This window comes from Nyctereutes procyonoides, unplaced genomic scaffold, assembly GCF_905146905.1.
Source record: "Nyctereutes procyonoides isolate TBG_1078 unplaced genomic scaffold, NYPRO_anot_genome, whole genome shotgun sequence".
Taxonomy (NCBI): Eukaryota; Metazoa; Chordata; class Mammalia; order Carnivora; family Canidae; genus Nyctereutes; species Nyctereutes procyonoides.
In genome coordinates, this window is record NW_026575148.1 from 7,660,449 (window position 1) to 7,732,537 (window position 72,089).

Below are 72,089 nucleotides of genomic sequence, written 5' to 3' on the forward strand. Positions count from 1 at the left end.
CTTGCTATCTATCTAAGGCGTTATGTTACACAAAAAAGTGGTAGCCTGAAATAGAAAATGAGACACTAAATTAAAAAAAAATCATCTACTATAGAGATTCAATGAAAAAAGTATATGGTTCTCTTTTTGCAACTCTCATTCTTCTCAGTTAAAATCACTTTTAAGTTTTTTAGTGGTTTCTTCTATGAATATAGTAATGTGTATTACTATATTAGTTATGGTGAATATAATCTATTAACTTATTTCTTGAGTAATCAGTTTTAATTATTATTGATGATTTTCTGCTATGAATGTTGTAGATCTGACTTATTGAAATACCACTCAACTTTTCTTCCATTCTTTCTTCCAATGTTTGGTATTATATTAGTAATTTCAGGTTTTCTATTGCAACTTTTTTCATCTACAATAATAGTGTATTTTATTTTTTGTTTCCTCAACTTTAAGTGTGTCCAATGAATCAATGCTATATATGATGGTGAAAATATTCAGTGGCCCTTTCAATGTGATGGCATGTGTCTTTCTGCATTTTACTCTTTTTTTAAAAAAAATCATTTACTTTCCTTTATTTTCTTTGTTCTCTTTCTAGATCCCCATTAGGTTGAACAGTGAACTTTGTGGATTAATACTTTGTGACTCCTATATTCTCTGTCATGCGTTTCATCTTTATATTTTTTCATTCTATGTTATGATATTTTAAAAATTTTATGCTCTTTTATGAATTTTTGAGTTTTGCATTTAAAAAATTTTAAGGGTTGGTTCTTACTGTGATCTATCCTATTTTTATAGATTCTTGTTCTTGTTTTTTAAGATTACAGCATCATTTAAAAATTTCTGAAAATTTTTGGGTGCTTGAGTGGCTCAGTTGGTTAAGCTTCCGACTCTTGATTTTGGCTCAGGTCCTGATGTCAGGGTTGTGGGATCAAGCCCCAGGTCAGGCTCCACACTCAGCTTAAGATTCTCTCTCTCTCTCTCTCTCTCTCTCTCTCTCTCTTTGCCTCTCCTCCACACTGTTTCTGTCTCAAATAAATAAATAAATATTAAAAAAGCTTTTGAGGGTTCTAATTAGAATAATAAAAAAACCAATTTCTTCATTTCCTTGCCTTTCTACTATATTCTACTGAGTCTCCTGCTTTGATTTTATCTTGATCTTTCTCTTTAATGCTCTTAGTCTTCCTCAAATGTCTGGTAGTCCTTGCTTATTTTTATTTTGGACTACATGTTTAAGTTGATTGTCCCAGGTTGGGGTGGCAGGTTTTCTTGACAGTTTCTTTCCCCAAGATGTCTCTTTCCCGAATTGAAGGCTCTTTGTATGTAGTTAGAGCTTATTATCTGCAGAATATGCCTAAGGGTGAGTGGGTAAGGTAAACTAAGCTCATATCAGCAGTCTGTATTTTTCCCAGGATGCTTACCTAATTTTTTTAGGTGCCTGTGCTGTTTTTATCTGGGAGGAATGTATATACCAAGTTGCCTTTTATTCTGTACACAGAGATCCTGGAGTGTGTTTGTGTGTGTATGTGTGTGTGAGAGAGGGAGAGAGAGGGAACTAATGCAGCTATTTTATTGAAGGACTTTCAGTACCCCTCCCCCCCTTTCTCCTCTCCCCCACTATACCTGCTCACTCTGAGCTAGGAGCCTTTCCAAAGTCCCATTAAAGTTGGGTTCTGCTCTTCACTGTGGCTCCCTTCCTGTTCTGTACTGCAGCCTCCTGTGCTCCATTTCACTTGACACAGCATTTTGTCTGCTTTCTAGTCCTACATATGTGTTACTTTAAGTTACAAAAAGGAGTAAAAACCCTCAAAAGCCCAACCAAGATTCAAATTTCCTCTCCAGAGATGGAATTCTTAACTTTTATGCTATATTGCTTCTCATAATCATGCCATTAAAAAAATAAATCTCCTCAAAAAATTAAAAATAGATCTACCCTATGATCCAGGAATTGCACTACTGGACAGTCACCTAAAAAATACAAAAACACTAATTCAAAGGGATATATGCACCCCTATGTTTATTGTAGTGTTATTTACATTAGCCAAACCATGGAAGCAGCCCAGGTGTCCCCCAAAAGATGATTGTATAAAGAAGATATGGTGTGTGTGTGTGTGTGTGTGCGTGTATATATATATATATATCTTTATAGGAATATTACTCAGCCATGAAGAAGACTGAAATCTTGCCATTTCCAACAACATGCTTAGAGTTAGAGAGTATAATGGTAAATAAAAAAGTCAGAGAAAGACAAGTACCATAAGATCTCACTCATATGCGGAATTTAAGAAACAAAACAGACGAACAAAGGAAAAAGGGAGAGAGAGAGAAAGAGAGAGAGAAACCAGTAACAGAATCTTAACTATAGAGAACAAACTGATGGTTACCAGAAGAAACATGGGTAAAGGGAGGTGGTAAAGAAGAGATGGAGATTAAAGAGTACACTTACTATGATGAAAATAAAATAAAATAAAACCCATGAGGATAGAATAAAGTTGGAGCATCAAATAAAAGCTGATGAAATATGGTCTTAAAAATAAAGACATTTTCAAGAAAAGACTCAAAAAATGAATATAGTTCTATAATGATGAGGAGGGCTGAATTATGAAATTCTGGTCATGCAATTTAAAATATTTTCAATGGAAACAAAATGGGGAGGCAGGTAGAGAACCTGGCATATTTGCAGGTAGAGAAGCTGTCTAATAAAGCTGGAAGATATCTATGTAAGTGGTGGATGAGAGAACATATAACTAAGGGGAATATAAAGGTCTAGGATAAGAATTTCAAGAGAGTTAAAGCCAAAGATTAGCTGAGGCTTACAAAAACCACTAGAGACAGCAGCAGCAATTTTTAGTGCTATTTTCAGAGCAATAGATAGATGAAAATTATAGGTCCATTGCTTGAGAATGATGGTATCATGTTAAAAGAAAACACTACACATCCGCTTTTCTTTTGCCTATACCAAGAAGAATATCTTTAAGCTGACAACATTGAGAGATCATTGCATTAAGAGGTCGTTGATACACACAATGAAAGGAGTCTAATGATAACAAATATTTTTGATTAATTCAAATCCCCAGATCCTGGCAATTTACATTTTAGGCAATATTGATTTGATCATAGTACTACCATATTCTTTGAGAAATTTTGGAGAACAGGGAAAAAATTCAAAAGTATGGAGAAAGGTACTTATGACCCTGAGTTTCAAAACTTCCCATCCCATCAGTGTCATTCTTGGCTATGTATCTTGCTGTGCCAATGGAATATGAGAGGTAACATTAGCTACTTCCAAGAAAAAATCATTAGGAAACACTGTATTTTCTGCCATCCCTGTTGAAAAATATGTTATCAGTGTTTTGAATGATAGCATAGATGTTATATTTCTCAACTTTACACAATATAGGACCCATTACATAAGATACTCTCAAGAAAAGGGAGTAGGATGGAAAAATTAGAACGAAAATGATATCTGTTGAAAAGATACTGAAGCAAATGTGAAGCATATCTTCAGTGAAGATACTGAAGCAAAACATTTCAAGTTAGAAATGTTTAACCTGAATAAAGTTGTATTTGTAAGCATCAGTTGTATTGAATGAAGGAGAGCTGCTGCTTTGTGTTTAGGTGAAACCAGATAGCATGGAGTGGTCCAAACCTCAAATAACATTAGAGTGCTGCTGCCTCTATAAAAATGAAGGGGATCTGAAGCTATATTAACAGAGTTGGGTGTCCAGATTATCAATATTAGTATTATGTATTAATATTATATCCAATTTTTGGCACTAATTTTTAATAGGAATGTTGATAAAATCCAAGGATGTTGGGATCAGTTTGCTGAATGGAGTTGGGCAGGTAGAGCTAGTGGGTCTAAACCTAAACCAAAAGAAAGGGATGATAAGGGAAAGGCTAAAAGAGTAGGGTACAATTGCAGATGTGTTCATACCTAAGGAGGGAGCAGGCTAAATTTTTATATATCAAGATCTGCTTGGCTGCTTTTGACCAGACCACTGCTTTCTTAATCAAGCCTGCTTCCTGGTGATATTAAGTTATAAATACATAAAAGAGACATACTGAATAAATGCACATCATGAAAGATCTGTCTAATCCTGGATGGTCAGCAGGATCACTCAAGGACCTTTAAAAAATGCAGATATCAGTCCTCATCTCAGACCTCTTGAACCATTACTTCTGGTGGTATACTCTGGGAATCTGTGATTTCATAAAACTCCATCGATTCTAATGATCTTATGATTTGGGAGCCACTGTGCCTTGTGATATGGTTGGTGTTCATGAGGTAAGAGGTGGATTGGAGAACATTAGTATATTGTCAAGGGAGGCAAAGCTAGGGCAGTGGTTCCCAGATTCTGGTCTTTGTGGACAGTGCAACTTTTTTTTTTAAATATTTTATTTATTTATTCATGAGGGACAGAGAGAGAGAGAGAGGCAGAGACACAGGCAGAGGGAGAAGCAGGCTCCATGCAGGGAGCCCGATGTGGGACTCAATCCCGGGACTCGATCATGCCCTGGGCCGAAGGCAGATGCTCAACTGCTGAGCCACCCAGGCTGCCCTACAGTGCAACTTTTAAAAGAAATGGGGTTCATCATCATGGGATGGCTGTCTTTCTAGTAGAACAAAGCAACCAACCAAGCAAACTCTTATCCTTATTGTTCCATTAGAAAGCTGCCTTCTGCCCAGGGCATGATCCTGGAGACCTGGGATCGAGTCCAACATCAGGCTCCCTGCATGGAACCTGCTTCTCCCTCTGCTTATGTCTCTGCCTCTCTTTCTTTCTGTATCTCTCATGAATAAATAATCTTTTTTTAAAGAAAGTTAAATTTTAAAAGGATTTGGGCAGCATAGAGTATAGAAAGCAATTGCAGTCTTTTACATTGAATGAACCTCGCCATTTTTCTCATTTCACCAAGGACTGGTAACAGTGTCTTTACATTGTGGCATCATTAGGTATGTCAGCATTTGAGAACCAACAGTATAGGGTATGCCCAGTTCCCTATGTTCTCTGGAAACATGTTGCTTTGCAGGGTTAGGTGGTTCATAGTTGTTTTGGGGACTCTAGTTCTGACAGTAATGGAGGAGAAGGCTCTGAAAAGAGAATATGGATGGTGTGGTAGGATGCAGGGGCACCTTGGATGATAAAGGATCTGTGAGCAATTGTTTGTAGAAACTGATTGTTTATATGTAGAAGAAAAACTTGCATAGATCTGAAAGCTGTATTAAAATGTAGGAAGGCCGGGATCCCTGGGTGGCGCATGGGATCCCTGGGTGGCGCAGCGGATTGGCGCCTGCCTTTGGCCCAGGGCGCGATCCTGGAGACCCGGGATCGAATCCCACATCGGGCTCCCGGTGCATGGAGCCTGCTTCTCCCTCTGCCTATGTCTCTGCCTCTCTCCCTCTCCCTGTGACTATCATAAATAAATAAAAAAAAAATGTAGGAAGGCCTTTCATATATAATAACCCTTGTCATGGTAGAGGGCAGTCCTAGACCCATGTGAGGAAGTCATTTGCCGACACATTTCAGTTTAATGTAAACAAAAACTTTCTCAAAATCAAACATCTCTGATAACGGTTAACTACATGGATATGAGATTGCCCACTCTGGAAAAGCTTAGAACACATCTGAGTAAAAAGGAATGTGAACGAAAGGGTTCTTGACTAAGTTGGAGGTTAGATTAAAATCACTGGTTTGGGAGCTCCTGGGTGGCTCAGTCGGTTAAGCATCTGACTCTAGGTTTTGGCTCAGGTCATGATCTTAGGGACGTGAGATGGAGCTCTGTGCCCAGCGTGGAGTCTGCTTGAGATTCCTTCCCTCTCCTTCTGCCCCTTACCCTGCTTGTATATGTGTACTCTCTCTCTCTCTTCAATCAATCAATCAATCAGTAAAATCTTTGAAAAAAAGCAAAAGAAAGAAGGATTTTTTTTTTCTGGGGAGAAAAAGAGAGAGAGAAAAGCAAATCATAACATACTCTTAACTATAGAGAACAAACTGAGGGTTGATGGAAGGAGGTGGGCCAGGGGCAATGGCCTAAATGGTTGGTGGGTATGACATAGTGCACTTGTGATGAGCACTGGGTGTTGTATGTAAGTGATGAATCACTAAATTTTACTCTTGAAACCAATTTTACCATATATGTTAACTAACTAGAATTTAAATAAAAGTGTGAAGAAAATAAAACAAAATAAGCTGCTAAAGCTTAAGACAAATATAAATACATAAATAACATAACTAAAATAAAATAAAATAAAATAAAATAAAATAAAATAAAATAAAATCACCATTTTCTAAGCCTGGCAGCCCTCAATGACACCTGGGAAGCCTTTTAAACAGATACAGATTCCTGGACCTCAGCTTAGATCTCTAGAAACAGAAACTCTATGAAGGGGGTTTAGGAATCCGTGTGTTTAATAGGCCTTGGAGGAAATTCTGAGTTAAGTTGCCTATAGCCTTAGAAAATAATGGGATGAAGTAAATGCCAGAGTCTTGAAAGCATCTTTGATGAAGGATTCTTTAAAAATCGTAAAGAGCATTTTTGTCATGGCATCAATATTTGAATATCTGCTTAATATCATGTGCTTTATTATTGGCTATTTAAAAGTTATGTCTGAAACAACCAGTTATCTACACATCAATACAAACTGTAGCTTTGAACTGTTTTTAAAACAAAATTTGCTTTGAACTTCCAAGAGAAATTAGCCTCACATGAGGAAAAGAAGTCATGGGCCTAATTATTAAATATGGATAAGTAAACTTGCCAAACAGATACCATGTTTGTGCCAAAATTTTTTATTTACAAGATCCAAATGACTCATTCTTTCTTTTTTTATTTTTTTAAGATTTATTTATTTATTATTCAGAGAGAGAGAGAGAGAGAGAGAGAGGCAGGGACACAGGCAGAGGGAGAAGCAGGTGGGACTCAATTCCGGGTCTCCAGGATCACACCCTGGACCAAAGGCAGACGCTCAACCACTGAGTCACCCAGGGATCCCCTGACTCATTCTTTCCAATACCAAATCTCATGTTGGCTTAAAATAATGTTAAATATATGTTTATTTCTGTGAAAGAGAACTTTCATTGGGCCTTTTGTTACTTTGAAATGATTTTTTATTTTCATGAATATTTCATTCTGTTATAGCTTGAGTGACTATCTTAGTAATAGAATTATCAGGGAGACTGCAGAGCAGCCCAAAGGTCCTCTTACCTGTTTGTAGAATCTGCAATTCTGATCCATACTGTTGTTTTTGTTGAGTTTCTATCCCAAGCTTCTCTGTATAGATTATCTAAAAGGCTTTCAACTGTTGATAGGAGGCTAGGCCCTGAATTACAGGCATAAGAAACTCAACTGAAGCCATCAATTAATTGAACATATAAACTTTGCTCAAAGATTTTTGAAGGTCTAATCTGTAAAATATTATTTTCCTAATATCCTTTGAGCCATTCAACCCTTTAGAAATAGATTCTCATAAACTCATTTCCCTTTTCTTCTTTTAGCATTGAGGCCCTATTTGCATATTATTCATTTATATGTTCAACAAAAGCCTAGTGGGAGCTAACAGTTTACTCCAGGCATGGTATTTACAAGATCCCTGTTCTTATGATGCTATGTTCTGAAAAGGAGAAGGCGATAGTAAACTCGCAGATAAACACTTAAAAAAATTCATCTAGTGACAAGTGCTGTAAAGAAAAATTAAATGGGATCAGAGAATTGTTGGGGGATCCTCCTTTAGATGGAATAGTTTGGAAAAGGAGGCAATATTTGAAATAAGTCTTATTCACTGTGGGCAGCTGTGAGAGGAGAACTCGAGGGAGCAGCAATAACCAGTGCAAAGGCCCTGAGGCTAGAATAAGCTGGGGAATTGACAGGCCAGTAGTACTACTGTAATGAAAACTCGCAGGGTACAAAAGATGGTTAAAAATAAGGCAAGGGCCAGATAAGGCAGGATGTCACAGGCTATGGTAGGAGTCTGAATTTATTCTAAGTGTGATAGGTTCTAATCAGAGAGTGATATATTTTTACAAAGTATTTTACAAAGATAACTCAGGCTCTGTGTAGAGAACGGACCCCAGTCAAGTAAGAGTGGAATGAGGAAGACTATCTAGAAGCTGTTGCATTAGTTTGGTCTAGAGATGATGGCTACTTGTTAGTGTAAAGCTTTCGACTGAGGAAATGTGTATGAAAATCACACGTATGCCCCTTTCAGCAGACATTCTCAGTCAAGAAGGGCACATAAATGACTTTTACAACCTGATTCAACCTAAACTTGTATTTTCCAGCCTAAGGCCCACATGGCCAGCATTATCATTAGTTTCATTTCTCAGTTCTTAGCCTTCTACTTTCTTCAATTGAGGACCACTAGGTTAGATGATGGGGCAGGACAACTTGGTCTTTATCAGGCCGAATGGCATCTATCCCAGTAAAAACCCAGAGGCCAGCCCTCAATTGTTCTTGCCATTCTCTTTTTTCTTTCCACAGGCTTTTTTTCCCCAGTTTCTTCCCCCAAATTTTCTGTCCCCAACACAAGCTCCCAACTCCTCTGCTGCGGTCTACTCTAAAAGGATGTCAATTTTTATGCTGTTGTTTTGAAGGATTTATTTTTTGTATGTAAAGGAATACAGAGATGAATACAAATAAAAATACAGAAAACTTAATTTATTTCACCAAAGAAAGGGGAAGTGAGGAAGTTACCTATCCTTTTTGTTAAATCTTAAGGACAACTGGAGGGGATGGGACATGTTTTGAACCCTTTTTTTTTAAAAAGGGAAGTTATGTTGACATGACTTTTGATAAGAATATAATAAAATCTAACATGTATTGAGCTATATGCCAAGCAATATTGCAGGTGTTTTCTTGGACCAGTTCTCCTCTAGTTATTCTTCTTCACAGATGAGGAAACGGAGGCTCAGCACTATGAAGTGATTGGCTCAGGGTCCTACAGGGAGTGAGGGGCTAACCCAGGATTTTAAGCCAGGTGTTTCTCTTCTCTAAGCTATGTTTCCTCTCCAGGTGAGATGACTTGGGAATCTGCAGTGAAAAGAGACTTTGCAGATGTGAGGCTGAAGAATCCCTCACCAGGTGTGTGCAATGCCTCCCTCACTCCTCATGTGGCTTGAACTCCTCCTCCAGGTCCTCTATGCTTGATGCGCTTTTTACCTCTGGGACTTACTTTCACCTTACTTTTCCTTAATCTCCCCTTCACGTAGCTGTTTACTGAGAAGGATCTCTGTAAGTGTGTGGTTGCCAAAATTAAAAGTAATCTGTCCCCTAATTTTGTCACTAAATTTCTGACTCTGATGGTCCCAATATTCGTTTGCTTTAAAAGCTGCTGTTTCTCTGTGGGTACTCTCCTTGTGTCTGAAGGGGCAACCGGGAGAGCAGAGCTTCCTAAGCTCTAAGCTGGAGGGACACAAAGCTTTCCACTCTGTGGTTTGTCCCCATACATGCTGAGACGTTCATTTATCACCTCAGCCATCTCACAGGTATACTCTTGGTCACAGCAGGCTCCAGGAGATTACTTGTCTCGCTACTGAATTTTCTTTATATGCTTTTTTTTTAAGTATGTTTGAAATTATAGTCTTGAGCTTTCCTTTTTCATACACAAACTAATCATTATGAAACCCAATAATGATCCCTGAGAGAAAAACCACATGGTGCACAAGGGCTCAGACGTGGGGTGAGGGTGTTGGACAACAGACATCGTTCCCGGACCTGTGGACACAATTCTCTCCGGGGGGTCAGTGCACTGCATTTTTATGACTCGAAGCTATTTTTTTTTTTCAGGATATTACGCCATGGTTTCCGCAAAGCACAAATGTGTGTTGTAATGCCTATTTTGCATGTGCCATATCATTCCTGAGCCTGAAATCTCAAGGTTTGAGCATCATGTATTATTGATCTGATGATTTGACTTTAACACAGGAGAAGAGAAAGTTTAAAGGACCCGAAAAATCGGAAACAATCCATGAAATTAAAGGACTGGTTTTCTGTAATCCCTCTGACAAAAATCCTTTAATATTTTATTCTTACGGGTTATGTGACTACCAGATGGTTAACTTGATTATTTACCTTAGAGTATACAAAAGAGCATGAGGGAGAGATTTCTTTCTTTCTTTTTTTTTTATTTATTTAAAGATTTTATTTATTTATTCATGAGAGACACACAGAGAGAGGCAGAGAGAGACACAGGTGGAGGGAGAAACAGGCCCCTCACAGGAAGCCTGACGTGGGACTCAATCCTGGGTCTCCAGGATCATGCCCTGGGCCCAAGGCAGGCGCTAAACCACTGAGTCATCCAGGGATCCCTGAGATTTCTTTTAAATTTAAGATATAAATATGTTTTATCTCCAGGAGATAGAAGATAGGTATACCTGAGCATTTTACTTTTGAAAGACAAAGATTTTGGTGCTTAGTTTTAAAGCTAAAGCAGTTTTCTTCTTGGGCCAAAATTAGAACAAGGGAAAGTTCTGGCACATATACCTCTCAGAAAAGGCTGGCAGATCTCACTTTTTATTTTCTAGCAGAATCTGCTCTTAAGACTCAAGTACTCTTTCATATCATAGTGGTAACATCTCTTGATCTCTCACAAAGAAAGTTATAGTTGGGGGATCCCTGGGTGGCTCAGCAGGTTTAGCGCCACCTTCAGCCCAGGGAATGATCCTGGAGACCCCGGATCGCTTCCTGCATGGAGCCTGCTTCTCCCTCTGCCTGTGTCTTTGCCTCACTTGCTCTGTGTGTGTGTGTGTCTCATGAATAAATAAGTAAAATCTTTAAAAAAAGAGAGAGAAAACAAAGTTGTAGTTTACCACAGATCAAGTCTTTAGGTGAAAGAAAGGAATCTCCTGAGTCTGATTTATCTGTTTACTTCTTTTTAAAAGTTTCTATTGTACTTTGTTCCAAAAAGGAGATTTAAGGCTATGCATCTTAGAATAAGAAAAAAGTTAAAAATAAATAATTGAGAACATTAGGATGACTTTAATATTGAGAATTCAGGGGTTTAGGGAAAAATGAAACCTTTTGTTGTTTTGTTGTTTTGTTATTGTTATCAGGGATTCTTATTTTACCTTGAAATCTTAGCAGAGCAGAGGTGGGATGGAGTCACCAGCTCCACTTATAGCAGAGTGTCTTTCAGCGTTTGTTAGATAATTTATGGTGAAAAAATATTTGTTTGTATTTCTCAGCTTGGTTGGGGCGTTTAGTACAGTTTACTATTCCAGGTTTAGTTCTTTAGTAGCCCTCTCTTTGGTTATTTATTAACCTCCCTTTAAAGTACAACTTAATCGTTCAAGGAAGGTACAAAGTTCAGCTAATGTTTCTATTGTTCCAAATAAGATAATATATAAGGTCACTGTATAACATGAAATGCCTCCTAAAACCTAAAATTCATATATGAAACAATTAGCCTGTAAGGAACTGGCTCTGAATACCAGCATTATACAGGGTAATCCTGCACTAACAGAAAAATGCTGCCCACATTAATGGTGTGTTTATATGATACCTGTGTTCCAACTAGTTTATATGTTTCATTTGTAATATCCACCTCCTCCTCCCTCTTTTGCTATCCTTATAAGGACAGGATGCCAAAGGTGATCAGAAATTCCCTAGGGAAGCCAGAGGAAGAAAGCAGTAGATGTCTTCCCCTCTAGAGATAGGTCTATTATGCAACTCATCAAGAATGATGATTGCTTAGGATCCAAAATTCAGGCTGAACACAGGGCTTCAGGTTTTCCCCCCATTTGGAGTAATGACAAAAGTAGCCCTAGAAGACCTGAGGAAATTTCTAGGCACTATGTTTTCAAAACAGTAATAGATCATATGTCTCTCACCTGCCCTCCCAGAACCTAGAACAATACCTCCTTATCCTTATGTGTTTAGTATTACTTGTAAAATGAATGTAAAATGAAATCTCCCTTCTGAAACCAAGTTTTTGAGAGTCAGTGTAATGAGAGCTCTAAGGTACTTCTTAGGTATGAGAAATCCTTCAATTTATACCCCGTTGACTGAAGATAAACATGCTCTTAATCCTTATTATACTGTGTTGGTTAAGGGTACTCAGTTCTGGAATCAAGTTGCCTGAATTCAGAACGTGTATTAACCACCTAGTAGCTGTGCAAATGTGAGGAAGTTGCCTAGCTCCTCTGGGACTCAGTTTTATCAACTGTCATGTTAGGAGAAGTAAATGATTTATGAAGTGCATAGTATGAGATACCCATAGCCTGATAAATATTTGACAACAGTCACAGTATAGTAGCTCAAGCCTTGAAAAAGCCTCAAATCCTATCCGCTAAAAGGAAGATTCTTTGTGTCTAGAAGTAATAGGAACTTCAAGGAGTTAGAGACAGATTCTCATCTACCTGTGGCTTTTTAAGTCATGTGATAATTAAAAGAATGTTGACTGTTTTCCAGAAAGAATTAGGCAACTATTCAAAGTATTTTGAGTCAGAAATAAATATTGGTAGATTTTGCTCTTTAAAGAGATTTTTAGAATTATCTCCAGTAGAATGAAGAGTTCACAGATTTAAAAAAAATTAAACATTTTGGAATATCCTAAATATGAGATTTTACTTTGAAGGTATTTTTCTTTAACAAACATGCCATTCATTCAGCAAATTTTTTTTAATTTATTTATGATAGTCACAGTGAGAGAGAGAGAGAGAGAGAGAGGCAGAGACACAGGCAGAGGGAGAAGCAGGCCCCATGCATCGGGAGTCCGACGTGGGATTCGATCCCGGATCGACAGGATCGCGCCGTGGGCCAAAGGCAGGCGCTAAACCGCTGCGCCACCCAGGGATCCCCAGCAAAAATTTTTTTTTATTTTTTATTTTTATTTATTTACGATAGTCATACAGAGAGAGAGAGAGAGAGAGAGAGAGAGAGAGAGGCAGAGACACAGGCAGAGGGAGAAGCAGGCTCCATGCACCGGGAGCCCGACATGGGATTCGATCCCGGGTCTCCAGGATCGCGCCCTGGGCCAAAGGCAGGCGCCAAACCGCTGCGCTGCCCAGGGATCCCCCCAGCAAAAAATTTTTAAGCAACCACTATATGCCATGCATTATGTTAGGTACTAGGGAGAAAAAGTGAAAAAGACACGGTTCCTGTTCTAAATGAGGTTAGAGAATCTAAATATTCAGATAAGCAATGCCCTTCAAAATAGTTACCCTTATTTCCTGCACATTTATTCCAATATTATTGCTTTCGACGCCTTCAAACAACTCTTGGGCAGTGCCTTCTTACCTGAGCCACCCAATGCCCGAGCCACCCAAAAACAGCAGTGGCCTCTTCATTTTTTAGAAAGACTAATAGTCAGTGGACATTGAAATACCTCAAATCTCCTTTATTGGTTGAGCAGCCACAGCTCAGAAACTCTCAAATGCCCACCTGGATGCCCACTGCTAGTTTGTCTTCTAGGACCTTCTAGAACACCTCACAACCCAGCTACTAAAAAGCTAATACCTGGATTTTGGTCAGGGTCCTCCAGGACCTTGCTCCAGTGACATCTGTTTCAACTAGTTTCTGTCCTGCCATACTTTTTGTTGAATACTTTGAGTATCACCCCTTACGTAAAGTGTCACTTTGTATTTTTCTCAATCCTTCTTTCATATCTACTTCATTCTACCTGGTACATCCAGGACCCCAATCGTATTCTAGATTACTATTAGCTCTGGATGAAGATCAACTCTAAAAGACAAAATTTGGCTGCCTATGAAGACATTGTTTAAAATAAAAAGGAACAGACTAAAGAAAAATTTAAAAGAAAGATTTTGATATTGTTCTGTGCAAAGGCAAATGTCATTGAAGTTAGCCTGTGGGCTCCCAAGATGACTACTCAGAGGGGATGACATCATTTCTTAGGTAAATTCTGGTGCTTTTATGAACAAAAGCGATAGTATCAGGCCAATTACTTTATAGTCACATCTTGCATATTAGATGGATGTCTAATTTTAGAAGACTTGTATTTAAAGTACTAAAACCTTTAATTAGGAGCATTTTTAAAACTTAGTATACTTTTTCCAGCTAATGTTAGCACATGTTAGCAAAATGTTACATATAGGGAGTATGGTAGGTATGTTTATATCAGTAGCATTTTGGAATTTCTAATACTGAGCTATAGAAATAACAGTGAATATCTATAGGATTCAGAATTATTTAAAATTGTAAAGTGTGGAACAGTTATAGAAGTTTTTGTTGTGGGAAATGTGAATAGAAACATACGTTGTTATAAAATATCCTTATTTTTAAATAGGATTTGTATGATGGGAATATAAATTTATTTTTATTTGTTACAAGACTCTCAAAAAGCAAAAACACAAATCAACAAAAACAAAACAAGACAGAAAAGACTTTCTGAAGACAAAATTATTTATTGGTTGGTGGGACACAATTTTAAAAGGAATGGATATCTGATACCTGTGCTAAAGACAGACTGGACGTTAGGTCCCATAGCCTAGAAAATTGATAAATCATATATAGCTAACTTTCTTACTGGTTCAGCTGCTAAATCCTTTGTATGAAAATCAGTATATTTTTTTTCATAATGATAGTAGATACTATAGATAACATTATTTCATTCTATAACATTAACCTCTGAGCTGAAGTTTATTTGTTGAATGAATGTATGGCTGATCAGGGATAGGAATGACATTTCCTTTGGATCATTTCTTAGAGTTTCATTTCTTTTAAAGATAATTTTTACTTATTTTTCTTGTAAAAATAATTACAAGTTGATAGAAAATTTTCACAAATGAATTGAGTAAAAAGATTACACACTAAATAATCATTAGCATTTTTTTGTATATTGACACCTATTTTTATATATGTGCATTGTAAGTATGTGTGTTTTCTTTGGTTTACAAAAAAATCATACGTACAACTTTTTCTTTTATATAACATATTGTGATATCTACCCATGTATGCCATTAAACAGTGTTCTATAGCATTATGTTGACTGCATAATATTCTACTCTAAGTTTATATTGTAATTTATTTCGCCAATCTTCTGTTATTGAGCATTTAAGTTGCTATTAATCTTTTGCCATTGTGTTGTAGGGACATTTGGCTATTCCAAGAGTTTTAAATCATTCTTGTGTTATTTTTCCCTTGGACAGTTAAGCCTATGGATTCTTTCTCAGAATAATGTTGGTGTTTTTTTTTTTTTTTTGGCATAAAAATGTAGGGTTACAGAAGAAACCAATTAAAAAAAATCTGTTTTAAAAATCTATCAAATATTTTTAAAATTTATGATATATGTATTTCATAATATCGGTGATATACTCATGTGAGTATATTAAATAACAAAATATTAAATATTTTATTTAATATTAAATATTAAACATATTAAATAACAAAATCTAGTGGCACATCTAATAACAAAAATAATTTTAATTAGTGATGAACATAAGTGAACTTTGAGATACCTGAAACGATTAGAATGCAGTATAAAAGTAGCTTTTATGTTCCATTTATTTCATGTAATTTGTTGTTTACATCAATAATAGATGGAAATGCTCCATTTCAGCCAGGGGTTAATGAAAATAAAGATGTGAATTTTTTTCCTGTCCAAACTCACAAATAGCTTGAATTTTATACAAGCATCTCCATAGCCACGAGACCTCAGATTAAGAACTTCTGTGAACATATCAGATTAATTTGAAAGTACTGAACATAGTAATAAGGGAGAAGTAGGTACGTTCCCCAAAGAGTAGCAATATGGGATTAAAAAACCAAAATGGTACTAGCCTTGCTAAAGCCAATGGATGTTGAGAATCATAATCTGTAACACAAATAGACCAAGATGATGAGTAATGGTGGAAGAAACCTAGGAGTTGTGGGAAGCTAATTATGAGTAGGGTTTCAAAGGAATGGAAGAGCAGAGAAAAACCCTGCTATTTCAGGCTTCTAATGAAAAGACATTGTGTTATTGAAAAGGGGAGAGTGAGCTTTCCTCTAACTTAGTGAAACCCAAATGTACCAGCCTCAACAACCAGTGACTACAAAATATTATCATATTTCCTCTGAAACCCCAAGTAAGATAAGCTCCAGTCTCACAGACCAGCCTGATTGCTCAAAATTGGCACCTCTCTCAAACATTCCACCAAATTTTCCTTCATTCCAAAGGGTGCTGTTTTGAGGATATGCAGGATGGATCAGGTCTTATATGTTCTTTCATTTGGGAAAAGCCACTACATGTTGCTTCTGTTGTCAGTGACCCACTGTCAGTGACCCACTTCACTGTTGTAGTGAAGTTGATCTATAAAGATGTTAACCATCTTTCTGACCTGGTTTTGGGTGGCAGGGGTCCTTTCTGTATCCTTAACTACTGAGCAAAAACCAGTTCCTCTTCTAATTCTTTACAGCACAGACCAGGCTGCAATTCCCACAAAATTTCATCCAACGTGAGAGTGGACCAGAGTGATATTGGTAAGTACCACACAGAATAACTTGTATCTACAATAGAGCTTCTAGGACAGCCAGGTCTCAGGATGGCTAAAGGGATTTTTTACTAGCTCAGTCTGGGATAGTTTAAATATTCCCAAGAGACTTCCATGGAGAAAGAGGAAAACCTCTCTCCAGTAAAAATCTCATTCTGGAGTCCCCATTCTTAGTTCAGACCCCTCTTGGGATTGACATTGGGAATGCCATATGGGAAAGACCCCAGCTCTACCCATAGGAGTTGACCCACAATTTATTAGTTCAGCATCTAAACATTCTGAATTATTTAGTCCTAAAAAATATCATGACTAGAAATTCAAAAGTGCAGCCTGTTTTTTTTTTTTGGTTTCTTGTACAGCATGTGAATCTCATATTTATGTATCACTTTTATAGTCTTTAAATTGAGTCTTCTGCAAACAACTACTGTGACAGGACAAACATCTTCATGTCTTTTACTCATTTTCTAATTGGATGGCTTATTTTTTAACTGTTGAGTTTTAAGAGTTCTTAAGATATTCTAGTAAACAGTCCTTTGTCAAATATGTAATTTGCAAATACTTCCTTCCAGTACATAGCTTGTCTTTTTATCCTCTTTATGGTCTTTTTCAGAGCAAAAGTTTTTATTTTGATGAGGCCCAGTCTATCAGTTCTCCCTCTTACAGACTGTATTTTTGGTGTCATGTCAACGAATTCTCCTTAGATCTCAATCCCAGAGATTTTCTCTTTTTTTTTTTACCTAACATTGAAAAGGTAGTATAGTTTTACATTTATTTATTTATTTATTTATTTATTTATTTATTTATTTATTTATGTTTTACATTTAAATCCATCATCTATTTTGGGTTAATTTTTATATAAGATGTGAGATTTAGGCCAAGGTTCTTATTTATTTATTTTCCCATAGATGTCCAATTGCTCCAGCACCATGGGTTGAAATGCTATCCTTTCCTCATTCAGTTGTTTTTCACCTTTGTTAAAAGTCAGCTGCCATATTTGTGTGAGTCTCTCTCTAGATTTTCTATTATGTTCCATTAATCTGTGTTTGTATGACTCCACCAAGACTACACGGTTTTGTTTATTGTAGCTACACAATAAATCTTGAAATTGAGTAGACCGATTTCTCCCCCATTATTATTCTTTTAAAAAATATATTTTTAGCTATTCTAGTTCCTTTGCCTTTTCCCTTATATAAAGAATAATCTTGCCTATAATGACAAAACTTCTGGAACTTAGTTTATACCTATGCACTTGAGCCTTGAATAACATATAGATTTGAACTGCTCACATTTACTTGTACACCTTTTTTTTTAAATAAACATAGTATAGTATTCTAAATGTATTTTCTTTTCTTTATGATTTTCTTAATAACATTTTCTTTTCTCCAGCTTAGTTTATTGTAAGGATATAGTATATAATACATATAGCATACAAAATATGTGTTAATAGAGTGTTTTTGTTATAGGTTAGGCTTCCGGTCAACAGTAAGGTATTAATGGCTAAGTTTTTGGAAAGTCAAAAGTTATATGTGGATTTTTGATAGTGTGAGGAGTCAGCATCCCTAACACCTGTGTTGTTCAAGGGTTGACTGTATATGAATTTAAGAAGCAAGACCTTTACTATGTCTTTCATTCCATGAACACAGTATGTCTCTCCATATATTTAGATATTCTTTGATTTCTTTAATCAACATTTTGCAGTTTTCAGCATACAAATACAATATAGTACTATAGTGTTAGATTTACACATAACTATTTCATTTTTTGAATGATTGTAATTGGTATTATATTTTTAATTTTGATGTTCATTGCTAATACATAGAAATGAAGTTGATTTTTAAGTATTTATTTTACATCCTGTAGTTTTGCTGAATTCATATATAGTTCCAGAAGTTTTCTTATAGATTTCATGGAATTTTCTATATGGGCAATTATGATCTTTGAGGGAAGGCATTTAGTCTTTCATCATTATGTATATCAGCTTTATCAAATTGAAGAAGTTCCCATTATTCCTACTTTTTGAGAGTTTGCATCATGAATGTCGAATTTTATCAAATGCTTTTTCTCATCAAATTATATGATCATATAATTTTTTTCATTAGATTATTAATATGGTAGATTACATTGACTGATCTTCAAATATTGAAGTAACCTTGCATCCCTGGAATAAATTCTCCTTGATCATGGTATATAATTCATTGTATTTATTGCTGACTTCTGTTTGCTAATGTTTTCTTAAGGATTTTTACATGTATTTTTATAAGTGATATTGGCCTGTAGTTTTCTTATACTCACATTGTGTGCTATCAGGGTAATATTAGCTTCATAAAATGAATTGAGAGTGTTCTCTCCTCTTCTGTTTTCTGAAAGAGATTGTATAATACTGTTTTTTAAATTATCCTATAAAGATTTGGAAGAATTCTCTGGGGACACCATCTAGGCCTAGAGATTTTCTTTGAGCTTTTAAATTATGAATTTTTTAAAAAGATTTTATTTATTTATTCATGAGAGACACACACAGAGAGAGAGGCAGAAACACAGGCAGAGGGAGAAGCAGGCTCCATGCAGGGAGCCCGACATGGGACTCGGTCCCGGGTCTCCAGGATCACACCCTGGGCTGAAGGCGACGCTAAACTGCTGAGCCACCCAGGCTGCCCTAAATTATGAATTTTTAAATTATGAAATAACCATTTCCTGAATAATTGTTAGACAATACAAATTATCTATTTCATATTGGGTTAATTGTGGTGCTTTTCAAAGAGTTGGTCTGTTGTATATAAATTGTCAGACTTATTTGTGTGCACTTATTCACAGTATTTCTATATTATCCAGGGTCAGTCATATCCCTTTTTAAATTTCTGGTATTGGTAATTTGTGGCTCCTTTTTTATTCCTTTGCCAGTCTTGTTAGAGATTTGTCAATTTTACTGATCTAAGAGAACCAAATTTTGGTTTCCTTGATTTGTTTTTTATTATTTCCTTCTTTTATTTATTTTGGGCTTGCTTTTCTCTTTTCCTAGGTTCTTGAGGTGGAAACTTAGATTACTGATTTGAGACTTTGCCTCTTTTCTATCGTAAGCATTTAGTGCTATATATTTCCCTCTCAGCATTGCTTTAGCTGGATCCCACAAATGTTTTTATGTTGTACTTTCATATTCACTCTGTTCAATGTAATTTTTTATTTCTCTTGAGGCATCTTCTTTGAGCCATGTGTTATTTAGAAATGTATTGTTTTTCTTTCTGTTATTGATTTCTAGTTTGCTTCCATTATGGTCAGAGAATATACTCTTATGATTTAGATTTTTTATAAGTGATTTTTTTTTTTTTTGTGGCCTGTGACATGGTCTATCTCAGTGTATGTTCTATGGCTCTTGAAAAGAATGTGAGTTCTGCTCTGGTTGGGTGGACTGTTCCATAAATGTTGATTAGACTCTTTTGGTTGATGGTGTTATAGAATTTTCTGTATCTTTGCTGATTTTATCTGGTTTCTGCCAATTGTTGAGAGAGGAATTCTAACATCTCTATAGTTGTAGGTTTGTTTTTTTTTCCTTTCATTTACACCAGTTTTTGCTTCAGGTATTTTGTAGCTCTGTTGTTTGGCTCATACGTATCAAAGACTGCTTTGTCCTTCTGATGGACTGACCATTTTATCATTATGTCATATCATTCTATGTGGTAAATCTTTGCTCTTAAGTCTACTTTATCTGATATTAATATGACTATTCTTGCTTTCTTTTTATTAACATTTGCATAATATATCTTTTTCTATCCTTGTACTTGCAACCTACTTGTATTATATTTAAAGTGTTTCTTGTAGACAGTATATAATTGGGTCATGTTTTTTAATCTACTCTGCCAATTTCATTCTTTTAATTGGTGCATGTAAGTACTCTTTTATCTATAAAATTTACTTCCTAAATATTAAATAAATAATGCACACAATTATACAAAATTTGAAAGACACCAAAAAGGACATGTTCAAAAGTTAGTCTTCTTCTACCCTTCCCCCCAGTCTTCCCATCCCCTTCCCAAGAGGCAACCATATTCTCGTTTCCTGTTGTCTTCTGTCAGAGCCAATCTACACAAATGCAAACATTTCTAGGACTATATATTTTTTCCTTAAAAGGAAAAAAACAAATAAAAAAACCGAAGTGTATACATTATTCTACCTCTTACTTTATTTATATACTTAATAGCATACCTTGGAGAACTTTCTATATTAGTATATATAGAGCACCTGGGTGGCTCAGTTATCTAAGTGTCCAACTCTTGATTTTGAGATTAAGCTCTGCATCAGGCTCCAAGCTGGTGTGGAGCCTACTTGGGATTCTCTCTCTCTCTCTCTCTCTCTCTAAAAGAATGTGGTGTTTTTTTTTTTTTTTCTTCTACTTTCAAAAGTCTTAAAAGTCAGTGTCAGGAAGTGTGCTCTTTTATACAAGATTACATGTGAAAATCCTCATGAGTTGAAAGCATTAATCAGTCAGAATGGAATATATAATTTATAATAAAATAAATTATTATATATATTGAGCTTAAATAATATATACTTTAGAATAAATGTGATGGAAATCTGTTCTTTGTAAGTCATATATTTCCAAAGAGTTGTGAAGTTATTTGGCAATGAAATAATGGGGTGAGACCAAGAAAAGGAGAGGGCTAGAAATAATGGGATGAGACCAAGAAAAGGAGAGACAGTATTTCTAGTCAAAATATAGCTCCTGGAAACTTTGTGAAATACTTCATGCCATTATTTTCTTATATACCCAAATGGGGGAAAACCTACTATCCCATGAAATAAAACAGAATTCTGGACTTGGAATTTTCCTTTGTCTTTTATGAATTGCAAAATAAAGAAACTTCTGAAGGGAGAATGATTAATCTATTTAACAAAAATATATTGTATACCTATTGTGTTCCAGACACAGTTCTAGTCAGTAAACAAAGCAGAAAAAGTCTCTACAATCTTAGAGCTCGCATTCTGGGAAAAGCAGTGGAGAATAAAGAAAACAAAGGAGTAAAAACCAAGAAAAAAAGCAGGTAGTGATATTAATTTTGAAGAGAATAAAACTGGGTTATATGTTGCAGAGACACTGGGAGATTGTTTTATGTTTGATGTTAGAAGATTCTGTTAACTGAGAAGCCCAGGAAACCATGTCCATAATCCAAGAAAAAGTCTTTTGCTTACATTGCTCTAGTTTGCTCTGTCCTCCTCTGACCTCCTACTGGCTAAATCCTTAAAGCCACAGCACAGTCCTACATTCTTGGTACAGCCTTCTGGGATATTCCTGCCAGGAGAAAGAAAGTGCACCTGATGTAACAGCCACTGTAAGTACTGGACTGGAGAATGATCTGATTGGCCCAGTGCAAGAAGTGTTGGAGAGAAGAAGAAACCACAAGTAGAAAGGCCAGAAGAGGAAATTAAGCTAAATATATACTATCTCAAGAATATTCCCAGAAATTACTGTTAAAATTAAACCTCTGCTTACAATGGAATACTGTATATAGCAGGGGTTCTCAAACCTTATGGTCTAATGACCCTTTATGCCCTTAAAATTATTGAAGACTTTAAAGGGCTTTTGATTATGTGGATTATAGCTTTTCGTGTTTGCCACATTATGACTTAAAATTGAGAAATTTAAAGAATGTTTTATTATAAATTCATTTTAAAATAATACTAAACACATTGCATGGTAACATAACAATTTTTTATAAAAATGGCTTTATTTTGCACAGAAATTTCATGAAAATAGAGGTGTTGTTTTACGTTTTGCAATCTTTTTACAACCAGATTTTGAGAAAATAGCTGGTTTCTCATCTCTGCTTCTCTATTTGATTTGTTGCTAAATGTTTAAAGTATATGAAGAAAATGCAGCTTCACAAAGGTATGTATGTATGTATGATAAATGTGGATATCCTTCTTTGATACTACATTAAAACTTGACAAGTAGTAGTTCCTTAAAAGTTAATTGTGATGTGGATTCTGGAACCATCAATAAATTTTTTATACTCTGTCATTGGTCTATCCTAGACTTTGAATTGATCTTTTACCAGTGCTTGATTTGTATTATGCATTGGTTATTTGGAAAATATTGATTCACCGAGTTATACAGAGCCTTCAAATGCTTACATATTTCCTATATTTTAAAAATCACATACAGTAAAGCCTTTAAATGTTGGGAAGCTGTCAAACTCATGATGACGGACATGATTTACAAAATTTTAGTTTTTGTTTGTAAGTTGAAGTTTTGTCATTGACTTCAATTACTTCTCAGTTTTCCCTGAAGTTAAGGACTCCTTTCATTTATTTTTAAGAAAATGTCTGCCAAATACCCAGATTTCAAAAACTATAGTTTTCTTTTCAGTCATTCTTTCAAGTGAATTTGTGTTCCATGACAAAAGTGACTAGCTTGCAATTCACACTGCTTTTCTTCATGAGTTTTTTTCATTCATTATATTTCGGGATGCAGTAGAAATATTTCATATACACTTTACATCACACAGAATATTAAAAAGACATGTACTCAAGTGTTGAGAGCTAATGCAATTAATAATTTGTTTACTAAGAACATTATTAAATAAAGTTAGCATTTTTTTCTTTTATGGTTTTGTTCACTGGTAGTGCATGGTGTTGAACAATGATAGAATGATGACTGGTACATTTTGGTGCCATTGCTTTGATTTATGTTAAGGTACCAGCAATTTTACCCACTTTTGCTTTTGTACCATCAGTACAAATATCAATACAGCAAAAGGGACAAATTATATCTTACTATATTTATGGAAATGGAAATTGCTTACTTCTGGACCATTCTTTGAACTACACTTATGAACCACACTTTAGGAATTACCAATGAACAAAAATGACAATGAATATCTATAGCTATCCACAACAGTAATAGAAATCTCTATTGAATCTCAGAAATATAATGTCAAGTAAAGGAAGCCAGATCCAAAAATAGTACATGATTTATGACCCCTGCTTTATAAAATATGAAAACAGGCAAAGCTTATCTGTGGTATTAGAAATAGGAAGATGGTTGTCCTTGCAGGAGGTGAGTGAAAGGAGGCAAGAAGTAAGCCTCTGGAATGCTCTGAATATTCTGTTCTTGAGCTAGGCATTGGTCACATGTATATATTCAGATAGCGGTATGCTTATAACATGCATACTTTCTGTATGTATATTTTAACAAAAATTTCCAAATTTTACTTTTGTAAAACTAGAGTTATTTTCTTAGTTTTATTTCTTACCCTAGTTATTTGAAGGTTCTGAGTCTGAGTAATAGAAACCAAGAATGCGTGACTTACTGCTTTTTTAAAAACACTAGTATTTTCAGTTCTTTAAAAGATTTTGGGTTTCAAATTTGTGGCTATCATTTTGGGGACACTATTTGACTTACACTAAGATGTTTTTCTTTTTACATTTGGCATTCCATATTCACTTTTTGCACAGTAAACTGTACTTGATTAGTTAACCCTAAAATATTTACCATTTTTCCCTATTAAATTTTTTTTAAATGCAATATATATGATTAGATGCAAGTTGTCCATAGAAGTTCTGACTTCAGTGCAGTTTTATACTTTCAGTGGATTGTTGATCTGGAAAAAGATCTTACTGAAACAGAAGCCACATTTCATGCCTGTGGTCCAGCAGAAGGGGTTGGCTGACATGGAAATAATGTAATATGCTTATTCGTCCTATGGCATAATGAACTATGCAACTAAAAATATTCTGTTGGAGAGGTTGAAATAGTACCTAAAAACGTTTAAGGTATTTGACCTTTGCTAAAATATTCTCTTCCCCGAATGTTCTCCTATCTTCCCTTCACATTTAAGTCCTCTCCCTCTTCCAAGCCTGGCACAGGCCTTGCCTCACCCATGAAGACTTTTCCACCCTCTGCAACTAGTGGTTACATCCCTTCTTCTGAATTTAGCCCTCCTTATATTGCCTATTTTCCAGTTTATTTTGTCATTGATTCAATCTATATTTGTGTATTTGTGTAACTCCTAAGTTGTACTAAGTTTGGGATCTAAAGACAAATGGCTTAAACCAACTGACAAGAAAGACTGGCTACAAGCTCATTTCAGTACAGTCTACTAAGTGTGATTCTAGAGATAAGCTCAGGAGGCTGAGCAAAATACAAGCAAGGAACCAGTTGGGGCAGTATCAGGTGGAATTTAGAGTGACTTTGTGGCGGACCTTGCTCTTGAAATCTCAGTTTCTTCTAGTGGAAGATGGAGATAATAGGTGTTCCTTTCTTAGGGTCATTGTAAATGAAGGAGAAAGTTTAAAAATGTGTATACATAGTGTATGTCTGGCACAGGATAAGTGCTCAGTTTAAATGAGATATTATCACATTTATATTTTAAGTGTATATAATGTCATGGCCCAATTGATGAATTATTTGAGCTATATCACGACTGCAAATATGTAATCTCAATTAAAAAAAATTTAGAATGTATTTCTTGAACTGATAAAGGAGAAAGGAGAAAGCTTAGCATATAATCAGATTCCTCAATAAAATCTCTTTTAGGGCAGCCCGGGTGGCTCAGCGGTTTGGCGCCTGCCTTCGGCCCAGGGTATGATCCTGGAGACCTGGGATCGAGTCCCATGTCAGGCTCCTTGCATGGAGCCTGCTTCTCCCTCTGCCTGTGTCTCTGCCTCTCTGTGCGTGTGTGTGTGTGTCTCTCGTGGATAAATAAATAAAATCTTTATTAAAAAAAAGAAAATCTCTTTTATTCTCTTTGCCTATCTATTTCTGTTACATACTCAAGAGCTGGACCTATACCTTACTTTTTAAGAGTCAATTCAAAACTATTTGGTGCTTCCCCTCCATGCTGTCCATGTCTCATGGCCCAAAAGTAGCCACTGGAAAGGAATGATTTGGGCCTGGGTGTGGGGGGGAGATAGATGAGATAGATGGGGGATTGCCTTGGTTAATCACTGTATGTAGTGGGCTCTCTAAATGTTTTTCTTAATTGAGGCAAGTTTCTTCTAGCTACATGTGTGAATGCCTATTATCCTAATGGGATGGAAGATGGGAAAGGGGGATAATTTTTATAAATGGTGGCGATCAACCAAGATTCCAAGTCTTCCTGTCACCCACCATATGTTATTCTTCATCACTAATCCAGTTCCCTTTTAATGATTGTTTCTGGACAACATAGACATATTAATAATCTCAGAGAATCTTCTCATCTCACTATGACCATGTCCCCTAATGCCTTTCCCAAGGAAGCTCACCAGAGTGCCATCAGTTTATTCTTGAGCAAATGGAGATAGGCATCACAATATATACTGTGCCAGGACATTAATAATCCACTTTTAAGAGTTTTTACCCACAGCCCCTTTTAAAGAAGTATGTAGTTAGGAAACAGAGGGTTGATGGAGGTTTGATTGGGAGAAGAAGGTGGATTAGATTATATATAACTAATATAAATTATATTAAGGGATTTCTTTCTAAGAGGGGTGTGGAAAGGTAAGTTAAGAACATGGAGAAGAGAGTGAAAAACTAACATTTATTGTGTATTTACTGCATGTCAGGGACTGTACAGGCACTTTATACATGTTCTCTCATTTAATCTTCGGAACAAATCTGAGCTAAATACCCTCTATTTTATAGATCAGGAAACTGAGGACTGTAGAGATATTAAATAATTTATCCAAGGTCACACACATAGTAAGTTACATTGCCTAAGCCGTACCAAAGTTGTTGGCATTACTGACAAAAATTGTTATCAATATAATCCTTATTGCTCACTGAATCTGCTGAAGACCTACTCTGTATCTAGGTAGGGGGCTGTTGGAATATGTTCTAAAGTCCCTTCTTATGGGCAGAGCTAGAGAGTTTATGACTGACACTATTTGTTGCCCAATGAATAATTTTCTCTCCTTTTTGTTTTGTGCTGTTAGAGCCTGTCTCTCGTGCAAGGGTTGATAATGCTAAATACTGATTCCCCTTTTTACCTTTGCTGCTATGGCATGGGCCTGTGACTCATTCCTGATGAGACCTGAGGAGAAGTTTGCTCAGAGACTTCTAGGAAAGGCTTGCCTCCTTATTACACAGATATGTAAAAGAAGTTTCTATCTTTACTGCTTTGGACTTAACTTTGTGAAGATGTGATGCTTGGAGCTGTGGCAGCCATCTTGTGATCATAGAATTTCCTCATGCTTCTTATTCTCACATGATAAAAGCCACCCTCAGGCGTAGTAGGACTTGACTAGAATTACGTGCTTTTATTGATCTGTCCAGAACAGGATATGTAAATGCTAAAATGATTGTGGTAAAAAATAGAATATTTTTATGCAAACATTTTTGAGTAGGAAGGTGGACCTTTGAGATTGTCTTGATTACAAATTCTCCATTTTACAGAAAAAAGAAACCCAGAACAGTAAGAAGACTTTTTCAAAGTTATAGAGTTGGTTAGTCACAGAGTCTGACTAAATCCAATGTTCATTTCATGAGATATTTCTTAATGACTAAGACATTATTTAGATATAACCAAGGCATTGAAAATGTGATTAGTAAGTGACCATCTGAAATGATTCAACTTGTTTGGTTCATTTTTTTTCCTAAATAGTTCTGAGCTTAGTTGGTTATTAAATGAGATCATCTGACATTCTTCTTCTCTGAGATTCTTCCTTGAATTTAATAAATCATTTCAAATAAAAGTACCACAATTTAAGTTATTCTGCAGCAGAAAAACCCAACATGCTTTGTCTGATGCTCTCTTCAGTATCATTTATTAGAGAAAGAAGAGCTATGTCACTTCTTAGTACCATTGTTTATAATCACATGCTTCACTAAAGGATATTACAATTCGTTTCATTCATAGCATATATTTTCAGTGCTAAATTAAGTGGCATCAGCTCATTATGAATGACAGGAAGGGCACCATGTCCTCTTCAGCCTGTGTGGTTTGATTTGTGTCCCCAAGAAAATATGTCAAAATTCTAACCTCTGATCCTGTAAACATAATCTTATATTATGGTTATGAATGAATGAAATACAATCTACAATGAAATAGCATCATTGCAGATGTAATCAAATTAGGATGAGATCTTACTTGATTGGGGTGGGCCCTAAATGCAATGACTGAAGTCCTTTAAGGAAACAGATTTGAACACAAGGACACAGAGACACAGGAGATACAAGAAGAATTCCGTATGAAGACAGAGGCAAAGATTGTAGTAATGCATCTACATGCCAGGTACACCAGCAGCTAGGAAGAGGCAAGGAAGGATTTTTCCATAGTCTTCAAAGAGATCGTGGGTCTGTGGACACTTTGATTCTGGACTTTGGAATTCAAGCCTCTAGAATCATGAGACAATAAGTTTTTGTTGTTTTAAGCCACCAAATTTGTGGTAATCTATTATGGCAGCAACAGGTTACTAGTTCACGTCAGATGACACATGATAACAAGATAGTTGCCAGAGCATTCTTCAAGTTTCAAGTAGATTGAAAAAGAGAGGATATGTTATTGTTGCTTCCATACAAGTAGCTGAATTCACTCTTAAGTGGGTAAGTTGGCTCACAGGCCCACACCTGAATCAGTTGGTATGCATTGGGAACTAGGTATTCTAATTGGCCGGATCTGAGTCATGCATTCTGACCCCTGTATTCAGGGGTGAAGGCCTACCCATGTACATGACTGAGAGTTGGTACAACTTTGTTTCCCAAAGGAACTTCGCCAGCTTTGGCCCCAAACCAGCAAATATCCACCATAAGATCTTCATCAGAGTTCATGTTATGATGCCACCCTCTTTTCAGTTCTTAGTACTTGGTTTATAGATTACTTAATCAAAATACAACATTATAGTTAGTTGTTTTGTTTTGTTTCTAATATGGTTTCTTTCCTAAGAAGAGAAATTCCTGCAGGTTAGTGGCATGTTTCAGTTTGTGGCCCAAATTGTATATAATACTTTCTTGTTGAAATTGTTGAATTTAATATTAAATTAATAAATAACACAAATTATAGTGTTATAGTGCTAATTTTCCTACTGTAATAGCAAAATTAGCCACAAATACATCTAGAATACATTCAGGTCCATTCAGTGCAACACAACTTCAGCTCTATAATATTTTGTCTGTAACTTACTCAACTCAGAGTACACATTTTCTTTCTTCCACTTATTCCATCCAATTATCTTTTCATTTACCTACCACACCTCAAGTTTTACTTGATTTCAGAACAGTAGCAGCTAAGCAATCATGTATCTTTATAATCCCTATTACTCTGTTTCTGACCTCTAATGTTTGCATTATAGCTGCCTCAGGAAACAAATTTATTTTTCAAGATTTCTGAGGCAGTTGTATCAGTGCTATCTAGCATTTAAATGACAACAAACTCTTGTCCTCATTGATGACGGTTGGGTGCTAGAAACCCTTTTCTTCTCTTTAGGTATGTGAACTTGACATTTATCTAAATTGTTAGTTGTTGAACAGGGAATGCATTTCTATAAGGGATACCTCATATCTGAAAAATAGACCAACACTAGATGAATCACAAGAGACTTAAAAAAGAATGAAAACTCAGTACTAACTCAGTGGAGAAATGGAAAATCAAGTTCCAGATCTATTGGAATTATAATCTCTTACCTACTGTAAAACAAGATGTAAAAGGTGGCTTATCCTTTATACAGTCAAGTAATACCATTAACAGTTTAATTTTTTAAATAGTTAATTAAAAGACAATTAGAGAAACTCTCTTTTGACACATTAGTTGACCTTCAGCTATTTTGTGTTAATTTTTAGACCAGTTGTCTATCAATCTGCTTATCCAGAAGTAATGCTTTTGAAATACATAGGAGAAAGAAAACCAAGTTTAAAAACTATCACATATTGGGAACCCCTGGGTGGCTCAGCGGTTGAGTGTCTGCCTTCAGCTCAGGGCATGATCCTGGAGTTCCAGGATCGAGTCCCACATCAGGCTCCCTGCTTGGAGCCTGCTTCTCCCTCTACCTGTGTCTGTACTTCTCTCTTTCTGTGTCTCTCATGAGAAAATAAATAAAATATGTTTTTTTAAAAAACCAAACTATCACATATCAGAATAATAATGAGGGATAATTTGGTATAATTTGATATTTGAGATTATTTCATTGTTGAAATATTTTTTAATTAATTTGTATGAATAAATGGACATATAATTAGATGAGAACACTTATGAAAGTATGAAGTGCTCACTAAGCTTAGTAACCATAAGTGCTTTATTTTTTCCCGATCCAGAGTCAGACTTTTTTCTTCTTCCAAGTTTTTATTTAAATTCTAATTAGCTAAGAGAATGTAATATTAATTTCAGGTGTAGAGTTTAGTGATTCAACACACACACATATATATAAAACACTTGGTGCTCATCACAAGTACACGCGTTAATCCTTTTCACCTATTCAACCAGTCCCCAACCTGCCACCTCCTGTCTGGTAACCATTGGTTTTTTCCCTCTAGTAGAATCTGTTTCTTGGTTTTCCTTTCTTTTTTTCCTCCTATATTTGCATATTTTGTTTCTTAAATCCACATATGAGTGAAATCATATGGCATTTTTCTTTCTCTGATTTATTTTGCTTAGCATTATACTCTCTAGATCCATCCACGGTTGCAAATGGCAAGATTTCATTCTTTATAATGGCTGAGTAATATTCCATTGCATACACACACACACACACACACACACACACACACACACACACCTCATCTTCTTTATTCATTCAGCAGTCAGTGGATATTTGGGCTCTTTTCATAATTGGTTATTGTTTATAATGCTGCTATAAATGTTAGGGGTACATGTATTCCTCCAAATTAGTATTTTTGTACCCTTTGGATAAATACCTAGGAGTGCAATTGCTGGATCACGAGGTAGTTCAATATTAACTTTGGGAGGAACCTCCAAACTGTTTTGCAGAGTGACTCACCAGTTTGCATCCCCACCAACAGTGCAAGAGGGGTCCCCTTTTTCCAGATTGTTGCCAACCCCCATTGTTTCTTGTGTTGTTAATATTAGCCATTTTGATTGGTATGAGGTGACATCTCATTGTAGTTTTGATTTGTATTTCCTGGATGATGAGTGATGTTGAACATCTTTTCATGGGTCTGTTGGCCACCTGGATGTCTTCTTTGGAATAACGTCTATCCATTTTTTAACTAGAATATTTGTTTTTTTGTGTGTTCAGTTTGATTCAAGTCTTTATATATTTTGGACATTAACCCTTTATTAGATATGTCATTTACAAATATCTTCTATCCCACAGGTTGCCTTTTAGTTTTGTTGATTATTTCCTCTTCTGTGCTGAAGCTTTTATTTTGGTGTAGTCCCAATAGTTTATTTTTGCTTTTGTTTCCCTTGCCTCAGGAAACATATCTATTTATTAAGAAGTTGCTACAGCCATGTCAAAGAGGTTATTGCCTGTGTTTTCCTTTAGGATTTTAATGGTTTCCTGTCTTACATTTAGGTCTTTCATCCATTTTGAATTTGTGTATGGTGGTCCAGTTTTATTCTTTTACATGTTGCTATCCAGTTTTCCCAACATCATTTGTTGAAGAGATTATCTTTTTTCCATTGGATATTCTTTCCTGCTATGTCAAATATTAATTAACCATATAGTTGTGGATTCAATTCTGGGTTTTCTATTCTGTTCCATTGATCTGTGTGTCTAATTTTTGTGCCAGTACCATACTGTCTTGATCACTAGAGCTTTGTAATAGAACTTGAAGTGTGGAATTGTGATGCCTCCCATTTTGTTTTTCTTTTTTTGTTGTTGTTGTTGTTTTTTTTCTTTTTCAAGGTGGCTTTGGCTATTCGAGGTCTTTTGTGGTTCCATACAAATTTTAGGTTTGTTTGTTCTAGCTCTGTGAAAAATGGTGGTGGTATTTTGATAGAGATTGCATTAAATATGTAGACTGCTTTGGGTAGAGTGGACATTTTAATAATATTTGTTTTTCCAACCCATAAGCATGGAACATCTTTCATTTGTGTATGTTATCTTTAATTTCTTTCATCAGTGTTCTATAGTTTTTGGAGTACAGGTCTTTCACCTGTTTGATTAGATTTATTCCTAAGTATCTATGGTCTTGTTGCAATTATAAATAGGATTGATTACTTGATTTCTCTTTCTGCTGCTTCATTATTGATGTATAGAAATCAAAAGATTTCTGTATGTTGGTTTTGTATCCTATGATTATGGAATTTGTGTATCAGTTCTAGTAATATTTTTGGTGGAGGATTTTGGGTTTTCTTTATAGAGTATCATGTCATCTGCGAATAGTGAAAGTCTAACTTCTTCCTTGCTGATTTGGATTCTTTTTATTTCTTTATTGTTTGATTTCTGTGGCTAAGACTTCCAATACTATGTTAAATAACAGTGGTAAGAGTTGACATCCTTGTCTTATTCCTAACCATAGAGGAAAAGCCCTCAGTTTTTCCCCATTGAAGATAATATTAGTTGTGGGACTTTCATATATGGCCTTTATGATGTTGAGGTATGTTCCCTCTAACCCTACTTTGCTGAGGCTTTTTATCATGAATGGATGTTGTGCGTTGTCAAATGCTATTTCTGCATCTATTGAAATGACCATTTGGTTCTTATAATTCACTTATTGATGTGATGTATCCTGTGATGTATCATGTTGATTTGTGATTATTATTTTTTAAAGATTTATTTATTTATTTATCTATTTATTTAATTATGATAGAGAGAGAGAGAGAGAGGAGACACAGACAGAGGGAGAAGCAGGCTCCATGCCGGGAGCCCGATGGGGGACTCAATCCTGGGACTCCAGGATCACGCCCTGGGCCAAAGGCAGGCGCTAAACCGCTGAGCCACCCAGGGATCCCCCTTGATTTGTGATTATTAAGCCACCCTGCAGCTCAGAATTAAATCCCAATTAAATTGGTTGTGCGAATGATTCTTTTAATGTGCTGTCGGATTCAATTTACTAGTATTATATTGAGAATATTGCATCATGTTCATCAGGGATTTTGGTCTGTACTTCTATTTTTTAGTGGCATATTTATCTGGTTTTGGTATCCGGGTAGTGCTGATCTCATAGAATGAATTCAGAAGTTTTCCTTCCATTTTTTTGAAATAGTTTAAGAATAGGGATCCCTGGGTGGCGCAGCGGTTTGGCGCCTGCCTTTGGCCCAGGGCGCGATCCTGGAGACCCGGGATCGAATCCCACGTCAGGCTCCTGGTGCATGGAGCCTGCTTCTCCCTCTGCCTGTGTCTCTGCCCCTCTCTCTCTTCTCTCTCTGTATGACTATCGTAAATAAATAAATAAAAAATTAAAAAAAAAAGAATAGGTACTAACTCTTCTTTAAATATTTGGTAGAATTTGCCTGTGAAACCATCTGGCCCTGAACATTTTTTTGTTGGGAAATTTTTTTATTAGTGATTGAATTTCATTGCTGGTTATTGAACTTGTTCAAGTTTTCTATTTCTTCCTTTTTCAGTTTTATTAGTGTATATGTTTCTAGGAATTTATCCATTTCTTCCACGTTGTCCAATTTGTTGACATATAGTTTTTCATAATAGTCTCTTATAATTCTATTTCTATGATTTTGGCTATTATTTCCCATCTATCATTTGTGTTAAAATCATATTATATACATGTGATAAAATTAAAATGACTCCATTTATAAATAGGCATAAATGAGGCAGTTATATCACCTTTCCACCATTTGCCAACAATGGTATTTAATAAATATTTATTGTCTTAGCTTTCCCTCCTTTTTCTTCCTTCTTCCCTCCTTCCCTCCTTTCTTACTTGCTTTCTGTCTATCTTGTTTGGTTAAAAAAAAAAGATCTATGGAAACTTCCAGTAATATATATACACTAGCACTTATTGTATATGTAAAGCAGTGTGTAACAACTTGAGTGATAAAATTGTATGCAATATTTTGAGTGATAACATATACACTATTGTATATGTAAAGCAGTGTGTAACAACTTGAGTGATAACATTTTATGCAATATTTTGAGTGATAACATATACACTATTGTATATGTAAAGCAGTGTGTAACAACTTGAGTGATAAAATTGTATGCTTATATTTTACAATACATGGAGAACACATTAGGTAGTAAACGGTTGTGTATAAGTCTAAAAATATAAGGTGGAAAAAGCTCATTTATGTTCCTGTAGAAGAGGGAAGGACATTGAGTTTACTCGAAAAGCAGTGAAAATTAAATTGGGTAAGTTAGCACTTTTCTGAAAAGTTTTACTGATGAATTATGGCATAGCATCTTATTAATGTATATGTGGATAGCTATTTTCTTAGGGGTCTATTGAGTATTTGTAGATCTAACAGAACAGTGGTAAAATGAAACAAACTATTACTTAAAGATAGACACAAGGACACCTGAGTGCTCAGTCATTTAGGCATCCAACTCTTGATTTGAGGCTCAGGTCATGATCTCAGGGTCCTGGAATTGAGCCCCACATCAGACTTCATGGTCAGTGAGCAGTCTGCTTGAGGATTGTCTCCCTCTGCCCTTGCCCTTCTCTCTCCCTCTCTCTCTCAAATAAATACATATTTTTTTAAAAAGATAGGTACATAATTGATAAATTTCATTGATGAGAGATAAGTTGGCTAACCTAAGAACTCTGTATTTGGAGAGAGCTGTTCTATAACATGAACCTATTCAGGGGGGAAAAAAACCCACCAATTTAATTTCCCCTCCCTCCTCCTTCCTGCTCCCTCTCCCCTGCTGTTTTCTTTGAATTTCTGTAGCTTTTCAGTTACTAAACTACTTATGTTAGCAGTCCTTTGAGGAAGGTCAAACTCTTAATGTGGCATTAACTATAGTTACTTCCTGACCGACCTCTATTCTTACCTTTCCTCAGGTATTCTCAATTTGCACTTCTCAGGCAGGGAGAGAATAAAAAAGAAGCATGAGCATGGGCATTTCTGAACCTGCAGAAATTCTTACCAGAAAGCCTCAGCTACCCATTTGCTGTATCATCTGGGAAATAGGGAAGGGTAGGAGTCATGTCTTTCCTTTATATTAATTGGATGTCTTCTCTCAGCCAATTTATCAACCTGGTCGACTGTCCAGGAGCAGGAATATCATAACCTTTGTGAGAATGAGCAATAGGGGCTCTTCAAAACATAATCATCCTTCTGGCAATGACAGATGGAGGGAAAAAAATCCAATTTATTTTGGATTTTAGGAATCTATTTTATTGCAAATAATAAGTGGTGTTTTCAACTATTCTAGCTCTTTATTCTCTAGATTTAACATTTCCCCCACTCTTGCTTCTGCCCAACAGCCATCTTGGCAACTCCTCCCTGGAATCATTTCCTGTCATGACATTTTTAGAAACCAAAATAACAGCATTTACAATGTAACAGCTAAATATTCCCATAGAGTATCTGGGTAAAACAAGCGTTTTTGCACAGTAGTTTTAAACACACCATTGGGTATGTATTCAGAGAACCTTTTCTGGGTGTTCAGTTTCTGGCTAACCAATAGGCTGATTGCAGCATTGTTTGTTGTCATTCTGTAATCACATCTGGTATTCACAGCTGGCAACATTCAGTCTTCCAAGGTTTTTTTCATATAGTGTCTTGTTTTAATTTCAGAATGTACATTTATTCGGTGATGGAGTGTTTTTAATAATAAGGGGCGGCTGTGTGATTCTCTGTAAAGAATGAAGCACAAGTACATGTAATATTACATGGGAGTGTGAGGTATAACAAATGGAATGTCATTTGGACAAATTCAATACATTTTGAATTCTTTGAATTTTTTAAGAAGATGGTGTTTACTTTTTACAATAGAATTATTTACTTAGCCTTTTACATTGTTAATTTTCCATTTTAAATTTAGTACAGCATAAACTCAGAGAGGTGCTAGGAAAAATATTCAAAGTGTCTGCAGACAGTGTTCTTAAACCACGATGACAAAACCTCAAAAATAGATGCAGCCCCGTCAAAGTTAGATTGAATGACTCAGTGTCTGGACCACTCAGAAGTTTTTTTTTTTTTTTTTTTCCTCTTAGTTAGGGAAAGGGAGAGACTGTTCACTTTAGAACTTTGGGATTATGGATGGAGGGAGCTTGTTCTGCCTTGTTTTAGAGATGACAGTGAATGCTTTCACAGGAAATTTGAATAAAAACTGAAGCCTCTTAAAAATATATAGAGTTGAATTCAGGTCACGTATTTTTCATGACTTTTTATTTTTGAAAGTTATTCATTAGCCTAGAGTTATACCTGAAAGATAAGTTTACCTAATTCTCACATTTATAGACAGAGCCATGAGACTTCCTTGTCTTTCTCCCTTTACAGAGGCTGAATAAACCAGATATTCACTTTCCCAGACACCCTTGTATATAAAGGTGGCCATGTGGTCAAGTTTTAGCCAACAAAGTATATAAGGGATAATCTGCTGGATTGTTTCAAGGAAAAATTCCAATCAAAATCTTTTTTAGCCTCCCTGGCTTCATGTGTTTGAATGGGAGTGTGATGCCTGGAGCATGGTAGCCATCTTGAGACTGTGAGATGGCAAAAGTAAGGTTGGAGAGACAATAGAATAGGAGGATGGAAAGAGCTTGGATCTTTGGTACCTAGAGCCAGCGGCCAAACTGTTATTTCTGTATCAGTATCTCTTCCTCCTGTGTGAGACAATTAATTCTTTACTTCTTTTTCTTTTAATTCTTTACTTCTTAAGCCAATTTTAGTCAGTTTTTCTGTTACTCAGATCTCTGTACATTCCTAATACATCTTGAGAAATTAATTAATCTGCTTAAGTTCATAGAAGAACATAGTGGCATAGCCTTGATTAAAATTCAGGCCTTCTAATTTCTTGTTTACTATCTTTTCCTCACTTACTCTACTTGATCCATCACCAGATTAGTCTCCACATGAACAAATGAGTTATTGTCTTGATTAAACCTGGTTTTAAGTGTGTTGCTCCAATACATTTTATTTGTCCTATAGATTAGTATCTGTATTTGCAATCCATTTAGCTAAAAGGAACTTACACAAATTTTATAATCCATCTTTGCATAGAGGGCATGACAAAGTATGTTCAAGATTATGAGATGATTCATTTTTATGAAAGCCTTGATTTGAGAAGAGGTAACTATTGTGCATCACATTAATACTAAGAGAATTTGCAACACACTTGCAAAGTTGGTTGTATTTCAAAACCTCAACTTCTTAACCTAGAGATTGTTTTAAGGAACAAATAAATAAAATCATATCAAAATGGGAAGAATATGAGCAAATATTTAGTGAAAGATTTAAAAGTAAGAACAAAACACATAGGTAACTATCTCAAAATATATGAAATTCTGGACCAAAATTACTTGCCAATGGAGTTCTGTTCCTGGATCTACCAATTATTTTTATGTAATAAAGAGTGTATCTGATTGATTATCTTTAAAACAACCACTTTATGTCACCATAGAATTCTAGGATTGAAAGACTCAAAAATTCAGGTTATCCATTACCTGGCTTTAAGAGAGGACCTATCAAACCATTCCACTTAGGTGAGAATGGCTTCTCTTCCAAATATTATCTATTTATGTCCAGAATAAAGAATTATCATGTCTTATGAATACATATAGAATCATATATTAAGAGTACTTCTAGCTTAAGACATGAAGGATGACAGATACAAAGGACACTTTGCTCTTTTCTCCATTGGGTCTTTAGAAGACATTTTGTTTTCTACTATTCTGTCAAATGAACTTTTACACTTCATCATTATATTGTGATTGAGTTTGTTTTCCATGAATGATGCCTTCTAGAATACCTTTATGGTATAGTGATGTAGTTCCTAAAGTGTGCTTTGGAGAAAGAGACATAATTTCCAAGGCAGTAGCAACAGAATAAGGATAATGAAGCTTGGAAATCAGAGAGTTCCCATGGTAGTACTATAGGATAATTGCTTTATAGAACAAAATTTGTTAAAAAGAAATTAGAGGATTCTAAATGTATTGAATGTGTAGTGCAACATATAAAATAGTTCACAGTGAATATAGTACATGATTAGTTTGTATTGTGTTTTGAAAGGAAGGAGTAATGTTTCAACATAATGTGGCCTGTTTTTTAATCAGGTGATCCATTCACTGAATTAGGAAACATTTCTCCTTCACACAGTGTAGGAAGTGTGAAGGGGGAAAACTGGATTCAAAATTATTTCTCTGATAAAGTTTCTTTGACAGGTCATCAGTAAATTCTTCTTTTGTTCTTTCCTATGTTTCTTCTATTATGAAAAAAAGTATCTTTATGATCCTTCTTCCCATCTGGACATGGAGAATAATTGATCAATGATCTTTGGTATTTGGCCATTGAGCCTGAGACATAGCCAGCACTGGTAGAGTGCCAGAGATGGTGACAAAGCAGATAGTTTCTTTTGCTCAGATCTAGCTCTCTACCATCTGAAGAAAAACAAACCTCCCATTCTCACAATGACAAATGAATGATCAAGCCTGCATGGGTCCAAGCCTGTACTTCTTGTACAGCCTGAAAATTATGCTATTCTCTATAACCAATGAGCTGCAGTATGAGAGCAGGAGTTAGGTTCTTGATTTTTCACCTATTGTTGGTACAAACTGTAAGAGCTGCCTTAGAGTGTCCCCCAGAGTTGCCCTGGGCAGAGGGACAAAGTCCTCCTATGACTTCTTACTGATCCAGGTTTGCTACCTACTTCTAAAGTCCTTTTAGGCCTGTCATAACTTTGCAGTTCTCTCCTTATTGTTACTATCTTCTTTTTTATCAATATTTTTATAGTTAATGTCCAGGAACTATCTCATAATCCTAGTAATTATTATCTGTAAAATTAAGTAATTAAAAGATTTTCTTTTGATAGGTCTCTAATCATACCACTTTCAATTTCAATTTCATTCAGTCGCATCTATAAAAGTCATCATGGCAATAAAACTTAGAAGAAAATACAGAAACAAATCTCCATGATCATGAGTTATACAATGATTTCTTAGATACAGTAGGAAAACCACAAGTAATAAAAGACAATTAACTTTGACTTCATCAAAATTAAAAACTTTTGTGCTTCAAAGAACAGCATCGGGAAGGTACAAAGATAATCTATAGACTGGGAGAAAGTATTTGCAAATCATATATTTGAAAATAAATCCAGACTATATAAAGAACTGTTACAATTCCATAGTAAAGTGGTAATCCAATTTTTTAAATTGTACAAAGGGTAAGAATAGACATTTCTTTTAAAAAAGATACAAATTACTAACAAGCACATGAAATAATGCCCAACATCATTAGCCATTAGGAAATGCAAATCAAAACCACAATGAGATACTACTTTACAATTACTAGAATAGCTATAATAAAAAAGGCAATAACAAGCTCTGTTAAAGATGTGAAGAAATTGGAACTGTCATTTATTACTGGTAGGGTTATAAATCGGTACAGCCAGTTTGGCAGCTTCTCAAAATGTTAAACATGGAATTACCAAATGACCCAGCAATTCTACTCCTAAGTATATAGCCAAGAGAATTGAAAATGTATGTCTAAAGAAAAACTTATACGTGAATGTTCATAGCAGTATTATTCAAAGAAACTGCCTAAGTGTTCATCAGCTGATGGCTGGATAGACACAATGTTTTATACCCATAAAATGGAATATTATTTGGCCATAAAAGAAAATGAACTACTGATATATGCTACAACTTGAGTGAATTTCAAAGACATTATGCTGAGTAAAAGAAGTTAGTCACAAGAGACCACATATTGTAAGGTTATGTCTATATATATAAAAAAAAAAACAGAATAAGTAAGTCTTTTAGAGACAGAAAGTAAATTAGTGGTTGACTAGAATTTGTGGGAAAGGAGGGAATAGGATGGGAAGGGACTGTTAATGGATATGGGACTTCTTTTTGGTGATAAGAATGTTTTAAATTAGATTATGGTGATGGTTGCACAATTCTGTAAATATTCTAAATACCATTGAATTGTATACTTGAACACATTTAAATGGGTAAATTTTATGGTATAAATTATATCCCAATAAAACTGTTAAAAATAATTATGATATATTAATATGAAAACAGTGACACTAAGCAAAACTTCATGATTTATCATGTTCATTCTGGAACAACAATGATTAGATTTAAATAAAAACATGAAAAAAATTTTGGCAGTTACCCAGATTTCGGTGCTGGCCACTAATATACTGGATATCAGAACAGAGATTACCAGGAGGTTATGTAAAAGAAGAATCTGGTGCAGCATGCCAGTCTTAAGTACAAGTGGATGCCTAAGCTATTTTTATTGATCAGGATTGGATGGGGATGGAATATTACTCAGCCATTAGAAACGACAAATACCCACCATTTGCTTCGACGTGGATGGAACTGGAGGGTATTATGCTGAGTGAAATAAGTCAATCGGAGAAGGACAAACATTATATGGTCTCATTGATTTGGGGAATATAAAAAATAGTGAAAGGGAATAAAGGGGAAAGGAGAAAAAATAAGTGGGAAATATCAGATCAGTTAGGAAATATCATTTCCTAACTCTGGGAAATGAACTAGGGGTGGTGGAAGGGGAGGAAGGTGGGGGGTGGGGGTGAATGGGTGACGGGCACTGAGGTGGGCACTTGATGAGATGAGCACTGGGTGTTATTCTGTATGTTAACAAATTGAACACCAATAAAAAATAAATTTATTAAAAAAAAGGATTGGATGGGGAGATGAAAAAAGTATACCATTCAAGGCATTGTACTTTAAAGAAAATCTGATACATGTTGGTGGTAAAAGGATTAAAAAATCAGAGATTTGATATAGGCCACAACTTTGGGTACATATTTTATCAAGAGAAGTACTTTTCAGAGTGTGATCTGGGGTCAATTCCCATCAGTATTTTGAGGGGAGAGTATTTATTAGGACTGAAATGTATCCTGTCACACTATAACTATGAATCAGTATCTTTGGAGGATGAGGGTGATAAAAGATTGAATGAATCTGCAATTTTAATGTCACTATTTGATTTTTTTCCCATCCCCATTTTATTGAAGTATAACTGACAAATAAAAATTGTATATATTTAAAGATGATGATGTGGATTTGACATTTTGATACACATATATGTTGTAAAACAATTGCCACAATCAAGCTAATTAATATATCCATCCCCTCCTATAGTTATCTAGGTGATTCTTATGTAACTAAATTTGAGAACGCTGATAACCAAGTAGAAGATCCCTGTTGATTGGATTTATAATTTCTGTTCTACAAGGTCCCTAAAAAATAACAAAACTTAATTTAAAGCATTTTTCAAGGCTTATATTATAATTTTAAATGAAAATAGCTTCACCTATCTAAAAGGTCTAAATTAAAGAGTAGATAAATGCTTGTGGCCCAAGATCATCTCCCTTTATTTTTCAACATATGCACAAACCCTTGCCTCCATAACGAGGACCTTAAAAGTCACCTTTTAATAAATTAACACTATAAAAATAGGTTATATGTGATGGTTTTGTATAGTGAAAAGAATGTGTTTTGTACTTACTTTTGGCATATTATGGATTAAGTATTTTTATGGATTAGTGTGGGAATTTACTCTTTACAATAATATTTCCAATAGAAAAAGTTTTTCATGTTCATGATAATCTACTTATTAAATATGTACTGTTCGTGAGTAAAAGATGATCTTTTGGGAAAAGAGCTGTTAAGAGGTTGTCTCTGTCTTTAGTAAAATGACCCCAAATGAATTAGATAAATAAATAATAATAGTAAACTAGGAAATGACCATGGGTTTGTATTTTTTTAGAAGTTGCTCTAAGTGTTTACAGTTAATTTTGATTATTGGCCCTAGGAACACCTAACTGTACTAAAAGATGGTAGGTATTCATTATGTGCTACTTCATTAAGTGAGATGACTTTAAAGTTCCTGTTAGTAGTTGAAATTAATTTTTTAAACTAATGATTTATTTATTTTTCTGTTTTATCTTATCAGCTAGAACTTACACCATTATATATGCCTATTTTTTTTTCTAGGAGTTTTATGATTTCATGTCTCAAATTTAGGTCTTTATTTTGAGTTTGTTTTTGTGTATGATGTAAGAAAGTGGTCCAGTTTCAATATTTTGCATATAGCTGTCAAGTTTTCCCACTACTGTTTACTGAAAAGAACTAGAACAAATAATCCTAAAATATGTATGGAGCCACAAAGACCCTGAATAGCCAAAAGCAATCTTAAAAAAGAATAACAAAGCTGAAGGCATCAGAATACCAGATTTCAAGATATACTATAAAACTATAATAATCAAAGTAGTCTGGTACTGAAACAAAAATAGACACATAGATTACTGGAACAGAACAGAAAGCTAAAAATAAGCCCATGCTTATACAGTCAATTAATCTATGACAAAGGAGGCAAGAAGATATGATGGGAAGCCATGTGGCCCTGGGCTCTTGTTTGTTGGGAGTTTTTTGACTACTGAGTTCATTTCATTGCTGGTAATTGGTCTGTTCAAATTTGCCATTTTTTCCTGATTCAGTTTTGGAAGGTTATGTATTTCTAGGTATTTATCCATTTCTTCTAGGCTGTCCAACTTATTGCCATGTAATTTTATAAAATATTATAATTCTCTTATAAGCCATTGTATTTCTGTGGTGTTGACTATTATTTCTCCTCTCCTCTCATTTCTGGTTTTATTTATTTGATGCCTCTCTTGATGAGTTTGGCTAAAGTTTTATGAATTTTGTTGATCTTTTAAAAGAAGCAGCTCCTGGTTTTACTGAATTGTTCTATTGGGTTTTTTAAATCTATTTCACATATTTCTTCTCTAATCTTTATTATTTCTTTCCTTCTGTTGGCCTTGGGCTTTGTTCTTTTTCTCGTTTGCGAGGTTATGTTTTTTGAGATTTTTCCTACTTCTTGAGGTTGGAAAAATTGCTATTGCTATAAACTTCTGTCCTAGAACCACTTCTGCTGCATCCCAAATACTTTGGACCATTGTGTTTTCATTTTTATCTGTCTCCATGTATTTTTTTAATTTCCTTTTTTGAATTCTTGGTTGATCTATTAGTTGTTTAGTAGCATGTTATTTAGCCTGCATGTATTTGTGTACTCTCCAGACTTTTCCTTGTGATTGATTTCTAGTTTCATACTGTTGTCAGAAAAGATGGATGGTATGATTTCAGTATTTTTAAATTACTGAAACTTGTTTTGTCACTTAACATGTCATCTGTTCTGGAGAATGTTCCATGTGCACTTGAAGAGAATGTATAATCTAATGTTTTTTGATGAAATGTCCTGGATAAATCTGTTAGGTCCATCTGGTCTAATGTATCATTCAAAGCCATTGTTTCCTTATTGATTTTCTGTTTGGGTGATCTGTTCATTGCTGTATGTGGGGTATTAAAGTTCACTTATTATTATATTACCATTAGTTTCTTTCTTTACATCTATTTATAGGTGCTCTATGTATGTAGGTGTTCCCATGTTAGGTACACAGATATTTATAATTGTTATATCCTCTTGCTGGATTATTTGTTTTATCATTATGTAGTGTCCTTCTTTGTCTCTTGTCACAGTCTTTGTTTTGTTTTTTTTAAAGATCTTATTTATTTATTCATTAGAGGCAGAGACATAGGCAGAGGGAGAAGCAGGCTCCTCACAGGAAGCCTGATATGGGACTTGATCCCGGACCCAGGATCACGCCCTGAGCCAAAGGCAGATGCTCAACCACTGAGCCACCCAGGTGTCCCTCACAGTCTGTTTTAAAGTCTGTTTTGTCTGATATAAGTATCACTATCTCAGCTTTCTTTTTTGCTTCCATTTGCATGTGTATTTTGTTCATCCCTTCACTTTCAACCTGCATATAATTTTAGGTCTGAAGTAAGTCTGTTGTAGGCAACATAGAGATGGATCTGGCTTTCTTATCCATTTAGTCATCCTATGTCTTTTGATTGGAGCATTTAGTCCAATTACATTTGAAGTAGTTATTGATAGGTATATACTCATGGCCATTTTGTTATTTGTTTTACAAATAGTAGTTCTCTTTTTCCTTCTTCCTCTCTTGCTCTCTTCCCTTGTGGTTTAATGGCTTTTTACATAGTGTTCAGCTAATTTTAGGATTATAAAATTAACAACAGAAATTCAATATTAAAAATCTCAGTAGTGGGGGGCCTGGGTGGTTCAATCAATTAAGCATCTTCCTTCTGCTCCATCATGATCTCAGAGTCCTGAGATTGAGCCCCATATAGGGCTCCCTGCTCAGCAGGGAGTCTGCTTCTCCCTCTCCTTCTGCCCCTGCCCCTGCTTGTGGTCTCTCTGTCTCTTTCTCTCTTAAATAAATAAATAAAACATTTTAAAAAATCCAACTCAGTAGAGTTTGTATGTAACAGCACAACCTTGTATAAATGCAACATAGAAAATGGCATAACTAAAAAAAAAAGCAACAAGCTAAGAAAGAGAGAGTGCAGAGTAGGGCAGAGAGAGAGAGAGAGAGAGAGAGAGAGAGAAAGTATAAGATGCTTAGGGAAAAAATGTCACAAAATCTTTTCCTTTCTTCATGCACGAAATTATGAAACTTTATTTAGAGTCATAAAAGTATGACCTAAACATTTGGAGAGACATACCATATTTATGGATAGGAAGACTTTTAAAAATATTAAATCTTTCCAATTTATCTAAAAATTCAGTGCCATTCCAATCAAATTCCTAGAAGGCTTTTAAAATAATTTTTAAAAAGATTTTATTTATTTATTCATGAGAGACACACACACACAGAGAGAGAGAGAGAGAGAGAGAGAGAGGCAGAGATACAGGCAGAGGGAGAAGCAGGCTCCATGCAGGGATCCTGATGTGGGACTCGATCCCCGGTCTCCAGGATCACACCTGGGCTGAAGGCGGCACTAAACTGCTAGGTCACCAGGACTGCCCTAAAATAATTTTTATAAAGGTGTGCAGCAATTCTATTTCAAAGTACAGTCGTGTATTTTAGAGAAATACTTCTGTATGTGTATGTAGGTATTCACTGCTTAGAATAGTAAAAAATGAGAAACAACCTATTATTCACTGATCATTGAATGGATACATTAACTGTAGATTATTATTATTTGACAGTTAAAATGAAGCACTTCCATCAATCTGCAGGTGTCAATATGAATAGATTTGTAAAACAAAATATTTAATGCAAAAGGCAAATTACTGAAAGAATATGTATATATGTTATAAAATAAGTGGGACTTAAAAAACCAAAATAGCTCTGTATGTTAATTCATGCATAAGCATGTGGTAAAATTATACAGTCTCAAATTTAATTGATTCCTCAAAACTTCAGCACACCTCTGGGGAAAGAGAAGAGGGAAGGCATGTGTGTGGAATTAGAACTTTAGCTGTATCTGGAATACTTTAAAAAAAGAACAAATATGAAGCAAAGATAAACTAATATTGACATCTGTTATAAATGGGTAGCAAATAATTAGCTTCTGTTATATTTGAAATATTTCAGAAAACAAAATCAATAAAAATTGATTTGTAGAATTTTCTATACTGATCAACTCTTAAATGAGCTGGCATAAAGCCGTATATTTAATTTAGATCCTCTCATCAATATTTGCCATACCTAAAGGCTGGACAGATGGTAAATATAATATTCTTTCTATTTGACAGATGGGTGAACTAGAAGGTTTAATTACTTTCTCCTAGTTACATAATAAGTAGTTCTGGAAACAAAATATTTTGGTCAATAACTTTGGGGTTTAGCCATCACAGAGAATGTAAGAACATAGTGATTAGCCTTTACAGTTTCTACCACAAGACAACATAATATATTCACTTATATGTTCTATTACATATCTAAAACAGAAGCCACATATCTTCATGTATAATCAGATACTTTAGAAGAGAAAATATATGCTTTAAATTCTAGTTTTTCTCATGATGGCTGTTACAAATAAGTCTTTCCATTCTGACATATTTCTAATAAATGATAATTTATCATTTTAAGAAATATTTTTATTTATTTTAAAAGAAAAGAGAGTGGGAGCAGGGGAAGGGCAGAGGGAGAGGGAGAAAATCTCAAGCAGACTCCACACTGAGTGTGGAGCCTGATGGGGGGGCTCTACCTCATGGCCTTGAGATCATGACCTGAGCTGAAATCAAGAGTTGGATGCTTAATTGACTGAGCCACCCAGATGCCCTATTTATTATTTCTTAAAGTGAGAGCTTTTGACATCAAAGAAAAGCCAACATTCAATCAGATCTCTTAGCAGAACATTTCCTTTCCCTACTCCAGAAATGGGTATTTATAGCAAAGAGCATCTGGATTGTATTCAGGAGACATAATTTTTCTTCTCAAGTCTTCCACTGACTAACTGTGGCCTATATCAATTTTTTGAATCATCCAGAAGTTGTAAAATATCATAGAAGAAAGATATATCAGATTGAGAGAACAGAATTAATCTTAAAATATATTGCTCATATTGAACATGGCAAAGAACCTACTGGGGCTGGAAGGACATGTCTATGGAATGCAATTGTAGGAAATGGGACTGGGGAGACTTTGGATTTTACTTGTCAGCAATTGTAGATTTTTGAGGAATGGTGCAGTATTATGTTCATTAGGGTTTGCTTGGGAATATTGTCATTCAGTAATGGCAAACAGGATATGAAGAAACCATACAGTAACAGGTCAACCAAATTGAGACTTACTTCTTACAAAATGAGAAATAAGGAGTTAGAGAGACCAAAGTGGTACAGCACAGTCATCTAAAACTCAGATTCCTTCTAGCTTCCTGTTTTACCAGCCTTAGCTTGAGACTTTTGACCTCGTTCTCTCAGAATGGCTGTTCTACCTCTAGGCAGAAAGAAAAGGGAAACTAAAAGAATTAAAAGTTTAGTCCAAGTAAACAATAATATGTTGGCATTGATGAAAGTCCTATCTAATAGACTTAGACTTACATCTCATTGGCCAGAAGTAGATCACAGGAAGTTTGGGCCTGTATATATTTTATGTTTGTGTGTATGTTTTATAAGTACAATTCATTTACAATAAACTACATGTATATGCAATACATCATGAAATCATTACCATAATTAAGATACCAAGTATTTCTAGGAGGTGAATATTTTAACACGGAAACATTGTCACCTGAATAACTTAAGGTTCTTTTAGCAAGGAAAAAATGGAAAAATAAGTATTGAGAAACTAGCAGTATCTGCCAGAATTTCTAGATTCAAAAATTCTCCCAAGGATACTCCTCCAAGTAGTCGTCCTACTTCAGCTTGGTGGACCCCCGGAGAGTTTGTCAGGAGAATTGAAGGCAGGAGCTTGCCTTGGGATCTTTTCTGGCCTAAGTCTGCCTTGGCTGGTAGTATGACTTAGAGGTGAATGTGATTTTTAGAGTCACACCAGGGTTAAAATCCCAGTTCCCTCTACTAACTCATTGTGTAGCTTTGAATGATTTAGTTTCGTATTTATTGAGCACCAACTATGTACCAGGTGCTCTGCTGTTCTTTGGGCAGATGGCAGTAAGGGGTAAACACAGTCCATCCCTTCACAGAGCTTACTTTCTTGTGGTGACTGAGCCTTTTCTATAAATAGGAGATGTGGTAAGGATAAATTTAGTTCTTATGACATGTAAATGCTGGTTAAATGGTAATTGTTCAGAAGCTGCCCTAGATATGGATTCGTTCTACTGAAACTAGTACTTACTTACATTTGGGAGCTTAGATCTCTCCACTAGAAGTTCTGCTTGATTTTGGATTAATCCCAGGAGTTCTGGGCTTTTTTTGGAGCTAATTAAGGCCAACTAAGCTATGACCCTAAACCTCATTGGGTTAAGAGCACATGACCTAGTTTCTTCCCTCTGGGGGAAGATAGTTCTCAAATATCTTCTTGGAATCTCAGAAATCCCCTGCCAATGAAAATCCTTCTATTTTGAAGCTATTCAAGGACTGGAGCTTATTTTTACCACCCCTCTCTGCTTACCCCTCTGTGGGCCACTCAGGTGTGTTGTTGTTGTTGTTTCCAGCAGCAGGAATCTGGGAATAATCCTAGCACTCCAAAGACATTAGAGCACCTAGAGAAGCTGAGATTTATCCTAGGTCATGGGGACCTTGATTCTAGATCCCTGATTTCTCCCATTTCTTCTTCCTAGCGTGAAGAAATGCTGGGAAGATCAACAGTTCTCCTTCTCCTTGCGATTTCCTTTGCCTTTTGGTATCATCAAAAATATCGGAATATTATAATAATTACTTCTTACTAAGTAACTACTATGAGCTGGGCACTTTGTGTATATTATCTCATTTAATAACCTTGTTATTATTCTCATTTTACAGAAAAGAAACTAAGTTTGCAGAGATGACAAGCACTCTTCCCAAGGTCATTTAACCCATAATGGATAGAGTTGGGATTTACACCCAGCTCTGTCTGACTTTAGGCCTCTTTTTTTTTTTTTTTAAACTGCTATGCGACACTGTGGCTGTTTTTGGAATTACCTATTCTTGGGAAATATTTATCGTAGCCATCTTTGGACACAGTTTGGTGGAAATCCCAAATACCTTAATAGTTCTATTTCCCTTTTAAAACTCACAATTCAGCGATGTATCTAAGGAAAAGTGGCTGTCTTTGCCAAGCTCCTGGATTGTTCACCTTGAGCCTGGCAGTTTACTCCTGGCCTGGCCCTGTGTGCAGTTGCCAGTCCTGAGAGCTTGCTGTGACTGTACCCTGTCAGAGACTATAGTTGGGCTCACCACATATGCTTGTCTCTAGAGAAGAGTCCTTCCCTTTTCTCAGCCTAGAGTTAGTTGCATTTAAAATGTGCCTGGGTGGGCACCTCCCATGTTCCGTCTGAATTTTTAAGTGAGTTGAGGGGTAAGGAATGAAGAAAAGTCAGAACAAAACATTTCATGAATGTCCAAAAAGCATGCGAAAGACATTTCTACTGAACTTTTTTTTTTTTTTTTTTTATGATAGTCACAGAGACAGAGAGAAAGAGAGGCAGAGACATAGGCAGAGGGAGAAGCAGGCTCCATGCACCGGGAGCCCGATGTGGGACTCGATCCCGGGTCTCCAGGATTGCACCCTGGGCCAAAGGCAGGCGCCAAACCGCTGCGCCACCCAGGGATCCCCTCTACTGAACTTTCTGATATTCCACTTCTGGCCCTGTGATAGTTTCTTACAAATATTGCATGTTTTAGACATAATTATACTAAACTTTTTTGTTAATCTAAAGTCCAGATTTATCTGGTGGCCTATACCTTATCTGGCAACCCTAAGTTGGCTGATATATTTATTATGATCATGACTGACTGGACCTGAGTTCTTTTTCTTCTTAGACTGTGTTGTATTCCTCTCCATGTAAGATGAGGCCAACATGTCCAAACACTGTAATTGAAGAACCAACTCAAATGCTGCCTTTCCTGTTCCCTTATTCTTTACATCGGAAGTAATATCTTCTTCCTCTAAATTGTTCTGTTTTGTGTGTTTGAATTATAATTGTGTAAGCATTTCTCAAAGAGGAACCAGATGCTTCTGGTGAGTGAAGTTATCACCCTAGAAGTTTCTCTCCCCTAGAAATATTAAAATTTGTTGATGTTCAACAAGAAATGAAAACTGCTTGAGGTCTGTCCACAATGGGAGTTCATTTATCTGTATCATGTGCTGAGGTGGTCCTAAGAGGTTCATTTTGCAGGAGAGAAGTACAGCTCTGAGAGGAAGGGTTCTGGAATGAACTGCCTATTAAAAACTTCCCCAGGTGCTCTCACTTCAGAACCTTCCTATTGGGGTTCGTATTCTTGGCTAGTCTTTGCTAGAATTTTACAAATATAAACCTTTTTTCAAAAGTGAGTTTGAGCTTTTTCGGGAGAGGGGAATGTGTTTTAATTTTGTGCAATATAGGATATATTAGTTTCTTAAAATGATGTCTGAAGTTTTACTTTTCTAGCCTGTGAAAACAATTTGCAATAGTTTAAACATTGTTAATTCTTTGGAAATTTTCTATAATTTGTGTATAAAGCCTAAAGGGATCTAGCAACGTATTCTAAAAATAATCTTTGACTATGTTTTAAATTCTTCTCATAATCATTGATCTATATGGGTTTTCCATATGTCTTCTTGATTCAATTTTAGAAATTTTAATTTTTCTTTAAACATATTTTTATTCACACTTTAACTTTATTTCTATAAAATTGTATGTAATATTTCTTTTCTTTTCTTTTCTATTCCTTTCTTTTCTTCTTTTCTAAGAGAGTAAAAATGGTAGGAGGAGGGATAGTAGGAAAGAAAGAATCCCAAGCCAACTCTGTGCTGAGCATGGAGCCTAATGTGAGGCTCTATCTCACAACCCTGAGATCATGACCGGAGCCAAAATCAAGAGTTGGATGCTTAAATGAGTCATGCAGATGCCCCTGTAATATTTCTAACAATTAAAAAATAATCTCCTCTATATCTGTTGATATTTTTCCTTACACATTCTTAATTTTTCCTAAGGCTAATTTTTATCCAAAGAATTTGCTCACAGACTTATTTTTAATTCTGTTCCTTTTTACATTTCTAATTTATTAAAATATATTTTTACCTTTAATTATTTTTTCTTTAGGTTTGCTTTACCTTCTAATTTATTGAAATTGTATGTTTATTTCTTTAATTCCATTATTTCTTGATAATATAAAATTATGTATTACCAAAAGTAGTTTAAGCCATCTCCCATAATTAAAAAAAATTAAATACAATGTTAGTTTTTCAAATGATTTTCAGAAAACTAAAAACAAGAGAATGAAAACCATCTATAATCCAATTAGCAGGTTTAAAAATTTTTAACCTTTTGTTGAGGCATATCCTTTTAGATCATTCTCTTTCCTCTTTTTCTTTCTTGAACATATGTATTTTTAAAAATGGTATCATGTATATATACAGTTTTACATTTCTTTGCTTTTCAGGTAATATTTTAACATTGTAAAATTCAAATCTGTATCATCATTTATAATTGCTGCATAATTTCTCACAATTTGGATAATTTACCACAATTTGCTTAAGCTATGCACTATTGATAAATATTAAAGTTGTTTCATATTTTCTATGTTTATATTTTTACTATATAATAAAGGCTGAGAAATTAATAAAGGAGCTTATAAAAAGGTTGCATTGGAAATTATTGTACATACATTTTTGGACAGCAGCATTATTTCTTTGGTGTAGGTTTCCAGATACGGAATTATTTGAGAGGGGTCATTGGATATGTTTACCACATTTGATGAGTTTTGCCAGACTTCCTTCCAGATTAGTGTGTCATTTACTTTTCCACCGGCATATATGAATGAGAATGTTTGCTCTGGGACCAATAGCTATAATCATTGCTAATCTGATAAAATAATCTATTTTTTAAACAACCTATTGTTTTAATTTCTATTTTTTTAATTACTGGTGAGGTTGAATTTCTGATAAACTTATTGACCAGTTAGCTATGTAAACATGATTTATATTTGTGAACATATGTAATATACTTAAGCCATTTAAATAGCACCTGGTACAAAACAGGTGCTGTATCAGTTGCTATCTTATTATTAATTTTAATTTTGTTTTATAAATTGCCTGTCATTATCCTTTAGTTATTTTCTATTGATATTTATTTTTTAATTGTCTTTTAACAGGAATTTTGAGTTCCTTTGGACCCTGAAGTTAATGAGAAGAGTGGCATTTGAGTCTTTCTCCACTGCCATAGAAATTTATATATAAAATAAATAATTAGAAATTTATTAAATTTCTATCTTAACTTTTCTAGCTTTGTTTTTCCTTGTCTGGATGTATGTAGTGTTCATTCATTCTTTTCCTTGGAATGTTAAAATTTCAAAAGGTGTTGGGCTTCTCTCACTAATCTGCCATATTAGGGAATCTTTTTTGTTCTAACATTTTTCAGTTTTCTTATATTATCTCTTTAGTTATTGCTTCTGTCTCGTTTTCTGATATTGTCTGAAATACTAATAAGATTGGATTTTTGTTTTTATCATCCATTTATAATGTTTCGCCTCTCATCTTTTAAGTCTGCCCTTTTTTTATGCAGCTTGAAAGGGTTTTGATTTTGATTGTTCACATCACTAATTTCATTTTCCACAGTGTTGATTCAATCCTTATTGCCTACTCTAGATTAGAATTGTAATATTCTATCCTTAGTCTCCTTTGTGCCCCCTTTTCTTTTTGCTGCCTTTCACCTAAGTAAATATCTCTGCCATTTATAATCTCACCTCATTTTGCCTTGTATAGTTCATGTTTTCTTAATTTTATTGGGGCATGAAGCATGTGTTTTCTAGTATTTTCTTCTGTTTCCTATATAGTAGGTAACTTTTAAATCTTGCTTTTTTTATCTTGAATGTTGTCTTCAATTTATTATGCCATATAATATTTATAACTACACTTCAGTATTTTTTCTCCCTGCTTCTCATTTCTGGTGAGCAGTGGACTACCCATCTTTGGTGTTTGCTAACAAACTGATAGGTTCGACCCCAGCTTTCTATTCTGAAGCTTGACTACAGCTTAATATCAGTTATGTTGGTTCACAGATCCAACTCCCACAGCCCGTGAGGAGGAAGAAATGCGATGAATACCAGGTAGCCCAGCAGAGGGATGTTGACTGTGTCCTTTTCCCTCCATATTTGGTGAAGGTGCTGTTCGGGTGTCAGATTTTGGAGCCCAGCTTTCCTTCCTGTCTGTTTCTTAGCCAATGTGCTTTCTGCTTTATATAAGCTGCACCTGTGCCTTGCTTCTCTCCAGCTGCAAACTTATTCCTTTGGTATGGCCTCTGTCAGAATTCAGGACATCAAGAAACACTCCTTTCAAATGCCATGTTCCACCTCAGCAAATTGAAGCCTAAGCAGTTTACTCCTTGCTGTCTTAGATCCCACCCCCACCCCCACCCCACCCAGCCTCCTACCCCAGCCATTAGATCTTGTCTCTCCAAATAAGTGACTATGCACCAGAGGATTTAAGAGTTACTCCTTGGTGACTGATTGTATTCATTTTTTATCTAATCTACTTCATTTATACCTGAAATTCCCCCCAACTTTCTCTTTGTGAGTGATTATCTTCCTGGTTTCTAATTTGAAGTGGGACTTTCTCTTGTCTTTTATGACCCTTTGAACATTTCAGTGGAAATCTGAGAATGGAGGTGTGAGGCATCCATGCTCTCATTTACGTACTCAGTTTTTTAATAGTCACATATTTACTTGAATATGGCAGACATTTAAAAAAAGAAAAGAAAGCTAATGATCTAGCAAAGAATGAATACCATCTTGAGCTTAAGGGGTACTAACTCTCTTTATGTGACCTGTATTATTTTTATCTTTGTAGAAAAATATGAGGTTTTTTCACACTTTCTTTCTTCTTCTTTCTTCTTCTTCTTCTTCTTCTTCTTCTTCTTCTTCTTCTTCTTCTTCTTCTTTTTAATTTATAGATACTTTAGATGGCAATAATGACAATCAGGTTCTGATTGGAAAAAAATATCCAGACTGATCTTGAAATAAATTCAAATGTTATTCTTCATCTGTAAAATAGATTTTTGTCTGCATTCCTTCAATGTACTTTCCCTGTGTTAGGCACATCAGATACAAAGATGAATAAAATATGATTCCTGCCCTCCTGCAGGAAACTCACATCATAATATAATAATCTACTAGGAGTAGCTGCTTTTCTTTTCTTTTCCAGGTCAAACATTAGAATTGTTTTCTGAAAATGGAAGTATTCAGGATAATGAAAATGTCTTTTTCTCTCTGGCACTGGAAGTCTTGTTTATTTGAGTAAATCAATGAACGAATTATTTTACCAGGAGCTTAACAAGAGATTGGAAGAATGTTTATCTCACTAATCCTGGGGTAATGGAGGAAGAATTTCCTCTCTTTTATGGTTCCTAGACCTACTGGAGTCAGGAAAAGTTAAACTTGACTGCATTTACATTTTCTTTTAAGTATTTTTTTGTTAGGTATGTATGATTTTTCATTGTGTTAATAACTGGAATCAGTATGTAATCATATGTATATTTTAAGTATTGCTATATTCTTATCCACACATTTAAAAGAAGATAAAATATAACTTCAGCTTCTGGAGGATAAGAATTTTATTTTTGAACTTTCTAAATGCTACTTGGCACATATCACTAATAGAAAATATTTTGCCAACTAGAAATAGAGACATGCATCCTTCAGAGCCAGGCATATGGCTTTATCAAATGTAGTAGACATCTGTGGATTTTGTATGCTCAGCTTCAAAGATTAAACCTTTTTTTTTTTTAATTACCCTGATTTTTTTCCTATTCCATCTTGTCTTGGTGGTGCTATCAAATGAGGTGCCCATTTACCCAATGCATGGGAACATGATTCAAGCCATGCTGCCCACATTACCATAAGTCATAGTCCCTTAGTTTCTCTACCTTGATCCTTAGAATGACATAGCTGTGTCCTCCAATGCTTGATGATATAGCATTTCCTTCAATTCTAGGAGCTGTCCTGTATCTTTCTAATAAATTTATATTGACTCAACTTTCTGTTCCTTGCAGTCCAAAAATCTTGGAATATAGAGACAAGATTTCAGTAAAACTCCAAACATTGGAATTAAGTAATATTCTAAAATTTTAAAAATTGTTTGTATTTTACTTTGGAGTATATTTTCTTACTCCTTCTGAGTACAGTGCTCTATTGTTCTGAGAAATTATGTCGAGCAAAATAACAAAACCATGGAAGGATTATTTGATACAGAACAAGTTGGAACATGTGAAATGACGGAAATAAGTAACTCCTCTACTGGTACTATTCTTAAAGAAAATTCATAATCATCACCATCAAAATCATATGCCAGACACTGTGCTTAGAGATTTACAGATATTATTTCTAGTCTTTAGAGCAAATTTGCAAATAATATTAACCCCATTTTATAGATGGGAAAGATTAATGTTTGAAGCTTGTTTGTTAGCTGTTAATGACAATTTTAGCCGAAGTTCGGCTCACTATCAAGCCTGTACCATCTGTACAATGACACACTTTTAGCTTCTTAAAGTACGAAATTCTTTGTTTCTGTCCTTCGGATATTAAGTTATAATTTTTACATGATGTTTATCCTTCTTAAATATTTATTGAGTGAGTAGGTGGGTAAGGTCTCCATGAACGTATGTAAATATAGCCTTGAGGCATATGTTTTAAGAAGTAAAGATGACAAAATAGCATGTAGAAGGTCTTCCTTCTTTTGTAGATTATTTAGATTGTATCTAAAATATGTCTATGAGTCAAGGGCAAGGATAATAAGTATTTCTCATTTTTTGTTCAGAAAATCCACTCACAATTTATTTCAAATGACTCAGAAAACTCTTATTTTTTCTTGTTCTCCTAATCCCAATCTATTCTACTCATCTAACATACATTCATACTGTAGTATGTTTGGGAAACTTTCTAAGTTCTATGGAATTTTAGTTCATTTAATTTTAGAGCGGGACACCTGGGTGGCTCAGTGGTTAAGCATCTGCCTTTGGTTCAGGTCATGATCCCAGTGTCCTGTGATTAGTCCTGTATCAGGCTCCCTCCAGGGAGCCTGCTTCTCCCTCTGCCTGTGTCTCAGCCTCTGTGTCTCCCATGAATAAATAAATATTTAAAAAATAATTTTAGAGTATTACTATGCAATAAGAATATAAAAAGTATCTGACAGCTCAGGTGGCTCGGCGGTTTAGCGCCTGCCTTCAGCCCAGAGCCTGATCCTGGAGGCCCGGGATCAAGTCCCACGTTGGGCTCCCTGCATGGAGCCTGCTTCTCCTTCTGCCTGTGTCTCTTCCTCTCTCTCTCTCTCTTCTCTTTCTCTCTCTCTGTGTCTCTCATGAATAAATAAATAAAATCTTTTAAAAAAATATAAAGAGTATCACTGGATACTTCCAGAAAATGGATAGAGTCCCAAGTATACCAATGCTGCTATTAATGTCTTAGGTACACCTGTATAGTGCCCGAGATGAATAGCTGGAATCACAGCCTCTAGGGAGCTAAAATCCAATGATCGTGGAGAAACTTTTGTAGCATCTATAGCCAAATCTGACAACCACTTTATCCTTATCTTTTCTAGCACTCATGATAAGAATTGTGCAGAAAAATGTACAATTCAATCTTTTCCCTCCCCTCATTCTCACACTGTCTACTACCCCTGTTCAGTAATAGAAGGGAAGAGGTTAAGCTTGTTGCCTCATTGACAGTAGAACTTACTTAGTTTGTGCAGAAGAAATTTTCTGTGTGCTCAGAGATATCAGTGTTTGCTTTCTATGTAATGGAAAAAAGCATAAAGGTAATGAGTAGACACTCTGGAAGCTGAAATGCCAAAGAAGCATAACCAGGCTTTGGTTCTACCCATGCTGGAGGGTTTTGTATATTCAATTCATTACTAATGATTCATTTTATTTGAAAGACTTGATCTATGTGAGATTGTATTTGAAAAATCTGTGCAGTTAGGGGGACTGTAGTATTTCTGTGGAAAATTAAACTGATGCAAAGAACAAAGCCAGATAGAGAGGATGGATACCCAAATAAATGATTCAGGACAAAACAGGCAGAGCAGCACCTAAGTGTGAGTTTATGCTATTATTAAGCAGTGGCAAAAGATTTGAAAGTGGTTAGAGTTGGAACATTCTGACCATCAGTGTCAGCTCCTTGAAGAAACTTAAAAAAAAAATCCAACAAACTTTATTTTTCTCATAACTGGTTTAGATACAGTAAAGTATCCCATCTCCTTTTTATTTCCTTTCAAACACTTTCTGGTGGTGATAGTGGGTGGAGATCAGTTGCCTTATAATAGAAAGCACGCTATAGCTAGTTCTATGTTCTTTGTTCTGTCTTAATCTCTTTGAACTCCTTAGAGTGCTAACTAGGAGTCTCCCTAGGCACCTACAGGAGAATGAGTTCTCTGTGTGTGCTGTGGGAACCAGGCTGAATGTGAGCATATCCCAGAAGCAGCACCAACTGCACTTTGGTTTAGAGATCCTTCAGGGTGGAGGTGGCTGAGCTAGAAGTCCGGGCACTCAACGTACCTCCCCAGACCACAGCATCCCAGGTCAGTGGTTTTAAAACTGGCTGAGGTTTAAAAATTGCAGACTTTAGGGTTTCAGCCAAATATCCCAAACAAGCACATCCAAGAGTGGATTCTGGAAATCTGCCTTCTTAACAAATAATCTGAAGATCGGCTAAGATTCCAAGCTACAATTCTAAGTCCTTTGTGAAGAAATCACCCTCCCTCCTCACTCCACCAGCGTGATTACTTTTGTGCGTGGTGAGAGAAAAGACACCAGTGTGTTTTCGAAGAGTGAGACCCGTGTTTGGGAAAAGCTTCTCAGTATATCCACCTTCTTAAAGGCTCCATCCTCCCCTCCCAAACTGCCAGCTTTACTGTGTAGGAATCTGAATTTGACATTTTCATCCACTTTCCCATTTTTTGGCTTAGCTTTGCCTTGGCCAAATATTAGGCAGCTGGAAAAGTGACTGGGTACCTTAAAGATAGATACTGACATATAATCATGTCAGTAATTAGTGGAGGTTCCAGAAAATGGAACTTTACCCATTAAAGTGCCAACACTTCTTTTTTAAAGTATTAAGACACCTCTGCTTTCAGAAACAGAGTATTGAACGTTTGTACTTTTCCTGATGATTCAGAATTGTCATTAAACTATGACTTCTTTTGCTGTGCAATGCACTATGTTAAGGAAAGTTTTGAAGCTGGTAGGTCAATCTCTCCTGCAATTTTTATTCTGTGTTGTTGTTGTTATTGTTTTGGTTTGCCTGTGTGGTACCATTGACTCTGCCTTTTTGAGGGCCAGCTGCCTCTGTACTGCTGTCAGTGTGTTTGCCTGGGAAGTATATGTCCTTTAATTTTTGTTTCTAATCTTTGTAGGCTGCGGTACCAAATAGCTGAACTGCTGGAACTAGATCTTAATTAGAATGAGCTGGATTCTGGGCAAAGTTTTGGTGATCTGTCCTGGGAGTAACCATCCCAGCTTAGGGAGATGGATGTCATGACATTTGTTCTGGCTGCCCAGAAGGTTTTGTTTACACGTTTATTTTGTTTACTTATGTATGGCTGTGTTTCAGAGGACTCTGAGTTGTTGGAGTGGTTAGTTCTGACTAACTGAAGAGTTATTGTTTATAGCAGAAAACTTGAAGTGAGCATTTGTTTGCATGTGCCAGCATATTCATTTTTAACCTGATGATGATTGAGAGAAAGGTTGAAAATGCCGGTTGGAATGTGGAACAAACAGAGCTTTGGTTTTATTTTTTTTTTCTTTCCCTCTTAGACTATCAATGATGCTGGATCCCAGGCTGCACCAGGAAGGGGTTTTGACTTCTCTCCTTCCTGTTATTTTATTTTGCACCCAGAAAATAGATTGGCAGCTGTCATAGCCACACAAACACTTGGCTTGTTGGTAGCTTAGGAAAATGCAACCCTTTTCTGTTTGCTGATAATCAGAGCAAAGAAAAGCACCTGCTGGGTTATCTTATGGGAGCAAAGAAGGACTAATGCCCAATCTCCAAAGAAAACCGCCAATTCCCTGGCTATTCTCCCGGACAAGTAATTTGGTGCCACAGAGCAGCTGTGTGTAGAGACACACTTCTTGGGTCCAAGAGGAAGGATATTCTTGGCTTACAGACTCAGCCCACAGTAGCCCCTTGGTGGCAGTCAGGGGCACTCATTCTAGGGGACAAATTCACCAAAGTAAGTTATCTATCTGTGTATGTTTGAGATCACTGGGAAGAGCTTCCACCTGGCTTTCTGCTCTTTGCCATTAACACCATAAACTTACCTGCCAAAATGACCAGGCATTCTTGGCTTCTCCTTTATTTTATTTATATCAACAAATCTTACCTCTCTCTCTGTCTCGCTTTCTCTCCAAAAAGACTTAAAAATAAAACTAGATAGGGGATCCCTGGGTGGCTCAGCAGTTTAGCGCCTGCCTTCGGCCCCAGGGCGTGATCCTGGAGTCCCAGGACCGAGTCCCAGGATCGAGTCCCACATTGGGCTCCCTGCATGGAGCCTGCTTCTCCCTTTGCTTATGTCTCTGCCTGCCTCTCTCTCTCTCTCTCTCTCTCTCTCTCTCTCTCTGTCTTTCATGAATAAATAAAATATTTAAAAGTAAATAAATAAAACTAGATAGAAATGGGTTAGAATATGAAGATGCTTAACAATGTCTGTTTAGGATCCCTGGGTGGCGCAGCGGTTTGGCGCCTGCCTTTGGCCCAGGGCGCGATCCTGGAGACCTGGGATCGAATCCCACGTCGGGATCCCAGTGCATGGAGCCTGCTTCTCCCTCTGCCTGTGTCTCTGCCTCTCTCTCTCTCTCTCTCTCTCTCTCTCTCTATCATAAATAATAAATAAAAGAAAAAAATTAAAAAAAAAAACAATGTCTGTTTAGTTGTAATGTCAGTGGCTTTCTTTTGTTTTAAGTCATTAAGCAGTCATTTCACCTTTAAAGGACAAATTGTAAATCCTAACAGTGATCTACATTGAAATAATTATAATGTACCAACTTGTACATATTCATATTCTTTTTTAAAAATATTTTATTTATTTATTCATGAGAGATGCATACACATGGAGAGAGAGGTAGAGACACAGGCAGAGGGAGAAGCAGGCTCCATGCAGGGAGCCTGATGTGGGACTTGATTCTGAGTCTCCAGGATCAGGCCCTGGACTGAAGGCGGTGCTAAACCGCTGAGCCACTGGGGCTGCCCTACATATTCATATTCTTATATCAGCAGTGTAAAAGTTTGAAACCTTTGTAAAAGAGTTGTTTTGCTTTCCAAGTATGGAATTGATATGTGGCTTTTCAATTTTGTTATTTTATTTATTGTGAAAAATTATTGCCTGCTTATACTTTGAGATTTTTTAAATTTGTGGGCCTCCATTTATTTATTGGTAGAAGAAGATTCATGTTCTTGTTGAGTCTTCTCTACCTTATAAAGGTAATTGTAGCTGTTCGTAGAGAAAGGCTGGCCTCCTAACTCCTCACCATTTTATCCAGGGACTAAATATTGACTTTTGTCACATAGCTACCATATGCTATTTTAATGTGTATTATTCTACATTTGTTTTTCACAGGGGTGATATTTACAGATAAGGATAAAATGACTTTGAATGTAAAAGAAAAAAAGTATTGCTAAAGAAATATTCAAAATACATAGGGCATTTTCCCTTATAATTTATACTTTGATTTTATAGTACCTAAATTCATTTGTAGTTTTTTTATCATCCTTAGGTGGGATATGCCTTTCAAAGCCAGATACAGAGAAGGCATAGAAATTATTGTATGCTCATTAAGGGACTCTGAAATCTAATTGCTGAGTTACATTATGGCATCACCCTTGGTAATAAGATCTTGAAAAAAATTTTAAACTTTCTATGCCTTATTTTACTCCTTTAGGAGGGGAAATAATAATAATACTACATTTCTCATAGGATTGTTATGAAATTATAGATAGCCAATTTAAAGGATGTAGCTCAGTGCCCAGCATGTGATAAAGATGCAACAAATATCTATAACTATTACTTTATTGTCCTAGCTGCAAATGAATCTCTGTACAAATTCTGACAAATGCTGCACCTCCAAAATTAACTGATAAATCAGTAATCTTTGGAAGAGACCTAAAAGTGGCATAAAAGTTAGATGGATTAAATACAATAAACAAAGCAAAGCAACAAAATCCACTTTACAGGCATTCAATAATTATTTGTTGTTTTAAAAATAATTAAGTATTAGGTATTAGAAACCAGTAGATTAATTAATAGACTCTCTGGGTTGGGTGTGGAAACTTAAGTAAATATCACCCTTCCTAATTGCCTCCTTCAGGGTTTTTGTCTCCTCTACCATGTTCCCTTGGAGTAGACATTCATCCTAATATTTGAATATCTCCAGGTATCCTAATACTTGAACCTCTCCAGAGATGTCTCCTATCTATGAGGAGACAGGTTTGATTATTGGGAAGATTATTTAGGTTGGGCTGACAATCTGCTTCTTTTGCTTCCACCCATCCTTCCTAGTTTGGCTTTTATGGTTCTTCATGTGTCAGTGGCTCACATATTTAAATATATTTTCTACATTCTCCATTCCTTTCATTTTACAGACATAACTTTTGTTAAATCACATGATTTCAAGTTCTCTATTGTTATGAATTATGAATTTTTGAACTGAGCTTACTTCATTTAGAAACTGTATTTAGTTACAAGTAACAGGGACTACCAAACTAGAGGCTTAAAACAGAAAGGGATATATTTTCCTCTCACATAAGAGAAATCCTGTAGCTCAGAGCTAACATGGTAATAGCAAATTCTTCAGGTTCCAGGACCTTCTGAATTTCTTCTCTGCCCCTCAGGTTTGGGAGGTGACCATTTAGCTACTGCTGTTGTGTTCCCATTCTGGAGGCAGGAAAAATTAGAAGTGCCTGATGCAAATAGGGTGCATACCTCCTGTATCTGCTTCCCTATTGAAAGAACTCCCTTGGACATTAACAGCAACTTCTACTTCTTCTTGGCCGGAACTATGTCGTATGCTCAACACAAATGTAAGGAAGGCAAGGAAATGTAGTTTTCAACTAAGGTTTCAATGCTACCCTGAATAAAAGGAGGATTATTTCAGTACGAAAAAAGCATAAACTACACATAAGGTAGGAAACTGGCAGTCTGCATTAGGATGTTCTTGGAAAAATTTCCTTCTGAAGTGTGGTCTCCCCACTTCAACAACAGTCTGGAGATTAAATGACTCTGAAGAGTAGAATGGGACTACATCTGGGTAGAAATTTGACTTCTAGAAAATAGTACCAATTAATTAAAATACCACAGAAAAAGTAGAGAGCAGTCCTAACTTGGGCAGAACTTTGTTTATCCAACTCATTTGAGCTCAGCGCCAGTAATCTTAATGTTTACCAAGGCTTCCTACCCATTGAGAACTGAAAGGCTGCTCTTTCCTGGACTGTTTTCTGCTCTACACTCTGACATGCACATGTGGTAGATCCAAAAAGCAGCCTCTAAAGATATGCTCTACTAAAATGCCTATGAGTAAGTGGCATAGTGGTAAAGTCATTTTAGGAAAGTGTAAGTCAGTGAATGAAGTTCTTTATGATATGTGTATTAATGCCAAGATATTCTAAGAAATTATTCTAGAGTACAGAGTCTTGCTGGGATTAGAAAATTTATCTAAACAACCTTGCTGTTAACTTCTTTTTCTGTCCAAGGGATCCCAGATTTTACTGGAATGGGAAAAACAAAAGCATAGTGGTACCCATTGAGAAAAACTGTAAGTAAAACCAAAGAAAACACATGCTTACTCCATAAGGTGTTCTGAAAACTGCAGCTATCTCTGAGAGTGAAAGGAGTTGAAATAAGATTAATTAGTATATCACAGACATCAGCCAATATATCCTTTCCAGCTACAGAGAAGCCCATACTTAGCTAGCTCAGCTATGGTTCATAGCCCGATGTTGGTGGTAGTAACAAGGGCCTTCTTCTTGCCTGTGTTTCACGAGTACAAGTAATGTGACTAGTATCTGACTTTATCCCCCAAAACTTGGAGACAAGCCTCCATTGGCTGAATCTGGACTCTTTAGACAGAAAATGCTCTCAGCACCAACAATGCAGACAGTTAACATCAAGGCCAACTTAAAAGAGTATCCTCTTTCTTTTTAATTTTCTTCTTCTTCATTTTCAGGTTAGATTGAAATCCTACATCCTGCTATCTACCTAGTTTCCAAACACCCATCTTTCTGAAGCAGGAATGGAATGTAAAAGTACAATCCAGGAATAGGTTGACAAACACAAATTGTGTCTGGTCTTCCCATAATCCTACCTGACTCTAGTAGGATTTTATCTGACAGTCACTATAGGCTTTTTTAAACCAGTTTTTACATCAGCCCCAAGGAAGAAGTGGCAAAAAATATAATAAAAAATATGGTTACTAATTTCATAAAGTCAATGATAACTTTGATGATGTAGGAAAAAATGTTCCAAGTTCTGAAAATATAAAAATCTATAAGAAACAGTTTCTGTCCTTATAAAACATGATTAAGTGACTACTGAGAACTTAATCTTTGTATTGTCGGTTCTACAAGTGAACTTTTATAACAAATATTTCCTTTTTTTAATTGAAATGTAATTAATATACAATATTATATTTTTTTCACGTGTACAGCATATTACTTCACCAATTCTATGCATTACTTAGCGCTCGCCATGATATATTTACTGTCTTCACCAAACAACATTGTTATATTATTGACTATATTCCCTATGCCATACTTTTTATCTCTATGATTTGTTTATTTTATGACTGAAAATTTGTACCTCTTAATCCTCTTTATTTCATCTGTTTGTCTACCCATCTTCCTTCTGAAAACCATCAGTTTATTCTCTGTACTTAAGAGTCTACTTTTTTGTTGGTTTTCTTCTTGTTTGTTCATTTGTTTTGTTTTTTAGATTCCACATTTTAAATGTGAAATTTTATTATAAGAACCTTAGGAAATATCTTTCAGTATTCATAATGTTCTAGTGTAGATTACTGAAATATAGGCATTTCATCCAGGATGGCTCATGCATTGCAGATCTGAACTATTGCTTAAATGGGTTCAAAGGAAATGGCAATTGAGTTTGTTGATTGTTGAACCTATTTCTAGTGGTATCAGAATGACTGGAGTCTGATAGCTAAGGTTTTATTCCTTTCATCAGTTGTTATGGACTTCATAAAGACATAAGAAATGTGTATTTCAAAGCAGCAAATCATATTTAAAGGATTACTTAAAACGAAATCATGTCTCCTGTATTTAAAGAAGTCAGATAACATTTTAATTCTTAAGTAACCAAATATAGAGATTTTTGTTTTCCTTTCTTTCCATTCTTTTCACATAACTTTTACTTCTCATTTCAAAGTAGATTTTGCAGTGGTTGATATCTCTTTTAATATGGCCTACACAAGGAAGTTTTCTCTCCAGTGCTAAAAACACATAAAATATGGACATGATCAATAAATGTTATTTCTCTTTACAGGAGGCAGAATGTGACACGAGTGACTCTCAAGCCTGGCACATACCAGAGCCACCTGGAAAACTGGTAAAATATACCGCTGCCTGGCCCCTAGGTTTCCCAGAACCATGAACTCTAGAGTGGGGCCCAGATATTGGCATTGTTTTAAAATATCTCTAGGTGATTATAATGTCCAAGAATAGCTAGAAACTCCCACTTTTGTTGGAAAGCAAAATAATCAAATTATGCTAATTGGCACCAAATAGTGTGTAGCTTATAGTGTCGTTTGAATTTCCAAAGTCAGTATCTAACAGATTCTGATCACTGTGACAAAGTATAATGAAAGCATTTACGTAAGGGCAGAAAATATTTCAGGCAGGAGAGTCTTAAGTATTCCTTAAGTTTCAACACTTAGATGACTACACGGCCTGACTTAACTGCTTTGGATATGTGACCCTGGCTTTTAACTCAGCTTCCTAAAGAGGGATGTGTTAAACACTTCTCTGATGCTTATATGCTTATATTTTAGCAGATTTTTCCTAAAACTGAAATTTCTGGGAATATAAATACTTTTGATTGCCCAGAGCCTCATTTGCCCTTCTATCTTTGCCCTTTTATCATTAGAGCTATGCCTATTCAGGGAAAATAAAATGGATACCCTAAAACAATCAAGGGGACGCTAAGCCATTTGAAGCTTCATTGGCTTTCTTAGGTAATCTTGTCTAATATAGAAGGGGTTGAGTATCAAATTTTCAAAATATTTCTTGAATTTTCTAGTTACTTAGAATGTATTCTTCTATTTGTTACATTTCTCTGTGTACTAACTTCAATATCTGTACATTTGTGATTGGAATTCCTATACTGTCTTTTATGGGTAAGCGGTAATGTCTATTCCATTTCTCAAATTCTTCATTGTAAGATGTGTGGATAATGAAGTCAAAGAGCAGAATTCACATTCTTGTTTAGCTTCCTCCCTAGCTGTGTGATCTTAGGCAAATCATTAACCTCTCCAAGCCTTAATTTTCTTATCTGTGAAACAAACAGAAGTGATGATCATAGTTCCTACGTCTTAGACTTATTATGGAGTTTGAAAAAGATAATGTAAGTAAAGTCCGTGCCACATGTGCTAAATATTATTACAATTATTTCTTTACCACTATTCAATTTTTTAGAGAAATTAAAAGGTTTGAAGGAAAATGAATAATTGCTTTGGAGATAAGGATTTTTCAATGAAAAAAATTTGCATTTGTCCCTATTGCAAGTATTTGAAATGTAGTAATTTGAATACCTGAAATCTCAAATCAAGAGCTATGACAGCATATTTTATCTCCAAGGAATGCTAGAAAATTTCCTCTATTTCATTATATGCATTGTCAAAGTCATCCAACGCTTCATAGAAGACGCTAGGAAATATGCACCCACTAGAAAAGAGGAGAGAAATGCAGTTTCTGGCAAGTCACAGAATTCCTTGGGATTGGGGTGGGATGGGATGTGATCAAAGTAGTAAAGTGTTGCTATTCCCCTTGAATTCTTTTTCTTTTTCTTTTTCTTTTTTTTTTTTTGTGTGTGTGTGTGAATTCTTTCTTTTTAAAATATGGCCTCCAATCCTTATTTGAATGTTATCTGTGAGCTAATTCAGGGTGAGAGACGAAACCTTGGGAACAGCATGTACAGATAATTATCTTCTAGTTACTTTACAGAAATGTCCTCCCGGTCTCCTTTCTCCAGAGCACAAAACTACTACAAGATCTTCCTCAACTTACCATAGGGAGGGGTCACATCCCAATTAACCCTTCGTAAGTTGAAAATGTCATAAGTAAAAAAATGCATTTAATACACTTAAAATATCAAACATCATAGCTTAGGCTTGCCTGCCTTAAAGCACTCAGAACACTCCACATTAGCCTACACTTGGATAAAATCATCTAACAAAAAAGCCTATTTTACAATAAAGTGTTGCATATCTCATGTAATTTATTGACTACTGTACTGAAAGTGAAAAGCAGAATGGGTATATGGGTACAGAGTGGTTGTAAGGGAATGGGTTGTTTATTGTCATGATCATGTGGCTGCCAGAGCTGTGGCTCACTGCCATCACCCAACACCATGAGGATATTACCATACCGTATATATCACTAGTCTGGGTTAAAGATCAAAATTCAAAATGCAAAATGTGGTTTCTAGTGAAGATGTATTGCTTTCCCACTATCATAAAGTCAAAAAGTTGTAAGTTTAACCATTATAAGTTGAAGACCATCTGTATATATTTTCTCCCCTTTAGTATGCCTTAACCAATATTAGGTAGGTGACTTCATGTTATCTCATGGCAGAGACAAAATACAAACAGAAACAGTAAAGGGCTTAATCTAAAGATGAAAACAATTTATAAGGAGTAGGAATGGGAAAAGAAATTCCCTATCTTTTCTTACTTCCCTCTGGATGGCTTTTATTTCTCTCTCCTCACTGATACTAATAGGTTATAGCAACTTGTATCATCTGTACTTATTCTCCTCTTATTTAACCTCTCCTTCTATGTTTACACTTTTTTTGTTGTTGTTTACACTTTTAAATAGGAGTTTCTGAATTCAAGAATCATTGCTTCTATATCTGTTAAAGGGGAAATATATATATATGTATATATATATATATACATATATATATATAATATACCTAATTTTTATAAAATTTACTTTGAATTTTACTACTAGGACAGTGCTTACAATCTTGTCCAGAGTTATTCTGTTAGTTACAAAAGGAGTTACACAAGGAGGTATTGATTGATGTATGATAAGAAAACAGTGTCTAATTTTGGAAATATCTCATTGTATTTTGGGACCAGGTGAGAATTGAGGGTTATTCTTTTTTGTTCTTTTTTTGTTTTTTGGGTTTTTTTTTTTACTTCTGTCTTTATGAATTCTCCATTAAAATACCGATTATTTTTTGACCTCTAACAGACCAGGAAATTTATATTTCTGCAACTATTGGAGTTCATTCTCACCTTTTTCCATCCGTGTTGGGCATGTTTGCTCATTGCTAAGCCTTTTCAGTTATTCATGATCCTAACTAGAATTTTCAGATGAGTTAAAATGCATTTCCTTATAGCTTATGTGGCAGGCATCAGATGATTAAAAAATAAAATTCATTTTCCTACTGTGGGCTTAATGCGTCAGAATCTGGGGCACAGTTAGGCTTAGAGGGAGGAAGGAAGGAGCTAAAGAAAAGTGAAAGGTAAAAAAGCAGACATATATCAGGAAAAACTCCAGCCAGGGCGGATGGACTGAGCTTTATCAGCGCTCCTTCATGATATGTGTTGAAATAAATGCAGGAAACAGCTTTTGCTTCGAAGTTTGGAATGTTGTGGTAACTGATATTTAAATGAAGGAATGTTACAATTGGAAGGGCTGACCTAAAACTCTTTCCAAAACCATCGATTTTATTTATTAAAATTATTGAAAAGAAGAAAAGTGACAAGAAAAATCATAGATCATTTATTTATTGGACAAGGTACTTGGAGTTCTCTTCTGTGGCAGAGCATCAATTAAGATGGGTTTTATTATGCTCAGCATGTGTGTTTGCCTGGTTTAAATTGTTTACGTATTTACTGGCGAGGCGCTAATGAAAATAAATCAGCCCAAAGGACTTTTATCTCCCTGTCTGTGGAACACTGTGAAAGTTGCATTTTTAATGGATGATGACCACAGTTGTTTTTAGGATTCCTGAATGAAGTCATGAAGTCTTAAAAATTTTGGATCTCAAAGTTTTGACTCATGTTACAATTTGAGCAACTGCTTTGCTTTATAGAAAAGAGCTTGGTCTCATTTTCACCAAGGCTGTAGATTCATTCTTACAAGTTGGAGGCTCATTTCTTGGGGATAATATTTTAAAGCCCCACGATTAAGCCAATACTTTAGTTAGGCTGATTTAAATTGTGAGGAAAGATACATCCAGGTCACTTTAAGGCACCATTCCCTCAAATCAGGTATCTGATTCTACACCTTGTCAGTTGAGGGCACTGCAAAATACAGACTTCAGAGCCCTCCGTTAAATAGGGTTAAACTTCTTTTTTTTGGTAGCAAGATTTCAAAGAGACTTCAGTGTGCATGTGGATATTGTGACTAATCAAGAAAGGACATGGCACTGAGTATTTCCCAGACTATTATCGAGCACTATCTATTTACATCTCTCAGAATTCTGTTTCTCAGAAGATGGTTAGGGAAAAGCTGCCTGGAGTGATAGAGTTCCTCATAAACTGGCAGTCAGCCCCCCTGGACTTTGGTCTAGAAGCCCATCACCATGCCTGCCTTATTCAAGAACAGGACTTTGTGACCCACTTTTTTGTGCTACGTGTATTAATACTTACTGAGGGAGAGGATCCAGGGAAGTCTATTGGCCACTCTCCAATATGGAGCACTTTTATTGATATGTCTTAAACCAAGGTGCCCCAGAGCAGTTTGGCCTTTACACATGATCCTTTGGCCTTAGCACAAATTCCTGGGCCAACTAACTGTGGCCAATGTAGTAATATGAAGTGGCCAAAACCACAGAATTTTGTGCTGTTTTTCCTCACATGGAGGCTGTGATAGGAGCTTAAGTTTTAAGGACCATTCTGCTTAGGTGGCATCCATCTTCATGTAAGATATTCATTCATTTTATTAATTTATTCAGCAAGCAGTATTAGATGCCTGTTATGTATTGAGCACCATGTTAGGCTATGGAGGTACAAACATGAGTAAGATATCTTTTTTTGGTTCTCAATCAACTTGGTTGTCTTTGTTTCATAAGATATTGTTTGGATGTAAAGTGAGCTGCTTCATTTTGAAAGCCAGTATGGGTGATTTAAATATATACATAACCTCCTTGTTATTTTCCTGTTACTATTTGATCTCCTATTTGGTCTATATATTCTGCAGTGCCCCCCCCCCCAAAGACACCAGCAGCAGGCAGTCCTGGCATAAACCTGGGGCACCAGGAATGCAGTACTTGTTGGTTGCTTAATTGGTAGCAAGATTATGGCCTCTTTCCCGTGGGGGAGACCTGGTCCATATGATGCTTCTTTTCTGTTACGCATTCTCAGGATGGGCATCCCAGATGGTCCCTGGCTAATTGTGGGGCAGAAGAGGGACACGGTGGCAGCACATGCAGCGCTGCCAGAAGGAACACATCGGTAGCAGTTGTGTGGATCTTTGCCCTTGGTGAACTATTCTTTTCTGTGCTGAGGGGCAGGTCTTGAAGAAGAAAACTTCAGGGTAAGAGAAAAACTAACTTGTGCTCTTCTCTGAGTTTAAGAGGATCCTGGTTCGTGGCTTACTATGCTCCAGGTTCAGTACTACTGGCATAGAGATCCCTTTAGCTATTGGCTCCGACTAAATATATTGTATATTATGTGCAGGAACATCAGCAAGTTAAACAATGTTTACCCCAGAAAGGGCAAAGATTCTCACTTGCAACAAATTTATCTGTTAGAATCTACTTCACAGTTAAAGAAAGTTGGGATATCTTCTGATAGGAAGGATACATGGCAAAATTACTGAATTTAGTGTTGACGTTGACACTAGCTGTTTAAAAGGGTTGTTTAGGATTGCTTACCATTTGTAGCCAGACAGAGATAGTAGATGATGGAAGATGTTCTTCCTGGGTCTTCTCCTAAAAATCCCCCCCACTCATCCTTCTTTTGGCTGCATTGTTCAAAGTGACAGTCTCATGCACTGTTCTTTTTTTGATTCATTGGGTAAGTACTGATTCCAGAATGAAAGGATTACACTGCTTTCCTTTGGTCATTTCTTTGCATATCTGTTCTTCACAATTCTCTAAGAGGTTTCTTACCATGTGTAAGACACGGTGCAAACCTGGAGAAACAAAACGGTGCACAAGGCATGCTCCCTGCCATCCACTAACAGGTCCACGACTCGACCCAATGTGAGATGTGTGTGATACATTCTACACAAACCGTGGTGTAAAGGAAGTTGTGATGGCTTTGTAGAATATGATCATTAGTAGGCAGATTCTGGCACTGATGGATTGGTGTGGACTAGCTTGTAAATGTGCTGCGTCAGGGCCCTGGACAACATCATGGCAACCTCATGTTTCATAAAGATGAAACTCACATAACTGAATTCTTTCAGGAATGCATTTTCCAACTACTACGCACTCTTGAAGCAAAGGCCATAATGCTATAGCTTTGGTTCCTTTTGAACAGTTCACCTTCTGGGAACCTAAGTGGTACTAGTATATTCTAGGCCATCACCAGCTTCCACTATGGTTGAGGGTCTAGTTTGGTGCCGAGTGTTTCAGTGGCAGATCTAAGATAGGCCTCTCTTTAAGGCAAATTGTTCTCTGTGTCATGATGATATCTTACTATGTTAACAAAGGAGCTTTCTAACTTCTATTACATATTACCTGTGTTTAAAGGATCATGTTCGGGATACCTGGGTGGCTCAGCAGTTGGGCGCCTGCCTTCAGCTCGGGTCGTGATCCTGCAATCCGGGATCGAGTCCCACATCAGGCTCCCTGCAAGGAGCCTGTTTCTTCCTCTGCCTGTGTTTCTACCTCTCTCTCAGTTTGTATCTCTCATGAATAAATAAATAAATCTTAAAAAAAAAAAGATCATATTCACTTACCATATATCATGGTAAAATCACACCACGTGTGATTTTAAGGCACACATTTTTTCCACATTTTTGAAATCAGGATGTGTTTTATAGTCACTGGCATGTCATTATTTAGTCTGTGGCCTTGCTCCTCATCCTTAAAAAAATTTTTTTAAAGACACAAGCCTCGAGATGCCTGGGTGGCTCAGGGTTTGAGCATCTGCCCTTGGCTCAAGTTGTGATCCTAGGCTCCTGGGATTGAGTCCCACATCGGGCTCCTCATAGGAAGCCTGCCTCTCCCTCTATCTCTGTTTCTGCCTCTCTCTCTCTGTGTGTGTCTCTAATAAATAAATAAATAAATAAATAAATAAATAATCTTAAAAAAAATAAAGACACAAGGCCCTACTAAAGGAGCATTGAAGAACCCCTTCCTGCCATGTTTCTGGTAAATAGCACATTAAAGTAATTTAGGGATTCATGTCATTTGGGACCTACAGGTGTGAGAAGACCAGGGTACCTTATCTTATACCTCGACATATTTTTGGGTCCTCTCCTTTGTGAAAGAGGGAGCAGTAGAATAGAGAGATATGGGTAAGATCGGTCCATGAATTTAGACTATTTGTAATGAATCCAACAGTCCATGAATGCTACAGACTATATGTTCTTCTACTGTCCACCATGCCCATAGGCATATTGGCAAACTCTAACAGATAGCAAAGGCACTCCCATGTAATAAACTAAATGACTATGAGAAGTGTAATAATAGAATATATGAACAATACCAAATGACAGGGTCAGACAATCAGTATAAATCCTGAACGGGAAGAGGCTATTTGGGGCTGGGAAAAGTTAATGGAAGATATGAGAGGTGAACTGGCTTTTGAAAGCAATAAAAGATTTGAATAGAGGAAATGGGGGTAGGGAGGAAAAATATGTCTTCTTCCCTGTTTTTTTAAACCTCAGTGTCCAATAGGCATAGCCATAGATTAATTAAAAGTGGATGAGCATTTTTAGGCTCCAAACACACATTTGAAAATACAGCATATGCTTATTATAAGACTGGCTGTTTTACTAAGAACCAGTTGGAATATATGTGCTTTGGGGGTGATTTTGAACCTTTTTCACTAGCTTGGCTTAGCAAAAGAAGCCCACGAAGCCCTGACTCATGTGTGACATAGCATAGACAAGAGTGGCTGGGCAGGCTTAACTCTAGAGAGGTTTCAAGGGGACTGTTTCCCTTAGACCTGAGCGTAAAGGGACTATGACCTGTGACTCAGAGAGGCACTCTTGAGCTGGATAAAATGACTAGCCCATTCTCATCTCAAACAAGCCAGCCTAGGCCACACTTGGATTATTTAGCAGGCAGTAATGAGGTCTTTTAAATAAATTAGTCACAGTTTTGGAAGATAATCCTGGCTTCCCTTGTGGTTATGCCAGTTATGTTTCAAATCACAGTGAATCCCTTCTTCCCAAGCATGGGCTATGCTACATGTAGGACTTAGTGGAGGGCTCATTTCTATTCTCAAATGGGCCTTTCCTTCTCCTTCTCAGTCACTTATTCCTGGCTTCTTCTAACACATAAAAGCACAATTTGAGCATTCCAGAACACTTTATCAATAAAGTGTGATATCGTTTCTTTATATTTGCAGTATAGTTCTAAAGTTTAAAATGATGAAGACCCACTCCACAATCATGAATACCAGATCACATTGCTCACTTTAAAAAAAAAATGTCTCTTCTCAGTTTATCTTTGGTCCCAATGACTAAAAGTTCTGTGAAATACATTTAAGAGAGCTTCTTCCATTTTAAACAACTTGCCCCAGACTTGGGACATCAGATTCTCTTCTTTCCGTCCTTCCTTTTATTTTCATCTGCTTCCCCAGTTATCCACTGTGATGCACCTTATATACTTTTATAAAATACTGGTGCCCAGGACCCACCCACAGAGATTCTGATTTATTGGTTTGAGGTAGGGTACAGAATCAGGCTGTTTTTGTTTTGTGTTTACTGAGACATAATGACATAAAACATTATTTTAGTTTCAGAGGTACAACATAATGATTTGATGTTTGTATACATTGTGAATAATCACCACAATAAGCTAACATCCATCACCGTACATAATTAAAATTATTTTTCTTGTGATAAA